Source organism: Onychostruthus taczanowskii, unplaced genomic scaffold, assembly GCF_017590055.1.
Source record: "Onychostruthus taczanowskii isolate IOZ18803 unplaced genomic scaffold, ASM1759005v1 scaffold46, whole genome shotgun sequence".
NCBI lineage: Eukaryota > Metazoa > Chordata > Aves > Passeriformes > Passeridae > Onychostruthus > Onychostruthus taczanowskii.
The window spans coordinates 3504155-3576243 of NW_024502125.1; the positions used below are offsets into that span (position 1 = coordinate 3504155).

The 72089-nt window shown below is 38.8% G+C and overlaps 1 protein-coding gene across 1 annotated transcript; it reads right to left on the reverse strand.

Annotated features, from left to right (window-relative positions):
- Positions 1 to 12812: 12812 nt before the first annotated feature.
- On the reverse strand, positions 12813 to 43975 carry LOC121341276 (leukemia inhibitory factor receptor-like). Its single transcript, XM_041414676.1, has 15 exons — positions 43933 to 43975; positions 43602 to 43652; positions 40969 to 41080; positions 37561 to 37727; positions 36371 to 36510; positions 31552 to 31693; positions 31325 to 31407; positions 30038 to 30248; positions 27669 to 27827; positions 26455 to 26577; positions 25740 to 25892; positions 22861 to 23004; positions 19721 to 19817; positions 17291 to 17354; positions 12813 to 13370 (listed from the first exon to the last, which is right to left on the reverse strand). Exons 1-15 carry the CDS (start codon positions 43973 to 43975, stop codon positions 12894 to 12896), a joined length of 2166 nt encoding a protein of 721 aa, XP_041270610.1. The 3' UTR covers positions 12813 to 12893.
- Between the last annotated feature and the right edge of the window lie 28114 nt (positions 43976 to 72089).

Consider the following 72089-nt stretch of genomic DNA (forward strand, 5'->3'; position numbering starts at 1 on the left):
CAACCAAAGCAACCAGCCACCAAACACACATTTCTTCCCCTCCTCAAGTCATATTTTCTTGCAAGTACTTTGCAAGATACTTTTCATTTTCTGATTTTGTTTTGTAAATACTGTGCAGATCTGTGAGGTAGCTACGATCTGTCCATTTTACCAGGTGTTCCTAAAAAGGCACCCCTGGAGAACTGTTAGTCTATGAAATGCTTATCTCTGCAGAGGATAACTCACTTCCCAACAGGTAACATAGCACAGTAATGAAGTTCCAGCCTGCTCCTGCAGGATTGAGTGCATCATCCACTGAAAGTGTCCATCTTCCATGGGAAGTCCGTTGCCTTCATCATTAACATGCTTGTGTGCTGAGCTGCTGTGTCAGATCATCTGATTTTGCACTTTGTAAATGGGATTAATGTGGGTAGAGGTTTCGAGAAGTGTGGTTAATGGTAGCTGTGTTGTTTTATATGTAGTTTCATCTGAATTAGCACTTACTTGAAAATGTAAATTGCTCAGAAGAGCAATTATATGTTGCTGTTTTTGGCTAAGATCACATAAAGCACGTAAGTATCCATTTAGTGCCCATAGCTAATTCCCAAGAGGGTTCTGGATTGCATTCTGAAAAAAAGAAGATAGCAGAAGAGAATTTGCTGGATCAAACAGGATGTCAAGCTCAAAATAGGGGTGGCTGGGGCTTAGATGATTTCATCAAAGTCAATGGATTTACACAGGTATGAGGCATAGAATTTTGTTTGCAAACTCCAATAGTAGTATGGTATGTAAAGAATTCTTAGTTTTCATATGTTGAAATTGGGGATTAGGGATTATAAAATTACTTGGTAGAAACTAGAAATATCTGAAGAATACTTGGGAAATGGGTGAGATACGGGTTTTCGCTATTAGGTGATCACCTGCTAATTTTTTTTATGGCAGTTTCAAACATACATCTGGACTAGCCTTATGTTAGTGGGCTGGCAGCAGCCTATGCATAGCTTGGATTCTGAAATGAGCTGTGGACACTTCAGTGCCATTTATGCTGCTAGAATGAAGTTAAATTCATTCAGTCTGTTGCATGCTTTGCATTGCATGCTATGTTCACTGGCCCAGTTACGTTTAGACAATAACCTGAAATTATGTTGAAACTCTTCACATCTGTTACATAGTAGCTTCTCTCTTTGGCCCTTAGCTTGTACAGCTACCTTGTAATAGTTACTAGTTTAGGGAAGTGATTTTTTTTTTGGTTGTTTTACGATAATAGATAATAAGTAAGAGATAATAAGTAAATCCTGCTATGTACATTATAAATTATTGAATGTGTATTGCCAGTCCTTATTTAGTTATTTTTCATTGATGATAGGACCCTTGCAAACAGTAATGCCATAATGGTATGTTAGGTCTGGAGCATCTCCGCATCACTTTTGTAGTGAAAGCAGATCAGAGCTCATGTATTGTTAGAGGAAAAAGAAATACAAAATAATCTTGAATTTTGTAGATGTTAATGTGATAATAGCATTGTAGTGGTAAAACAATCCTAAAGATGTGAATTTGGAATCATTATCTGGGACATATGCTGCTTGGTAGTTCCCATTTTATAGCAATCAAATATTACCTTTGATGTTACCATAATTTTGAAAGTGAAAAATGCCATTTGACTTAGTGGCATAAATGCTGAAATCTGTAAATGGCTAAAATCATGTCAATCAGTAGACAGTTCAGAGAGATGTAGTTTTCTCACCAGAGACTAGAGTGTGGAGAGTTGATTATATGTAGATATCATTAGGTGCTAGAGCCTAAAGAGAATCTGAAATGCAGTTTTGTTTGCTAACACATAAACAGAAGTTTTTAGCTTGTAGTTTAGCTTTATTTTTATATGTTGAAATGTGTAATTAAAAGTATATTGAAAAGTAAAAGCACTGTACAAAAGGATTTTTTTAATGTAAGAGAACCACGCTTTTTAATTCAAGACTGCCTTGTTTGTAGGTAAGTCCTATTGCAAGATATGAGCGCATTAGCACAAGGTTTTCTTTTGTATTGTCTTCAATGTAATACAGCTTAATAAACTGCTCAATATGTGGAGGCAGATACTTTTCCTCTAGTTTGAGGAGATGTGGCTGTTAACACTTCAGTTCTGTATTATTTAAGTAAATACTACAGTTGGGAAGCTATCTACCAACTTAAGTTTTTTATCTGAACATGTGAACTCTTACTATCCAAGAGGGCAATATTTTTTGTCATGACAAGTCAGCTTTAAGATTGTCAAGCTTAATACAAGAGAGCATGGATAGCAAAAATTAGATTTTAGCTATTTGTACTATTCTGGAAAGTTTTAGCTTACACCTTTTTTTATAATTTGTTACTTTTTTTTTATGTTCATCTAGTGCCAAATTTGATGTGAGATCAGAAATTTTTGGTGTATGAAGTGTATTCTATAGTAGTTGCTGACATCATTTTGCATTGAAAAGGCTAAATGTGTCTCTTTTGACCTGAAAGGTTTGTCAGCAATGGTAAAATAATAATCTAATCTGCCTTTCATGCAGTTCTTGATAGCCTTAATGAGGCTGCCAGTTAACTGGCTTTCTTAGAAATCGTTGCTCTGTTCTTTCCTTACTGCAAAGATTTAGAGCTGCTGCTGCACTGATGAGCAAATCATGGGCCGTTTAGAAATTGCTACTTTGAACTACTGTCATTTACATAACAATCAAATGAATGACTGATTTAGCCCAGAAAGATCAAGAGAGGAATTTAACATTCACAGTTTATGTAGCCTATCCGTGGCTCCTTTCTGTTATTTTCCCGACTGATACGGAAGCTGTGTCTAATTTGTTACACAGATATCACACCCATCACAGTCTGGATTCAGGTATACCTGAGGAACCGAAGAACCACAGTAGCAAAAAGTACTATTTTCCTTCTCAAAGTTTGAGATCTTTGTTAATAATGTAGGTATTCTAAGTTTAATTAACAGGTAACCAAACTTGTCCTATGTTGGTAGAGTTTATTTTTGCATTAATGAAGCAACTATGAAAATGGTACCCGTAAAGAAATATGAAATGCAAGTACATTGTTGTTCTTTTCATAAATAAACCGTGTCCCAAAGTTCTAATGGTGTCATAAACTCACTTCCACTAAATTTAGATGAGATACAACACATGACTATACAATTTTTCTCTTTTTTTTTTTTTTTTTCTTTAATCAGCTTTATCTGCTCCAGAGTTAAGTGCTTAGAAGCTGTCTTTAGTACGGATACTGACAAGAGTGTTACAGGAAAGGTGATAAGGGATTAAGTAACTGAATGTATCATCACTGTTTAGTTACAGAAGAGACTTCTGAATCCTGTCTCTGAGGAGGGGATTTTCTTTGAACAAGAAACTACTAAAGTTTCACCAGAAAGGGTGGCTCACTTGCAAACAGTAAGTTAGTAAATGTGACTGTATAGAAGACTATGTCAAAGTAGGAATCAGGAGTGCAAGAAGAGCTTCTGACACTAAGTACCTATCAATTTATTGCCATAGAAGATTTCCTACTAAAATTTACTTCTCAATGCCTAAGCTTCTCAATTGCTTTGTATATTTTGTAAGAGTCTAAATAGAAATGATTAGGGAGCAAAAGTTTGAGATGTACTGTTCAGCAGACTAACTTGCCCACTAATGATATGATCTTGTGATTTTTGAGGTTGGGCATGTCTGTTATGAGACTCATGGCTGGCTTAGCTCCCTCTGATTTAGTCACCACAGGTGATGTAGTGACCATGTCTGTGGTCTTGAGAAGTGCATTTCACCATGCTCTTCCTCTCTGTGAAAGCAGAGAGAAACAGATCTGAGAAACATACTGCGACAGCTTTGCAATGGTTCAGAATTGTACATTACAGAGGAGCAGGGCTAGCCTCTGCATAAGATTGTGACAATGACGCATGGTAATTGTAAATGCAAATGTTTCAATTGATTACAAATTTCATTTCATAATCAATTTGTATCAGTGAGGAGATCATTTCATTCACTGAGATCTTCAAAATTGTGATACATTTGTTATGTTTCGTTCCAAAGAGGATGGATAGATGACAGCTATGTATTACAGTTTGAGACAGGGGGAGCTGGAGGCCGCTTTATAGGGCCATTTTTCAGATAGTGTGGGACACACAGTAAGTCACTGTAATACTCTGTTCTTCTTCTCTGTTCTTTGCTCTACTAATTTTTTATCAGAACTTGGAGTACTCTGTTCAAAGTGTGTCAATACTGAATTAATTAACTGGAAGTGTACTTCAGAATCTTTTGATGAAGAAAGTGTTAGACCTGGGTCATTTCATTGCACTGAATGTATTAGAAATGGGCATTTGTGGTGCTTTTATGGCTAGAAGAAAAATGGTAGCCAAGTCTTGGGTAAGTTAATTCATTCTAGTAAATCAAATTCCTTTTGATCATTTTTACCTTGGGAAATTATTTATAGTTGTAAGAACTGTTGTAATTCAGTAGGTGATAATAAAATATATAAATCCTATTACTTTTTAAAATAACTCTTGTCAGATCTGCAACTATTCCAACAGCAGCGTATAACTGCAAATGGCGAGAGTAATCAAAAGAGACAACTAGAGATCTATGAAGACCATAAAGGTAAGAATTATTATTTTAGAAGCTGTGTCAGCCTTCCAGATCATAGTGCTACATAAAAGCAGTCAAGCGTCATTCCTGATCTGTCTTCTATTACAAAGAGGTGAGGAGTAACTGTCCAAGCCTGCTGGTACTACTGTTGGTTCATCTTCTGACTTGTAGGCAGACCTTTGAGATATAAAATGCCTGACATTAGTGATCAAGCGTCTCTGGATATGATGATTATTTATACCATGTAAACTTGCTGCTGCTTGGTGCTTAGCTGCTTGGAAGCTGTGACAGTGTTTGGGTGGAGGAGGAGTTTTGGGTTTGGGGACAGGGTGAGTACTCTTTAGAGTTCAGTCTCCACATTTCCTTTTGTGTTATGATGGTGTGAACTTGTATACCATGAACTATGAATTGAAGTATCATAGAGACAGATTGGAAGACCAGATAAGTAAATCATGAAGAATTAACGACTGTAGTCGTTGCAGTGTTAGAGGAATGAAAGTAATTTGCAATGAGGCCCTGCTGTTGGATGGGTGCTTGGGCAGGATTCTGCTTTAGTGCTTGTACAGAAACTTAGTTTTACTATGCAGAATTTATAATCTTTAACACAAGCTTTTCAGAAAGCTCGTGGTGTTCTTGCCTTTGGATCACTGTACTGCTGTTAAAAAGACACCATTTCCAGCACAATACTTTGAATCAAGCCAAAAATCCTCCTTTTTAAACATGGTTATGTGTATCATTTACCAAAAATTGCCAGATCACAGTCTTGGGTTAGCTGTAGCAATACATTATTTTGAAAGAGTTCTCTTTATTGCTGAGAACACAGGCAGGCTAGTTGTGTCACCCAGGAGAGAAACATCCAAAAAAGCTTAAAGCCCCTGAAGGATTGTTGAGAGGATTACAGCGTAGAAACAAAAATATTTAAGCCAGAATCAGTCCTGGAATTTCGAAAAGTACAAGTATGACAGCTGATGTAGGAAGAGCATCTTCTGGATGTTAGGCTATGCTGGACTCCAGTGTAAAACTCGGTGCTGGAGCACCCTCTCCTGAGCTATCACAGTAAGGTTTCAGGTAGTGTTTGAAATACTGCATATTTAGACACTGAGTGTGCTACAGGCTTTGTTACAGGAAGCCTACTATTTTTAGTACTACTTTTAGTATTCTACCATTGCTAACTTTGTACTCTAATGCAGTAGTAATCTGCCAAAATGCACTGGAAAGTGATGTACCTACTTACACATTAATAGGAGATACTCCATGGACAGGTGGCTGGGCCTTTAGTCCTGTCTGAAATAGGTTTGTTTTGACTTTGATTTTATGCCCAGTTCATTACGTGGTGCCTTGGACCAACACTCGAGGACTAAGGCTGATGCATGTTGGAGGTTTGTCTTTAACACTTAATTGATGAAATGTATTGTTTGAACTATTTCTTTTGGAGGTGAGAAAGCAAATTAAAATTCCTGACAGCAGGAAGGTGCATTAATTTAATCTAAGGAGAAAATGAAGTAAATCAGAACTCTGTAGTCCTTGCTGCAGTGCAGTTTATGACTGCAATGAGAGTTTTGCCAGTGAAGAAAAGGAATAGGAACTGTGAGGCTGGATTCTGTAACATGACATTAGGCAGAGTACTATGAAGCCAAGGTGCAAAAGTGGGCCACCTGGGCAGCTGGTTGCCTTTCCAAGACATATTGGGCTTCTGGAAGGACAGACAATGCAAGTGGAGGGGTGTAAGGAGAAATATAACCAGTGTGTCTTTCATCACTTTTTCTCTGCATCCATGCTTTTTGCTCCTTGAAGCTTTCAAATAACCAACCAATATTATTTAAAAAAAAGCAAATGAAACAACCCACTCAAACAACCAAACAACAAACAAATCCAAAACATAACTGTCCTTAGAAGTCGAAAAAATATATTCTTTTATGCTTGTGACTGAGTTTCCAGTGTTATTTCTCTGTGTCCTAGGATCAGCATAACTTTTCATCAGGTCTGGGAGCAGAAAATTAGTCACATACAGTATTACAAACAAAACAGATTGACTATTTGTCAGTAAAATATTTGGTGGATTGAGGACTTTAAAAAGTTCACTGCAACCCTGCAGCTGCAAATAGACAAATATGGAAACAGAGAGGAGAAACCCTAATGCTTAAAAAATGTTAGAGTAAGAAACATTCTTAGAGAAAATTGCTTCAAAGCAATTGTGTAATGGATTTATGAGTACATACACAACCCTTTTTGGAACTGCACACTCCTCAAGCATTCCAGTGGAGATGCAGCCTATATATGGTGAATTCAAGTGTACTACCACAACTTTGCTTTACTTACTTATTTTTGTGAAATCCAGAGGGTCTTCTGATGAAGGTTTATGAACATTGAAACAAAGATAATAGAATCACATGCTACTGGATTATTTTAACTGGTTTTGGAGTTAGAGATTTTCACAACATTCACAAAATCTCTTATTTATCAGTGGAAATATTGATATTATTTTTCATAGTGGGATCCTTAATAGTAATGTTAGTTTTCGTTGAGCCAGTGCATTCAATGTAAGTTTTATCTTAACTTTTTAATAAATGCTTTGATGCACTGGAAGAATATTCATATGACCCAGCACAGCTAGTTCGAACTTCATTGTGACTAAATGCTGTTTCTTTTTAAACAATGAGGTTCTCACCCTTGTTGTGTTGAAAAGCTACAATGCAGTCTTTGCCTAGTACGTTGTATGGGCATTGGCAATTACGGCTTCTTTGACACAGCTGTGACAATTAAAATTTGCAGAAACACATGTAGCTTCCTTTACATAAGTGAGTAGGTAGCACTTGAAAATAACATACAGAAGTCACAGAGGCTTCAGGACACAGAAGACTGTGTAACCCACTAAACCACCAGATACTAAGCATGCAACAACAGCTGTAATGCCAAAAGGGCATTATTGCATCCTATGGATCCTAAGTCTGATGGTACCCAGTAGTGAAACAAAGTACAAGTGAAACAAATGGCAGAATGGTTATTTAATTTGAGCTCAGAAGAAAGCCAATGGTTGCTGATTGCTGAGTACTTGGCTTGAACCACTACCAGCAAAGTTTAATGGTAGCAGTTACAGGATCACAGAATCCAGAAGGTTAAAGCAGACCTTGGAGATCAACTCCAACCTATGACCTAAAACCACCTTGTGAAATAAACCATGGCACTGTGTGCCATATCCAGCCTTTTTTTAAACACCTTGAGGGCCGGTGACTCCACCACCTCCCTCAGCAGCATATTCCATCGCCCAATCACTCTGTGAAGAAATATTTTCTAGTGCCTAGCCTAAACATCTTGAGGCTGTGTCCTGTCAGTGGTTGTCTGGGAAAAGAGACCCCCACCTGACTGCACCCCCATTTCAGGCAGTTATTGGGAGCACTGAGGTCTCCCCTGAGCTTCCTTTTTTCCAGGATAAACAATCCCAACTCCCTCAGCTGCTCCTCACAGGACTTGTGCTCCCTTCCACCCTTCCACAGCTCTGTTGCCCTTCTCTGGACATGTTTGAGTATTTCAACATCCTCTCTAAACTGAGAGCCCAGAACAGAACACAGGGTTCAAGGTGTGGCCTCACCAGTGCCCAGTACAGGGGACAAACTTACTGTGGCAGACTCAATCCCCTCATTTGATCATCAGGAAAGATACTAAACAGGACTGGGCCGAACGCAGATCCCTGGGGGACTCCACTGGTGACTGATCCCCAGCTGGATGCAGCACCATTCGCCACCACTCTCTGGGCCCATCCCCAAATTACTGTTTGGGAAAGGCCAGAGGATACATATCGTTCTGTTATCCACTTCTGCGCGATGCAATCTATGAAAAACTATGAATCTGTGAAAAATTGACTGCAGCCTGTAAATTTTCAGGTAAAATAGCATGTTTACTACTCTCCAGCTTACCTAGGCTCCAGTGTCTCCAGTAAGGGCCTGAACACATTTAATCTGTTTTCCTGACAGTGCTGGCTGTAGCTTTGCCCATCATTCTTCAGGGCTTCCTGTGTTTGCCACTTCACCAAATCCAGACTACTTCCTTTGTAGTCTGGATTTGTCATTCTGATGACAAATGTCATCATGGGTTCATTCTGGTAAAGTAACAAGCCCAAGTCGTTTGCTTGGGGAAAATTTTGTGGAAGGAAGTTAGAGCATAGGTCTTACACGAGGTGGCTGAGGGAACTGGGGATGTTTAGGCTGGAGAGAAGGAGGCTCAGGGAAGGGATATTATCACTCTCTACCACTGCCTGAAAGGATGTTGCAGTGAGATGAGGGTCAGTATATTCTCACAGGTAACAAGTGACAGCATGAGAGGATATGGCCCCAAGTTGCACCAGGGGAGGTTTAGATTGAATATCTGGAAAAATTTCTTCACAGGAAGAGTTGTCAAGCCTTGGAACACACTACCCAGGGAACTGGTTAAGTCACCATCCCAGGAAGCACTTAAGGACGTGGTTTAGTGATGGGCTTGGCAGAATTAGGTTTGCAGTTGGACTCAATCCTAAGTGTCTTTTCCAACCTCAGTGATCCCATGATTCTGTGAAGCAGTGGAGGGGTGTCTGAGGATGGGTGATGGGAATGACCATTTCTGGCACAGCAGGCTGTTTTCAGTTTTACTACAAAGCTGGTGCTTCTGCTGTAGAATTGAAGTAGGTATGAGGATAAGACTATTCCCATCCCAACTGGCATGGAGTGATTTGTCTAGCAGTCTTCTACAAACCGGGCTCAGAAGTGAGTGGTGTAAGCTGTCACAGATTTTATTACCCAGGTCATACAATTCCATCAACGTTGTACTAGAACAAATTTAACCTCATTCAAGCAGCAGACACACAATGCCATTGAGTAAGGGAAAGAAGCAAGCCAAGAGTCTGTGACACCGAGCCAAGAGTATCTTCTGTAATCAGAGATCTATTATGAAGTTCTTCATTATTTGACAATTTTTGTAGCAATAACTGTGACTCAATAATTACTTGAGTTGACAGGATGCCCCTGTGTTCTCTGCTTTCCAGACAGTTCTGCTTGAATGCAGATACTGTTGTGCCATAAAAGTGGCTGTAAGGGTTAAAGCTCTAAGCTTAAAGGCTTAGATTCTGGGGGAATTTTTAGATATTTGGTAGATATTATTATTCACTTGTTAACTAATGCAGAATAAACCTCTACAGTATTGTGGTTGCTGTAATCTCCTGTTCCAGGGTGAGTCCTTGTTTGTTTTGTTGCTGATACAGTGTTAATTTTCAGAGTTACTGCTGCACTGTAATCTGACTTTAAGCATTAAATAAAAAATACAATAAAAAATTAAAAATAATAAAAAATCCTCATGTCCATGCAAGAAAAAACATCTACTCTGGATACCAGAAAAATACAAGTGTACTAACCTAGCTTTGTGCTGTATTAGAGACTGGGTATTACTTTCCTTTCTCTGTAAATACAGAATGCTAAAGTACTGTAACCTTGCAGTATAATATCCCATGCTATAAGTCATGATGACGATGTGCTTCCAGGTCTACAGTTGTCTAAGCTTTCACCATGTCTAAATTCTCACTAATGCTGACAGTGATTATCCAGAGCTATGCTGACAGTGAAAAACAGCAAAAATTTAATTATAAAATACCTTGTCTTTTGTGATCCTGAGCCTTCATATCTGCAATTTCACTCAACATAACATATATTGAAGCTAAGAATATTGATGTTAAGAACACTACATTAGCCACTTGAACAGTACTATAACACATGGAATAAACTATCTTACATGTTTATTTGTGTAAGAAGGCTTCTACAGACACTGTTTTTTAAAATGCCAGAAGAGATCAGGGAGTACAACTAGATGATTGTTGTAGGACCCTTCTAACTGAACTAAAAATCTCCACAGGAGAGCCAGCCAGAAACACATACCCCAGACATCTATTTTTCCTTAACCTGAAGACCTGAGGCTGGTACGTCTCCTAATCCTGTGTCACCAAGTGAGTACATTATTCCAATGAAACCTCCTTTTTGGCTGCATGAAACTATGTAGCAAATGTGTTTTTCTATTTCTTTCTACACAAAAGCTTCTTTCTTTGCTCTCAAAGGATACATCATGATGTGATGAGTTTTGAATTTATTTCTAATCTCTACACCAGGATTTTTCATGTATCTCTTATTTTCCCAAATGTACTGTTTACGGCCATTGTGCAAATATTACTCTAATGAGATCAATTAAGAATTACATATATTGTGAACTTGATAACTGAAAGTAGAATACATCTATAGCTTCTGTTTAGTATCCATGGGTGGTTCTAGTACAATTCTCCTGTTCTGCTATATGAATTTTCTGTAGCAAGATGTCAGACAATGGCTAGTAGAGTGGAGTTGATAATCACTAGGTTAAAAGCCCAAGCTGTCTGTTGAGTTTCATGTATCAAGACTGTTTCATATACAGAAAAAGCCTTTGTTTTGGTTCTGCTTACTTACTTAATAGATATTTTATCCATAACAGAATAATATGTATTGGTTTGTTAGGTGCAGAGTTAAAAAAGAAGAATTTGGTGTTTACAGGGATGAGGAAAGCTATGCACCAGGAAAATAAAAGAAATGAAAGAAATACAGTAAGTAATGAGCATGGATAATTCTTATATTCTGGAAAGGGACAAATTATGACTACTTGATAAAGATTATATATCAGGACTTCATTGTCTGTAAGAGCATTTCAACACCACTGCTTGATATTGCAAATTAAAATAGCTCATCTAATAGCAGGATCATTTGCATTCTCTTAAATTCAAATCAGGCAAAGTCACCAGATTAAAGTTCAGAAAAAGAAGAAAGATATTTAAAAACTGTCCAAAGTTGTGCAATCTCTAGGGAGTGCTTCTCTTACCCCTTGTTCCGACTGCAAGATTTAACAGCTATGAGTGCACACTGCTTTGTGGGAGAAAAATGAATTTTAAGTGCTAAGGAAAAATACAGTGCATGACCCACAGTGAAATACAGGTTTGTTCCTGGCAGTCTTAAAGATATAGAGAAATATAGTTAAAGAGGGAGTGAGTTTAAATAAGGAAAATTAATAAACTAGGTTTTGTTATGGATTCTCACTGAATCAGTGAAGTGGGGATATGGAATTTCTCTGAGTTTTTGCAAGCACAGATATTCTATAATTCATACTTCCTAGTATGAGTGGAAATATTTGTGAGAATGACAATTATCCTTCACTTTTAATGAGGAAATTTTTAAAAATGTCCATCTATGGATTCTCTGGTGCTTACGATAAATCTGATAAATTTCTTTCTCCACAAAGCAATTTTAATAAAATGCTCCTTAAACTTGAGACAACAGCAATAAACTGGATCTTCTACAATAAGTGCAGACCATTAATGCTTGGGGAGTTCATGACTGAGAAACTCTTGTAAGCCTGAAAATGGTTCAGGCTCCTTGCATTGTGGAGATCCATGATAGAGTTGCATAGAAAGCATATTGAATAAGACCCTTTTTTCCATTGTATTCCAATGGCTCCTCTTCCATGCAATCTTTGGAGGTATGGATACTTGAAATATCTGTTCAGCTCCTGAAGTGTGTTTAACAGTTGTTGTCATTGCAGTGTGAAAACATATCTGCAGCTACACCTCATCACAAATTATGGATGTGTTTTTCTGAATGTGTGGGTAATTGTAGGAGGAAATAGCCTTAATTTAATACAAGTAACAACTTGTACTGTTAATGAAACTTATTATCATCTTCACTTACACAGCACTATTTATCTACAATGACTAAAGTTGTAAAGTTCTGGAATGTAAAGCACTAATGGTGTTTTACAAAGATCAATAAACAAACTTTTGATTCCTAATTTCAAAGATTTGCATTAATTTCTGTGACCAGCTTTGACCAACTGGAGATCTTTGAAGTGGTAGATACTTTTGCTGGAATTTTTTTTGGTGAAGAACTTACTGGATCTGAAAATCAGATCTGAAGCTGGTCGTAGTGAATAGAGAATTTTTCTGATATCTAGAATGACATTGTTCTTAAGTGGAAGCGTTGAATGGCCCCTGAATACCCTGGAACAAAATACCAAGCAAGAGGTACTTTGCTGAAAGATTTTTCATGTAAATTCCTAGAAGTTTTGCCTGTGTGAAGTTGGTGGGACTTTCCACTGGGTGACTGTGGTGAAATAGCTAATCTAATAATGCAATCAATCTATTTCACCAAGGAAACACTATAGTGGGGATAACTATTGTCACAAGCTCACTATCCCATATGGTCCTAGTGGCTCCACTGAAGTACAAGATTTGGAACTTCATTTTATGGTAAGGAAAATAATGAAGATGTTTCAGGTTTAATTGGCTTGTCCCGTGAAATTTGGTCCAGATGGCAGAAGTACCACCTGGTTTTGTTTGAGGTAGTCCTGGGAAGCAAACAAAGCCTTCTGCACAGTTTGTGCTGGCTTACTGCTTAGTTCCATTTTCAGATGAGGATGAGCAGTTCTTTCAGGCGTGCTCACTGCCAGATTCATCAGGGCTTTCTGACTAAACTCCATGCTGGCATAATCACTCAAGAGTGGTACTTCCGTGGAAATGGTGTCTTCTTCACTTGTAACTGCTTCTGCAGGGATTTCTTCATGCCTCGGGCTCATGTCTGTGTTATTGATAGGTTTTTCTGACTGGCAGGTGTCATGCTTGCTGTCTTCTCCACCATCTGTGGAGAGGTCTAGTGTCAGAGGAACCTTTGATTCATGCTCTATGACAAAAAGGCTGGTGGTATCATTGTCTGACAGGGCCTGAAGCAGTGACCTTGAAAGAGGTTTCCAATTAGCCTGTGAGAGAAATCAAGAAAGAAGAATATGCTAATTAATACATTTTAGCTCATATTTGGTTTTAGAAATATGCCTGAAAATACCTAATTTAAAGGACCATCTTCCCTGGTCCCATAGTATTTAATTAGTTTTTCTTGCCTTTTTGTTTACTTGGGACCAAAAGTAGTGATGATAAAGTGTAAGCCTCATGATATGCTGTTCTGCTTTCAAAAAATTTAGCAAATATATTACTATAAAAAGGCAGCAACTTGAACAGCAGCTAGACAAAATTAAGCTGTCAGCTGCTATGAACAATTTGTTATTAAACTTCACACCATATTGTGATCTGAGTATACCTGGGTTAACAAGTTTTTTGCAAGTTCTAGGTGGTTAAATGGAGAACAGTTGGTAACACCAAGCTTCCTTATTTTCCTTCTAGTTCGTTCTGTGTTTGCCATAATGTTTTTTAAATTACGGGCAGGCTGGTATAGCTATTAGACTTTTTTCTTTCCTTCTCCCTCTGCCTCCCTGTCCACACTTGCTCTAAACTTGTTTACACTGGGCTTTTTTTTGCAAGAGATAAGTAAGTGTGCATTGGTTTTTATTTTCTTTTTTCTTACAAGTTGTGATCTGACTGAGAAATGAGAATGTTGTTCTTTGAGGTCACAGGAGTACCAAATAAAATATCTCTCTTTTTCTCTTTTAATGGGATAAGTAGGCATCACTGCATGGTTAACTTCTGCCTTGTTTTGAATAAAGATCTGTATGATATGTACATTCATTGTCATATTATTTTATGAAGAGCAGCCCAAATTCCAAAGCTACCAAATCTGAAATAGGTATTATGTCTACCTGGACTTTAGCAAAGTGTGATGTCATTTCCCTCAAAATTCTCCTGGATAAACAGGCTGCTCCTGGCTTGGATAAAAAACTCCAGGCTCGGGGTGGTGGTGAGCAGAGTAACATCCAGCTGGTGTTCAGTCACCAGAGCTTCTCCCCAGGGCTCAGCACTGGGGCCAGTCCTGTTTAATATCTTCACTAATGATCTCATGGAGTGCACCCTCAGTCAGTCTGCAGGTGACACCAAGCTGGGGGGGAGTGCTGATCTGCTGGAGGGCAGGGAGGCTCTGCAGAGGGCTCTGGGCAGGCTGGATCATGGCTGAGGCCAGTGGTGTGAGGTTCAGCAAGGCCCAGTGCTGGGTCCTGCCCTTGGGTCACAGCAACCCCAGGCAGTGCCACAGGCTGGGGCAGAGTGGCTGGAAAGGACCTGGGGGTGCTGCTGCCAGCGGCTGAACATGAGCCAGGGAGTGCCCAGGTGGCCAAGAAGGCCAATGGCATCCTGGCCTGGATCAGCAATGGTGTGGCCAGCAGGAGCAGGGCAGGGATTGTCCCCTGTGCTGGGCACTGGTGAGGCCACACCTGGAATCCTGTGTTCAGTTCTGGGCTCTCAGTTTAGGAAGGACTTTGTGGTGCTGGAGTGAGTCCAGAGAAAGGAAACAGACCTGTGGAAGGGTCTGGAGCACAAGTCCAATGGGGAGCAGCTGAGGGAGCTGAGGTTGTTTACCCTGGAGAAAAGGAGGCTCAGGGGGACATTATCACTCCCTGCAACTGCCTGAAAGGAGGCTGCAGCCAGGGGGGACTTGGTCTCTTTGCCTAGGTAACAAGTGACAGGATGAGAGGAAATGGCCTCAAGATGCACCAGGAAATGTTTTGATTGGGTATTAGAAAGAATTTCTTCTCTAAAAGGGTGATCAGGCTGTCCAGGGATGTGGTGGATTCACTATCCCTGAAAGTTTTTGGAAAAAATCTACATGTGTCACCTGGAAACATGGATCAGTGGTGAACACAATGGTGCTGGTTAATGCTTAGCCTTGATAATCACAGAGGTCTTTTCTAAACAACATAGCAATGCTAGGATTCTGTCTGAAAGAGCAATAGGTGAAGAAGAAGAAGCATCTTTGAAGAATCTTGGCTATATATGAAAAACAGGACACTGGTTTGGATGACTGTCTGACATTTTAGTTCCCCATTGTTCATTTTCCTGGTCTCTGTAATGAGAGTGTCTTCAGTTCCTCCTGCTGCTCTGTACCATGAGCTCTGTATGATTGACTTATATTTTGTTAAGTAATCCCCCTGGATTACCGGACAAGTCGTCTTGCTGTCTTTTTTTTGATTATTTTTGTGTTTCTGTCAAGAGTTGCTAAGTTGATTAACTAAACTGATGTGGTTCAGTCTTGGAACAACTAAAACTCAAGTAATGTTCAGAATGCCAATTACTTCTAGACAATATATCTGCCAAACTGGTTATTGTACTGTCTCCTGGCAGTGCTTTTCCGGCTTTCTCCCAAACCATTATCTGGTATTTCTGTGTCTGACATGTTATCAACATTACAATATTCTGTACCAGGCATGGTTAATACAGACTTCATTTGCTTTAACAGTTGCTTTGCCTCTGCAGGAAAAGTTAAAGAAGTTTAAATAAATATATTTTGCTTCTACGCATTTTATGTCAAAATGGCACTGTGGTTCATAAAACCTACTTGTCCTTTCTATAGCATGCAGTCTCAGCATATTTCACTTGCAATCCTTCATTGCAAAATGGCTACCTGATGACTAACTCTGAACTCTCACTTCTTTATCTACATTTAGGTGGAAGAAAGGAAGAATGAAAGTGAAGAAGTCCTGATCTGAAATATGAAAATCCATACTTGCTCTGTTGCAGGAAGCAATGCTGATGTTCAGCAAAAATTCTGATTATCAGCAGACTATCTGAAATACTGTTTCTAATTAGTTCACTCTGTATCCCAGTTCTGGACAGTAGATACCTACCTAGCCAATGCCCAAAATTTTATGAGGTAGACGGCTGCTTGTTAAAGCTCGTGAGAGGAGCTACTAGATTGTCAAGAGCCAAATTAAATTCAAGTCTTCCAGAAAAAGAGATTTATAAAGGAAAGCAGTACTAATTCCTGCTACAAAACCACAATCATAGGTGGTCTGAGACTTAAGAGATAAACTTAGGTGTTCTAAAAGGAGGACTTTCAGATGTCACCAAAACTGTAGCATAAATCTTGTTAAAAGTGGGGAGGAAAGAAGGCGAAGGTAAGTCTACTAATAGGCAAAAGTGGATAATGTGGTCTCCAGCAGCTGATTCTAATAGATGTATTTTTTCCTAATTGCTGGTTTTCCTTCTTATTTAGTGCTGAAAGTCAGGTATACTTGCCAAAATACATGAGAAAGCTGTGGGTAAGATGTTGGCATGCTGCTGAACCTTGGTGCCTGTGGACTGGTAGGTGCCCCTCAGACAGTTACCAGCTGCCTGTCAGAGCCCCTGGATTGCTTTGGAGGCAAGCTGAGGAGCAGACTTCAGAGAACACCATGTTACATGGCCTCTGTCATAATACTTCTCTGGAATTAGGCCACAATTCACTACTTTGTGTTTTGAATAACTTATACTTAATAACCAGTTTGAATTGGTGAAAACTGACTGGTTAATGGTTAGACTTGATCGAAATTCATTTTATGGTAAGAAAAATAATGAAGATGCTTCATGTTTAATTGGGTTGTCCCATGAGATTAGGTCCAGATGGCCAAACAAACCCTGAATTTCTCTCTTTGGACTCCACCTACCTCCATTCAACTTTGATTTGTTTTTTTAAGGATCATGCCTTTAAAAATGCTTTACAGTGTACTAAATGTAAATGTAAAAAAATTAAATGTAAATGTAAAAAAAGTCTGAGACCTTTATTATATTTAAAAGTGTATACAGTCTATGCCTAAATAGAAACTATCCCCCATCCTATATTTTGAATATTACTCTGTCTTCTAAGCAGTTGCTACTAGACATTTTCTTGAGTAAAGTGTGAAAGGACAGATAACTAGCTCTATAGATTAATCAAAGATCTCCTCTGCGTATTTTTTCATGCTGTCAAAAGAGTACTTACCATATCTTGGAGGGCAGTGCTGTTTCTGGGGGTGGGTACACTGCGCCAATACAATATTTTCAGCCTGTAAAGAAGTATTTTACATTAAACATCAGGTTATATGACTGACATTTCCTATGCATTTAAATTAATTACTGTTCATACATAATATATCAACATTTTTGTAACCATTAAAAAAAGTTGTTCTACAGAGACATTTAAGCATAATGCTAATTAAAAGCTAAAGACCAAACTTAATAGTCTACACTGAAATACTGCGTTAATGATGATTAGCATCCTTGTTTAATGACAAAGGAGCTGTGAAAGTACTGGCAATGTTGTCTCTTTCTGTACTTTTAATCCATACATCTAATATTTCTGTACATCTAATTTGTTATCATTTCCACAAATCCTCCATCTTCCTTGAGGGCTACAGGACAAAGCTTGTTTTAGTAAGTGTTTGCTCCTGAGCTTTGATTTAGAAGTTTCCTTTCCCCTGAAAACAAGGAGCAAGATACTGTTGCATTCAGCCCCTGTGCAGTGGCACTGGTAGTCTGGAAGAAGCTCTAAGGAGACAACACAACTCCTGCTCTGTAGGAATGCGCCCCCTAATGACAGAGTGGCAAAAACTAAGCTTTGTCCCCCAAAAAAGGAAAGAAGCCCAGAAGCTTCTCTCAACTGTTAGGTGGAAAGCCACCTCATAGGGCCTCAGGGACTTCAGCAAACACCAGAGAACACCTAATTGGATAGAAGCCAAAAAGTCCCGCCTGATCAATCAAGTAGAAAAGAACAGAACAAAGGAGAAGAGGGGCTTTTGTGTGAAGTGTTTCTACCAGGGGCAGACCTCTGTACCTGGCTCGAGTTTTTCTGTTTGTTATTTTGCCTTTATTAAACGTTTTTTGTTTCTAACACCACCGCAGAAGCCATCCTGCTTATTTTATGCCCCCAAAGTGTAGCTGAGCTATCCTTGGGTGTATTAAGTGTTTTTCTAGGGCTTATGAGAACTGGCTCTAGGACAAACAACTTAATACTGCTCTTTCCTGATTGTTTTGAGTTTGGCTCATTCTGGGAGCCAAATTTCATCTCACCTCCATAAAAAAAGCCTCAGCAAAGCTGCAAGAGAGGCTGCGACTTTAAGTAGTCCATCACTCTGCCTTAGTGCTGGCTTCAGAGTTTTTCAGTTTTGAAATGAAAGCTAGACTTCATTAGCTTTAGGGTACTTTGCCTCTGCTTAGGCTGGGTTGGAGGTGAAAACTGTGGCTATGAAGTTACTGAATCTCTTGCTGATCCTGTGAAGATGGGTGTTTGGCTGGCTGGTGACTCCTCTCCTACAAATCAAGAAGGCAATTGAAATGAGGGCATCACTGGGACCTTTTATCTCAGTTCAAAGTGCTCAATATTACTACAAATGTACAAATTTAAGCACTATTTTGTAGCACTATGCTGGGTTGCTGGGTGCTGCAGGTTGTTTTGTGTTTTGATGTTTTTTTCCCTTTCGTCTTTCCTACTGGGCCCAGACAATGTAGTGTTGTCTTATGTTGATCACAATGAAGTTTGCTCTAGGTCAAAACTAGATAGGTCTCAGAAGCTCCTGTCAAAACTCTTGTAACAGACACAGTGCAACTTAAAATACAGTCTGAAAGTGCAAAGTCTGTTCCCCAGTGGCAAGGACAAGAGTTTAAAGCTAAAGCAGGCTATGTCATGCTGTGTGGCTCTGAAGCCACAAGTTGTGCCATCCTTTAGCAGTTGTGCTTTCAGCTTCTGGGGCTGGTGCTTTGTGAAGAGGAGAAAAAGGGAAGGTAGTGTTCTAGGGCACCAATAGTAACAAGTGGTTGTATGCAATTAGGTTTGTCAGAAAATTATTATTAGAACCCATTACTATGCGAACCTTTTAGTCATAGTGTATGCCTCTGATATTGTACTTCAGATTATTGTGTGGGGGTGAATAAATTATTATTGCAGAAAACAATTTTTCATAAAATAAGAGGATCACTGCCAGACCTCATAGTCACCCTTGCTATTCTCTCTTGTTCCTACTCATTCATATATTGCTCCTTGTCATTATGTCCTTGTATGCATACTTTATAAATTTAATATCCAAATGTGTGCAAAAAAGACTTAGATAAAAAAAATCAAATGCATGCTTTATCTATAGCATATATAGCATATGTCCCAATGTGAGAAATGGTCCTGGCTCTGTCTAAGAGTATTTGTGACAGGAGGTAGTCAAAAGCTAAAGAGTACAGATTTTTTACAAACTTGTTTTACCATTCTAATCAGCTTATAGTGGCTTCTAATTGCTTTCACTGTGAGATTACTGTGGTGGCTTTTGTGTTGTGTGTTTTTTGAGCTGTGTTGCCTTTAATGACAAAAAAGACTCAGTGTTATGAAACTCAGAGCTAAGCAAAACAAGAGTGCTGCTAACAACTCCAGCCAATATTCTGTTCTTACCTTTTAATCACCAGAGAATAAGTGAGAGGTGCAAAAACCAGAATGAGTATCATGCTGAAACAAAGACCAATCACAAAACCTTCAAGTTCTCCTTTATCTGATGGGAAACAGAAAGCTTGAATTAGATTTATGGTGTAAAGTACAGAAAGACCTTATTAACTTCATGAGAGAAATATTTCAAACAGAAGTCAAAGCCAACTTTACACATGTTCTGGAATTTAAGTAAAATCTAGTTAAAACTAAAGCTGATATTCTCAGGGGAGCATGAGCTTTTCAGGCTTGTATTTTTAAGATATCTAGGTATCACAGAATCACGGAATGGTTGGGATTGGAAGGGATCTCTGAAGATCATTTATTCTAATCCCCTGCTAAAGCAGGTTCACCTAAAGCGGGTGAAACAGGATTGCATCCAGGCAGGTTTTGAGTATCCCTAGGGAAGAAGACTCCCCAGCCTCTCTGGGCAATCTCTTCCTGTACTTTATCACCCTAACAGTAAATAAGTTCTTCATCATGTTCAGGTGGAAATTTCCGTGTTTCAGTTTATGCTCATTGCCTCTTGTTGCGTCATTGGGCACCACAGAAAAGAGTCTGGCCCCATTTTCCTGACACTTGCCCCTAGGGTATTTGTATACATTGATAAGGTCTCCTCTCTGTTGCCTCCTCTCCATGATAAAAAGGCCCAGCTCTCTCAGCCTTTCCTCACTAATAATGTATTCCATTTTCCTAAACACCTTTGCAACCCTCCACTGGACCCACCCCAGCAGCTCCATGTCTGTGTTGTCCTGAGTAGCCCAGAACTGCACACAGCACTCCAGGTGAGGCCTCACCAGGGCTGAGCAGAGGGGCAGGATCACCTCCCTCCACCTCCTGGCAGTGCTCTTCCCAATGCCCCAGGATGCCATTGGCATTCTTGGCTACCAGGACACGCTGCTGGCTCATGGACAGCTTGTTGTCCACCAGGACCCCCAGGTCCTTCTCCACACGGCTGCCCCCCAGCAGGTCAGCCCCAGGCTGTGCTGCTGCCTGGGGTTGTTCCTCCCGAGGTGCAGGACACTGCACTTGCCCTTGATGAATTTCAGATGGTTCTTTGTCCATTTCTCCAACCTGTCAAGTGTTTTTTTCTTCCTCATGCTGTTATCTGAGCTCTAGCTTGTTTAACAAGTCAGGACCCTCATGCACATCTGATTTAATAAGAAACTATTTGAGTGAAAGTGTCTTTTTATCGATGTCAGGATTTACTAGTTGTGTTTGAGGTTTTTTTTGGTTGGTTGGTTTTGTTTTTTGTTTTCTGGGGGTTTTGTTTGTTTGTTTGTTTGTGGGCTTTTTATTTGGTTGGATTTTATTTTGTTTTAGGTTGTTTTGAGAGGTCTGGTCCTGATAGCAGTAACACAGTTTGTGTTTTTAGATGGTGTCCATGCTTTAACTTTTAAGATCATTAAGACCACTTTATATGTAATCAGTCATTTGTCAAGCCTTGAAGCAAATCTATGTCTCTTATTTCCTGTTAATACTTGTTTGAGACATTTTCTACCAAGATCCCACCTACCTAAAAAGGAGAAAGTGTTTGAGAGGTTAACAAAGGTGTATAAAATGCTCAGGCTAACATAGAAACCAAAAATGGCTATGATGTTAAGAGCGAGTCAGTGTAGAGGTCTCTGTTATAGATTTTTGATGTCTCCTTCATTACAGGAGACATCAACAGTTTAAAAATAGTGCCTGTAGAGTGTGGTCAGTTCATGATTGTGTTACTGATATTGACAAACCATATTTGCAAAAAAAAGCCACTTGCTTTTTCTTTTCCTATCCAGCACCCAGCAATAGTTTGTGGGTGTTTTTTTTTTTTTTTTTTTTAACCAAACTGAATACCTAAAGTTCAAAACCAGTTTGGAAAGCTGCAAATTGTTTTGTTGCTGAAATTTTTTTTTATAGCAAAGAAACCTGAGATACTTCTAATGGATTAAATAACCTGTGAAATGTTTGGGAAGAGCTAAAATAGTACATGTAATATTTAAATTCAACATAATTACTTGATTTTTTAAAATGTTGTGTTAATTCCACTGTGCATTTTTGTTACTTTACTGAAAAATTGAATACTTTCCAAATATATACTTGGTAGGATGAGTGAAATAGAGTCCTGAAGAAAAGCTCCAGGGAGAGACTTTAATATCTTGTGTTGACAGGAGAAAGTTTTCAGTGTTGGGAGGAGGGGTACAAATCCTGTTGATTTCAAGGAAGATTTTAAATTTCTTTTTTTTAATCTCTGCTTTACATTTTTAACTATTCAGTTGTATGGTTTTATACCTCCTTCACTTAATACAAAAAAGCTGCTGTGGGGAGAAACCATTTGCATACTTCTGTTTCTGAATATCACAGGTTCCTGATACCATCTTAGCATGTTCTTTTATTTTTCTGTTTAGAAGGCTTCATTAAGGGAAGCTGTGATCAAACAAAAACGTCTGTTGCAGCATTAGTTTTAGTTTAACTGATGAGGTGTTAAAAATGTTTGAAAGACTAAGTTTAGCCAACTTCATATGATTTTAAGTTTTTTAGACTTTTTAAATGTAACTGTATTGGTCTTAGCCTATCCAAGCACTTCTGAGAAAAGCAAACTTTTGCCAATGACCTAAAGAACCTGTTACTTAGAATGTACTTAAATTATCAGAAAGCAAAAGATACTTTGGTTAGTGTTCACCCACACTAGAAACAACTGAAAGGTACTTAATCCTTTATTTTTGCAGTTAATGGCTCAGGAAGCCAACTTTACATGACCGCTCAGGATTTTGCCAAAAGCAGATGATTGGAACATTATTAGTCACAGGCAGAAATTTCATCTGCTGAAATCTAGACAGTAATTGTCAATAAATAAAGATATGTGCACATAGGTAGCACAAAAAGGTCAGAAAAGGTTTCCGAGATGAAGAACCAAGTTCCCTGTATACTAGGTAGTGAAATACAGGTAATATACAGGTAATGAAATACTTTGTTCTGTGACACAAAGTTTACATCTTGCAGAGGAAAAATTTTTTGTGTTTGCTCTCAGTAACTGAGGATTGGTTAATAAACCTTGTAGGTGAACACTGAGAGAACATAAAGAAAAGATTCATGCTGGGTAATGCAGATGCATAGGGGTTCCACAGTACCATATTTTGGAGTGCTGAAAGGTTGTGAAACAGTCAGAGGTCCCTCCCCAGCATTAGTGAATCCTGAAATCTGAACACGATAGGTGGTCTTTTCTTTCAGTCCAGTAAGATGGTAACTTGTGATAGAAGCGTTGAGAGTAACAGCTGAAACACAAGAGGTTTTTGGAGATGATTAGATGAACTCTCATGGCTGAGCATGTGTCAGTGCAGATGACTGGGCAAGAGGCAAAATTTCAGTGCCCTGATCCTCATCTGAAGGAAACCAGACTGTGCAGATGTTCTTTGGATGGGTACAAGATTTCTCCAAAATATTTATGTACATTTTAAATCCAGAGGTTAAAAGCATGAGCTTCTAACACACCAAAGCTGTATTGGGTTTGTATGGCCAAGTTTTGGTAGCAGGGGTGTTGCATGTGTGGCTTTTGTGAGAAGCTGCCAGAAGCTTTTCATGTCCAACAGACATGGAAACAGCTGGCCCCAGGATGGATGTGGTGCTGGCCAAGGCTGAGCTAATTAGAAATGGCTCTGTGATAACAGATTTAAGAAGGAAAAAAGTTACTCTGCAAATGTAATTGCAGCCAGGGAAGAGTAGAGTGACAATATGTGAGAGGAGCAGCCCTGCTGACACCCAGGCTGGTGAAGGAGGGACAGGAGGTGCCCCAGGCACCAGAGCTGAGGTTCCCCTGCAGCCCGTGGTGAGACCACGGTGAGGCCGCTTTGGCCCAGCAGTCTGTGGAGGTCCAGGGGATGCAGAGATCCACCTGAAGCCCCTGGAAGAGATCCAGACCAGAGCAGGTGGATGCCTGAGACAGGGCTGTGAACCCATGGGAAGGCTGGGCTGGAGCAGGGTCCTGACAGGGACCTCCAGACCCATGGAGAGAGGAGCCCATGCTGGAGCAGATTTCCTGGTAGGACTTGTGACCCTGTGGGAGATCTATGATGAAGCAGGCTGTGCCTGAAGGATTTCACTCTGTAGGAAGTAAACACTGGATACTGGAGCAGTTAGTGAAGAACCGTAGCCCATGGGATGGACTCATGCTGGAGAAGTTGATGGGAGAACTGTCTCCCATGGGAGGCAACCCATGCCAGAGCAGAAGGACTCTCCTCCCTGAGCAGTGGCAGAAACAATCTGTGATGAACTGACTGTAACTCCATCTGTGTCTGCCTGTGCTGCTGGTGGGGAAGAGTTAGAGCCTGGAAGGAGGGAGAGGTGGAGAAAGGTGTTTTATTTCATGGTGTTTTAAAGGTTTGTTTTACTTATCGTTATCCTACTCTGAATTTCATCAGCAATAAATTCCATTAATTTCCCCAAGTCAAGTCTGTTTTGCTCATGTGGCAATGTGTGATGTCTCCTAATACTTGTCTCAACCCGTGAATGTTTTGTTACATTTTCTCTCCCCTGTTCACTTGCAGAGGGGATAGAGCAGCTCTGGCATCCAGTGACTGATATCCAGCTAGGGTCAAACCATCACAAGTGATGAATACAGAAGGCTGCTTATACTTTATGAGAGGAAAATATATCTAACATGCTGAACAGTTGTTCCTATATTGACAGTAAGAGTTAATATTAGGACTAGCCCTTGTCATACACTTTACTCTCACTCCAGTAGTCAGTAGTTGTTTAGCTTGATTTATGCCAGTGCTTACTCATCATTCAGTACAGAAACAGGGCTGTGCTTTCTGCTTTACCTGCTTTGTGGGGCTTTCAGCTCAGCCTGTCTTTTCTGATGGTGCAGTGACTTTTCCCTTGGCCAGAATAATGTACAAGCTGTCATGCTGTAAGGATGCCTTTGGGGCAGAAATTACTCCTCAAGTTTGCCATTGTGGGTTTAAGATCTTCACAGAAGAGGATGTTATGCTGTAGCCTATGGACCTGCTTCCCCCACATTCTCCATTAAAGTTATACTTCCTGCCTGGAAAAATGGCGATTGGGTGCCATGTTACTGCTGTATTGACTGGTTAAGGTAGAGGAAAAAAAAATAAATTAAGTTCAGCCCTGGATGTTCCCATTCTGCCTCTTCTTGTAGGTATTTAAGTGGAATAGAATCTCCAGAAGACTTTTATGATTCTCTAAAGGCATAGGTCAACATGTATTATAGAACTCTTACTATCTCCCTTTGTCAGCTCTTATTTGATATTTGTCTTCCCTAGCATGTCTTCAATTTTATTTGAAGGCCAGTACGTACAGAGTTATCGTATTATTACTTATGGCAAAGGGACTTTCCACTCTAGACCAGAAAGAAAATGTTTATCAAAAGAATATGGGGCTTTTTTAAATTGAAAACTCAAGTGGTTTGAATTCACAGCTATTCATTTGTTTCTATGCATAGAAGTTTCATCATTTGTAGTTTATTAAGGTTGGAAAAGACCTTTAAGGTTATCCAAACTTAGACATAAAAACTGCCAATTTAATAAAATGTTTCCAAAATTAAATGTATAATGGTGTATTTGGAAACAGATAAGAAATCCAAACTGCTAACTGAATTGAAGTACGACATATAGAATGTCTTACATCTTATAGAAATGCTCAGACTCAAGCTTGGATGAGGTGCAATGAAACATACAAATGTTGTAACAGAAATTGTAATGGTGAAAATGTATGTCTTTCTTTAAGTGTTCCTAGAGAATTCTGCTGTAGTCCTAGAAATGTAATTTTTTAAGGAAATAGCAATATTTAATTTGAGATAAAAACTAGAACATTTTAAGTGTTCATGGGAGTAACTAGATCATTAAAAGTCTAACCAGGAGCTGACCTTTGAGAGCAGAGAACTCAATTTGCTCAGAAATCATAAATAACTCAGTAGACTTAATGGTCTGAATGAAGCTTTTCTTTCATGACCCTGAGCTGCTGCTGCTGTGTTCTGGCAGCGGTGACTTACCTGGAGACTTTTTACTTGATGAATCTGTGTAACTGATCCTGTATCCCTGGAGAAAGCCCAAACAGTCTTCTGCAGCTATTTCAGTCCACTTCACAAGTGCCGAATGCTTTGTTATATTCAGAACTGTCACATTAGTGGGACCAGTCCTAGGAACTTTTAAAAACCAGATCATTTAGTTCTGCATCAATACCTGTGCAACGGACATACAAGACTGAAAACTAGCTGTTTCCAAGAGAGTTCTTGTCAAACTCTAGATGCTATAAATGCAATGTGAAGGGTGCAAGAGAAAGGCAAAGTCCCACAGAGTAAAAACTTGTCACCTTAAACAATACCAAAGTAGGTAGAAATTGTGACTGTCTCATTATGAATATTTTACTCCAATAGCAACAGTACTCATTTCAACTTGCAATACAAGGGACTATGAAATTGGGATTGGAAAATCTGATTTAATTTGAATTTGAGCCACATGGGTCTGGGAACCATCTTTCTGTTATTTTTGGTAATGTCACACATAATAAAAATATTTCTGTGGATGTGTCAGTAAAGAGCAGCATACAGGTCGTTCAGTGCCAGGACATAGCTGCTAAGAATAAAGGCAATGCTAACTGGAGAAAGCTGTTCAGTCACCTGGAAAAGAAATTTTTTGTAGTCTTCCTTTTACTGCTACAAACAGGAAGCAAGAAGAAATATAGAGGGTGGGGAAGAGGAAGAATACCTCCTTCAACGAAGTAAAAGTGGGTCACTCCAAAAGTCTCTTCATGTCTTATGAAACTTTCACACTGACACACATCAGATGCATGTACCATTATTTTGTACAACTTATATGGCTGAAAATTGTCTGGAAAACAAATAAAGATATATCAAGGCCTACTGAAAAGTTATAAATTACAAAGAAGAAGAAGAAAGACAACAGCTTCATAGATTTTTCTGCATAGTCCTTGCTTTCTGAGACTCATAGCACAGCATAAGTGTATAGTGCTTTCCATTGAATACAAAATATGTACATCCTTCTTCAGTGTTTCTAGATGCTTTATGTAAACTATTTCAAAACCAGAACGGGACAAAACATGGGTTTTCATTTGGAAGATGACAGGTGGGTTTATAGTCTCCCTATGGGAGGCTTTAGCTGCTGAAGGAGAAATTAGGAACTAAAATGACTGTAGTTATCTTATTTCAGGGATAGGTATTTCCCACTCAGCTAGAAAATATAAGCCCAAGCAAAAAACCTAGATGTAATGTGGCACTACAGATATTGCAGAAGGATGAAGTTAAACAGTCCACTCTCTAGAAGACTTTGTAGAACTCTGAAGCTAAATATTCTCTATTGTACATAAAAAAACAGTGCTGAATGGCCTTTGCAAGAGTTACCTACATGATTTTAATCAAAATTTTCAGTGTCTGTTCCATATAGAAATCCCTGACTGAAGCACATCATGTTTAGCATGGTAAGCAGAATACTGGAGTTATGCTGGAACTTATGTTACTCTAGTTATACTAGAACTTATGTTTTGAAAAGTATAGACACAAGTATAAAAATAAAAATCAATCTTAGGGAGTCTGTAACAGAGCAGTTTATATTGAAAGATAAGCTTACCTATGTACAAGATGAAAGGGTTTTTTTTAAAGCCAGTAATATATAGGTCTGCCTGGAATGTGGGCAAGGAGAGACACTGTACCAGTAGCTTAGCTGCATTTCTTGCCCAACCATATCCAGAAGAACCCTAATGAAAACTCTTCTTTTTATCTGCCTTAATGTTGCTAAGCATTAACTGATGATTCAGTACTGGACAAATCTTAAGAGCTGTGCTTACCTGGATGTATCTTCAGTTTGCCATTAAAAACAGAACAAAAACCCTACTCTGCCCGACCAAAAATAACCAAAAAAAAATGAAAGGGTGCTTCCATAGGAGGTGTGGTGGTTGCTGTTACCTAATGTGAAATTTCTGGTAGCCGTAGATACTATTTTCATGTGCATATTCTCTTTACTAGTGCCCCAGTCAACCACAAAACATTTTGGATTGTATTCTGGAGTCCATGTGACAACTGCATTTGTTCCCTGGCTTTTGACATAGATTTGACCAGGCAAGTCTGTGAACAAATACACAATTAAAGGTCAATAAACAGGAAAGCAGTTTTCTCCCCTATTGCTCTTTCTTTCTTTCTTTCTTTCTTTCTTTCTTTCTTTCTTTCTTTCTTTCTTTCTTTCTTTCTTTCTTTCTTTCTTTCTTTCTTTCTTTCTTTCTTTCTTTCTTTCTTTCTTTCTTTCTTTCTTTCTCCCTTTTATTCTGTTTTTTAAAGATTATTCATTAAGCAAATATAGCAACATTGCAGATGACTTACTTATCATAGTAAGGTTTACAGTAGTATTTCAATAGAAGAAACTTAGCTTTACTACTTTGCAGTGATGTCTGGGAATTACAGTGTGGATTGCTGTACAAGACTTTTCCTGATTTCTGATTGTTTGAAATTAAGTGGCTGTTCCAAGCCTCAGGAGAAAGAAGTCAGGTGACGCTGAGTAACCTCCTGTGAGCCTCTAGCAGCTGCTAGACATGGAGTGACTCTGAGAGAGTCCTTGCCTGAGCAGGGATGGAGGAGAATATATCATAGCTAGATGATTTCATATGCATATAGTTTGAATTTTTTGAAAGGATCTTGAAGATTTTGACATTTTAAAAGGCAGGCTATGAAACCAGGAAAGACCTTCGGTCTGACACTAAGGAGGGAAAAGGGCAACCTGCCATTTTGAGGTAAGAAGTGAACCTTGCGAGAGACATAAACATTCTCCATTTTATCTCCTGTCTGGAAACAAATATAGGAAAGGCAAAATGATTGTGAGGCAGCTGTGGTTGTCTGAGGGAGCTGGGGCTGTCTGAGATGGCTGGGATTGTTTATCCTGGAGAAAAGGAGGCTCAGGGGAGACCTTATGACTCTCTACAACTGCCTGAAAGGAGGATCTAGCAAGTGGGGGTCAGTCTCTTCTCCAAAGCAATGAGCCATAGGACAAGAAACATAGTCTTAAGCTGAGACAGGGGAGGTTTAGGCTCAGCATCAGAAGAAACTTCTTCACAGAAAGAGAGCTTGGGCATCGGAATGGGCTGTGCAGGGTGGTGGTAGAGTCACTGTCCCTGGAAATGTTTAAGGAAAGAGTGGATGATGTGTCACTTTATTGCCATAGTCTCGTTGACAGGATAATGTTAGGCCATAAGTTTGACTCAATGATTTCAAAGGTCTTTTCCAAAATAGTTGGTTCTGTTATTCTGTAAAGAAAATTACTGTACTAGCTGACTAGCTCAGCTGTGTATGCTGAGAAGGATTTTATCTTAATGCAATTAATGCAAGTATCCTCTCAGTAATTAATGATAGCTACAGAGAAGCTGCACTAAAGTACAATCAAACAGAAACAGGCATCTGGAGAGAGCCATGAAATACAGGCTCAGAGGTTCAGTAGACTACTAATTGTCAGTCAAAAGGGGGCTTCAACTGGTAGGATATATTTTATCAGAAGAGAGCTAAGGGACTGAAATGTAAGAGCAAAATCAAATGGTTACCTCTTTGCAAGGAAAAGGAGAACAGCATGAGGGGAGTGTTAGAAAATTCTGGATAAGCAATCATTTGCAGCTATCAGAAGACCAACAAGGGTACTTGCACACTTCTTTATTGTGAATGCTATAGCTGAATTTAAAAAATCCTACTTTGTAAGAGAACTTCTTCATATATTGAAATAAATACCTCAAGACTGTAACACATGAAACTAATTTATAACAAAGACATTATACAATAAGTTTTATTCTTTAAATGAAAAAACTGTCTACTTGGGCCTCAGAAGAGCTTACATCTTCATTAGAATGTGGCATGTACATCCTATCTATTCCTTTTCCTATGTGCCAGTTAGAGTAATACTGAAATAAAGGACAGTAGCAGGTCTCCTAATAGTTATTTAGCTCAAGAACTTAGACTTCACATAGTTCTGTGAACTTTTTTAAACCAGTGGTACCTACTTGATATTGAGGACAGTCCACAAACCATTTTCCTAAGTAAAATCCACCTTATTCCTAAGTAGGTCCAACACATTGTACTTTCTCTAGTAGTGCTAAAATGAATATTAAATTGCTAGTCTGTTAACTTCTACTGAAGTATCTTCTTAAGAAACAATTCTGAATCCTAGGATGTAAAAATATTACCTTAATATATATTCAAGAGAATGCTTTCACCTATCCCAAAGTCCGTTAAAAAGTAACCTTAGAGATTGGTCATAAAACTTCCCCACCATAATGGTGAATAAGTGATAAGATAAATACCTTTTACAGAGGATTCTGGGACAATGTAGATAGCTCGTGGAGATTCTCCTGCTTCATTATAGGCAGAAATATTAAGTCTATAGTAAGCCATGGAGAGATTAACAAGAATTTTTCTGTCTTTGAGAGAGATGTGATTTGGTGGGTGGTTGCAACTGTTGGGTATTCTTTCCACATTAACAAAATATCCAAGGACATTCTCACTTTGTGCTACCTAGCAAGAGGAAAAACATTATCATTCTATAAATGCTGTTATGTCCCATGCAGAAAATCAAGAGGAATTTAATTTTATAAACAAAATGTAGCCTTTAATGATGGGGATAAAATCATACTGTTTTAATTAGGTCATTAGGAATCAATAAAGCAAGGCATTTCCTTAAAATTAAGAGCATGATTAAATTGAGAGGATTTAAGTACACAATTAAGAATTTTCTTTAATTGAGATCTTAGTTATGTGTATGCAATTTGTAATAACAGCAGTGAAGCATCTGTAACATTCTCTACATTTCAGTGGAACATATCCCTCATTTTCAGGAACTTTAAAGTTAATGAGAGGTATCTAATTGAAATTTATGCCTCTGGATATCCTCATCTTCTAGGGCTTGATTAGGTATCTTTAAAGACAAATGCTACCAATTACGCTACAAATTTGAAATGTGTTAAATATCCATTGGTAGAAATTCCTGGTGGTGGTACATTCATTATTTTACTGTACTAATCTTAATAAGAGATTGGAAAATGAGTGCACAGAAATGGAAATTACTGCAATACAGACAGAAACTAAATACGTGAAGGCTTGTGAGTACTTCAAGAATTGTTTCTAAAATCAAGATTGTCTGTTATTTCTGGCACAAAGTTAATAGTGTATATACCATGAAGTTGTGAGGCTGGGTTATCTTAATGAAATAATTGGATATTTTTGGAGTAACGTAGACAGGAAAACATTTACTGTTTTAAAAGGCAGCTACACATATCTTGTGAAGAATTTCAGATGAAGCTGGAAGCTCTTAAAATAAAAACATGTTTTTCTCTGGAAAAGAAGGGAAGTTTTAGTAATTTTTCAGGAATATAAACTTATGTAATTTTTCCCTGTTAGTTTCTACCTCCTAAATCATCAACATACAGATGCAATGAATTCTGCAGCAAGTATACAATATCCAGTGCCCTTCCCCTATCAAGTGTAGACTCAATGCAATGAGAAAGTCTGGTTTTCCCTGCAATGCAAGAAATAAATATGCACATATAAGCATATACATAACAGAAGGTACCCAGACTCAAAATGAACCTTACCTCCCACTTCAGAAGAACACTTCTTCTTCCTGGAGAGACTTGTGTAGTTACATTATATGATATTCTTGGCTTGTCCATGAGTTCTGGTAAACATGGAAAAAGATAGAGACATGCACTCAAATGAATAATTCTTGTGTTCATTTTTATGTCATTCATATGACACAGAATTTGGAAAAGCCTTTACATTCATACTTACTACCAGTAGGATGAAACTACATTTCACTTACTGTGAGGGACCAAAATCTCTTTGCCCCAAATGCAAACACAGTTGAGACCATCCTTGGTTATGCATCTGAGCTGAACAATGTATGAAGACATAGCATTTAAATTTGAAATGGTGACATTGAAAACATTGCTTCCTACAGGCACCTAAAAAAAAAAATCCTTTATGTAACCGTAATAAAACATTATATTAATTGTTTTCTCAGCCTAAGACCAGTCTTCTGACTCAGCTGAAAGCAGAGGTTCCTGTCATCAAATACGAATTATTGCACTTTTTAGTCAAGGTATTTTCATTCTTTCAAGGCAACACTGTCTTTTTCATGAACTTGTTCTGCTCACTCAAGATAGTAAGTAGTCTGGTCTAAATATTACTTTTTAAATCAATTAGACATTACATATACTGAAAAATAAAAATTTTATTAACTCCGAGACTTGTTAGCTTCTCAAGAACAAGAATTCAAGGGAAAACTAAGTATTAAAAAAAAGCTTTTACTTTTAAAAGTGTCATTATGTCTGAATAGATCCACATGGCTGTTGTCTTAAACAGCATGACAGGTTTGAACGTGCCTTGGCACTGCAGAAGAGATTTGCACCTGCAACTGATGATGGCACTGGAGCCCCAATAACTGTTCAGGAAATTGAGTTTTTCTTGAAACAAAGACACGACCCATGTCTAAGAAAAACCCTGAGCTTAAAAATACAGAGAAAATAAGAGAAAATATGATAGGAAACTGTTGTTATCACTTAAACTCTTCCCTAAAACCCCCCAAAAACAACAAAGTCCCACTGTAAGGCGAGCAGCTCTTCTCTTTGAATTTCTGCAGTACTTTATTTTTTAGTAAGTTAATTAATTAATTTCTGTGGGAGTGCGCTCAATCTCCCTCCCCTCCACTTCCCCTCTATCCTGACCTTTATTTCCTGTAATCCTGAATAAGTGATAACCACTATCAGCAGTCATATTAGATGCGTCTGGACCAGCATCTGGCTCAAAGTCGATTCAGGGCAGACAGATAACATGAAAGACAAGGGCTGATTTTAACAGTTCATCCACCTACTCATAGTGCTGGTTAAGATTGAACTCAAGTCAACTTTGGAAGCAGCTAATACTTGAAGAGAGCATGCGTATATATCTTTAAGTGTCTCATCTTACCCTTAAGCAGTGGATAGCCCACAGCCTCTTGAGCTCTCCTGCACAGCAGTGGGATATACAAAGGGATCTCTTGAGTAAGAACACTTCTTAACTTCTGAAGATTACTCCTCAAGGATGAGAGAGTATTCATCTCATCAGATACTTGACAAGTGAATTGGAAATTAATACACTGAAAATGTTAAATCTCAGTTAAGTGATACAAAGGATTGATTGTGCACATACAGTCCTTGAGATAGAAACTGTTGACCAGGTCTGGATCCAGAAGCAACTAGACATGCAGAAGATCTGAGAAGGATTTTAGAATGCAAGGGGAGCTTTTTTTAACTATCATGACCCAATTAAAATGTTTCCCTCAAAGTTCTGTCTGACTCTATTATTTGTGAAGTAATCAGGTGCTCTGTGCCATCTACTCTTGTCTAACGACTGTCACATTTACCATTGTGACTATTATTTGGTCTCAAAAAAATCCCACTACCCACAATATTAGAGAAAGTCTCCAAACAAGAGGGAAGTGGAATGGATTTAAAACCCAAATGTTAAATTACATTACACGCACATTTATCCTACTCTTGATAAACTCTAGCTTTCTATAACCTCTGTGCATGTATGGCCATACTAATTTATTAATCTGCAAGCTTAGCCTATGTTTATACTATTAGCAAGAGATTACAGCCTAAATTCACAGCATCAGCTGGGACCTGGGAGATCATGTATATTCATGACCTGTAGTTTTCACTCATTTGTGTCACCCAGTGTGGATGTCTGTACTAGTCCCCCACAGTACTTGTGTGATTCTTCCATCTCACCTGTCTCCAAAACCTGCAGGGCATGCATTCATACTTCTCTTAACCTTCTGTTCTTCCACGTGCCACACGCCAGACTGTCTGCACGTGGTTGTCTACCTATTGCACTACTGGGTGGGCTATGCATGGGTAACTGGCTGCCCTAGGATGGTCTAGGAGCAAGTGTATGCAAGTGAATGAGGGGGCCTTTCCAAGACCTGAATGTTCTCTGCACTGAGATGAAGCATTTCTTACATGGGCCTCTCAAAGTATCTCTTCTGAAGTGGCTAAATGAACCAGCAGTCAGCTACAAGAGAAATGGGAACAGCCTTCTGAGACAAAAGGAAGAACAAGGGAGATTTTTGTAGTAAAAAGGAAGCAGAGAGGCTCCTAGGTGAGCAGAATTTCCCAAGAAGTGGAGACTGTTGTTATTTAAACAATTTTCTTCTTTTTCTTGATAAATGCATATTTAAAACCTGATTAACATATATAAAAATAACAGAGCTTGAAAAGCAGACAATTTCAGGGACTTAGTGATACAAATCATGCATACATACCTGCCTGCTGGAGAAGCCTTTTCTTCATATGCTGCTGGATGGGAAGGAGAGGGATAAGCAGCCATTGCTGCTACATGCAGACATTATTGAAATTGTGACTAATTTTCCATCTCCTGTGTATTCCCTTTAGTTTTGTACTGCCCTGTTGCTGTGCCATATTGCATGTCCTAAAATGCAACTGGAACTGATCTTGTATCCCACAAAATCCTTCTCTCCAAATTGGATAGTGATGGATTTGATGGGTAAACTGTGATGTGGATTGGGAAGTAGTTAGATTGTCACATCCAGAGGGTAGTGGACTGTGGCTCAGAATCCCAGTGGACACCAGTGACAAGATGTGTCCATCAGGGCTTCACAGTGGGTGTGACCATTGTTATTTAATATCTTCAGTAATGGCTTAAAGGGGTCAAGTGCACCCTCTATGAATTTGCAGATGACCCCAGGCTGAGGGGTGTCTGCAGACTGGGATGCCATCCAGAGAGACCTGGACAGGTTCCAGAGGTGGACCATAGGAACCACAAGACCAGCTGCTGCTGCACCTGGGTCAGAGCAACCCTGGCACCAGCACAGGCTGGAGATGGACAGATCACAGCAGCCCTGCCCAGAAGGACTTGGGGGTGCTGGTGGTGAAGAGGCTGGACATGACCCAGCCATGGGCACTCCCAGCCCGGAGAGCCACACGTGTCCTGGGCTGCATCCAGAGCAGTGTGGGCAGCAGGGCAGGGAGGGGATTCTGCCCCTCTGCTCTGCTCTGCTGAGACCCCACCTGCAGGGCTGCAGCAGCTCTGGGGTTGTTACCAAACATTCCTGTAAGAAGACATCTATGCAGCAGTGGAGGAAGGTGCTGGAAATTCTTTTCAATTTAGCACAATAGAGCACGACCCCTATGTTTGTTGTTAATGTTTCACTTTGTACATACAGTTCTTAGTACAAATACCAGAGATTAATGCGGCCTTGTGCTAACTCCCTACATCTATGACTAATAAACTTGTTCCAGTTAATGCTTTCTTGTTTACTTCTATCAGTGATTTAATGTGTACTAACTAATATCTCAGTTTTGAGAACAAGGACTGTGTATCAGAGCAAAGAATCGTAAGAAGTACATTATGACCTGATGACATATTTGAGATACTCCCAAGGAGAAAAGATTCGTCAGAAGATCTGGAACCATATCCAAACAAGTGTAAATAATCAACATATATGCGTGTTTTCAGGAAACATGAAAATACAATAGTTTCAGGAATTTAACCTGGTCTCTGAAGTTACTGGGCATGGATGTTTTGAAGATAATTAGCCATGCATTCAGCACTGCTAATGAAATAATGTTAGTCTAACAAATATGATGGAGAGTTTATTTCCTAGTTTTCAGGGACAGGGTCCCCAGCAGGACATGGGTCTGTTGGGATAAATCCAAAGGAGGGTCACAAAATCAGTGGGATGGAGTACCTGTCCTGTGAGGAAAGGCTGGGAGAATTGGGGTTGTTGAGTCTGGAAAAGAGAAGGCTTTGGAGAGGTGTTGTGGTTGCCGTCCAGTACCTTAAGAGAACTTACAGGAAAGATGGGGCAAGACTATTCACAAGATCATGTAGTGACAAGACAAGGGGCAATGGGTGTAGATTGAAAGAGGGTATGTTTAGAATAGGTATCAGAAAGAAATTCTTCACTGTGAGGGTAGTGAGGCACTGGAACAGGAAGCTGTGCATGTTCCAACTCTGGAAGTGTTCAAGGCCAGTTTGGATGGGGCATTCTTGTCTACTAGAGGGTGGCCCTGCACATGGCAGGGCTGGTTGGAACTAGGCTGGTTGGAACCTTCCAACCCAAACCACTCCAGGGTTCTATGACAGTATTACAGGGAAATTATTTCTCTTCTTTTCAAAGAAGAAAATCTGGAATACTTACACAAACCTAAAGTGCATAAAGTATGATATATTACTTTGAAAAACAAAGCAACCTGATCTCTAATCTGTTTGAAAATATAATGATACCAGCTAAAAGAGCAATACTGTAAATCACTGAAAGCATGATTTGGATCTGACTTTACATAGCATTTCTGGTATTCAGCTTTTGCATCACTGGTAGTTGTAATGTCTCACTGGTAGGTTAATGAACCAGATAGCATGCTATTTTATTTTGCTTTGCTTAAAGCTACTGTTCCTTCTTTCTGAAACATTTCATTATTTGTTAGAACCAAACTAAGGTGCCCCAGTGGGATCTGCCTATAAAATGACTCCTTGCTATACCACCTTGCAATACTTGTGCTGCATATAACATGTGCAGCTGAGCTGATATTGGAGCACCTTATATTCTCATGAGATTGTCATCTGGAAGTACTTACCCGTGTCCACTGAGCCGATTCTGTGAGTGCCTCTCTGTATCTCAACTCATATGGTGCATGAGCTGTGGGCGGGTCCCACTTTATTATCAATTGGTTTGTGATCTGATAAACATTTATGTTAGATGGTGACAAGCACTTTCCTAAAATGGGGGAGATACAGTTGTTAAAAACACAAGAGAAGCAGGAAAGCTTTGGTAATTGCATCTGTTGAGTGTGGTCTATAAAAATTGAAAGACTTGGCACACAATACTGAATGCTGTGAGACTTCAAAACACCATGAAAATGAATAATTACTAAATCTTTATGACATCAACAAAATATAGTTGTTCCTCTTGCCTTTCTTTTGTGAATGCTTTTACTGATTTCAGGAACACTCTTTTACTAAGCAGTTACTATTCTGAATGAGGCTGAAAGGCAAAATTAAAATGTCAAGAGTACCTGTAATCATGAGTTGCATAAAAAATATCCAAAGTATCTTTAAATTTCAGTAAGTGCAAATATACTTTCATCTTCCTCTCACAATGTGGCCAAAAGTCTTCAGTAAAGGTTACACTATTGATAATTTGGGTTGTACTAGTAGTAACTCCCAGCAGAGAAGCATTGGTTTTTCTTGGACCATGATTAGTCTGAGCAGGTGAAGTTTTGAGAAGCTCTTAGCATTAGTTCAGTGCTCAGATAGGTAGGAAATCTTTAAATAAACATTTAAAGGGCCTAATAAATAGAACTATTTTTAAAATAACTTTCTTTTATAACTGCGTAATGGGTAAGTGGCCTCAGAAAAGAGTTGAATTTTAAAAAGGTTTCTCAAAATCCTAATGCTCTATATCAAGGATTCCTTAAGTACACAGTGCTGAGTCAATCTGCTCTTAGTAAACCAATACAAAGAAATTCAGAAAGCCATCAAGGATAGCACAGAAAGCTGGTTAAGTATGGTACACAAATATTACTATATATTTTTCTGCATGTGAATATTAAATATTCCTGCTAAATATTTAAAGTAAAGCTCTCCTCCCATAAAATATCATAGGCTTCTATTATTAACTTCATTCAGGGAAGTCAAACTGCATCTCAGCTCTCTGAATCAGTAAAAATAACAGGATTGTTTTGGGAGCTGAAATTTTGGAAATAATCTTTACGGAATAGAGCTTTAGCTGGGCACTGCAGCAACACAGCTTGTGAAGATGCTGTACCTGCTTTGCTTGGTAAAACTGAGATGTTCTTTCCTTTTGCACAGGTGTCATGGGCATAACTCACTGCTATCCAAATGGTTGCAAGTCTCTCAATGTAGAGATTCTTTCGTTCAATTGTGATGGAAGGTGATGATGTATTTCGCTGAAAAAGTTTTCTTATTTTGTTCCTTCAGAGAAAAGGAAGCAGAATGAAAAGCATTTTATTTGATTATAGTAATTTTTTCTTCCCTGCCCAATAGAACAAAATTATAGCAACTGATATCTTTCCAGATAGTTCTATACATAATTCCACATCTGGAAATCTTGAAGGTTTACTTTGAGTGGCTTGAAACAGCAAGATTAATTCATGCACCTCAGTAACCCTAGCAAATTTAAATATGTAAATCTTTGTGTGGTGAAGAACTGTTGAATTCTTAAACTTTTAAGACATAGCATGGTACAACAAGACCTGTATGACCTTTTGTACTTACAGTGGGATATATAGAGCATTTTCAAGGTATAAAATTATGTTAGAAATGGCTTCATAAAGCCTCGCCTCTTATAACAGGGGCAGCCAAATTCCTTTTGAACAGCAAAATTTCCCAGTTACATGAATCTAAATTACCATAAAGTTATGAAAAGCCTCCTATGAGTTATATGCTTGTCTTCTGACTTTTGTTCCTGTGAATCATTGGGATTGGATGGAGATATTTAAATGTCACCTGAGTCCTCAGCCCTGTAGATTTCTCCTGGTATATCTAATATAGACAGCACAGGAAGTCCAAGGGTTATAATGCCTTACATACAACTTTGCTGCCTATATTTTTTTTCTTGTCTCTTTCATTTAGTCTCTGCCACATATAGGACATATTTTTTCAAGGTTGAAACTGTGCAAGCTCAGTGTTCTTAAAGAGAGGGAACTAGCATACTAATCGCCTTCCTATGCATTTCAAGTATTAAATTACACACATCATGATTCAATATTTAATACCTGAGAAAAACTACTTGAAGGTTTTCTTGTCTTCTGCTTCAGGCTAGTTGTGAATCAGCCATTAAAATTTCAAAGAACGATTTTGAATTCTTGGTTGGAACTTTTCTGTGGGAGTGTTTATCTTTAATCTTTTTCTTCCTGACAACTTAATCACAAAGAGCAAGGACAAGGAACTATTGCAGTATCAAACCGATGTTACATGCAGGAAGGGGTGATACCCTCTTCTAGGCAAGGTAAAAGCCCTCAGGTGGGCTTTTTCCTTTCCTTTTAACCCAGTACAGGAGTAGATAGGAAGTTTGTCTTCAAGACCACCGGGTGGAAGCTTAGGAGACTGAGGTTAAAGCCCTGACTCTGACTTGGAAACATCACCACCTCTGCCAGGGAATTGTCTCTCTCTTCCCGCACTGACATCCTTTTTCATTCTTTTATCTGCCTTGTTTGTTCATGGCATCAACCCTGCAGCCTGGGAACAGAACAGTCTGGTTTTGGCTTACAACTTTAAAAGCAAGTAGCTTAGAAATATTTCAACTGATAATATCTCTTCAGAAACAGAGCTGTTTCATAGATGTTTCTGCCCTTCCAAAAAATTAGTATTCATTGAAGTTCCAAGAGGTAAGACAGCAAATGCAGGGGAATTTGGTGCTTGTTGCAAATTGGTGCCTTCTTCTACCTCCAGTGAGAAAATATTGAAGGTGAGGGGGGAGTAATCTCAGCCTTGAGGTGGTTGCTTTGCTCCTGTGCAAATGTGAAGATGATCACCCTGGGGAATTTCCCAGTGTGGTGACATTTTCTCAGCTTTAGGAGATGTTTCTAACCACAACTCATTTTTTAATGACAAGGGGTGGTTATGTGGCAAAATAATCAGCAATGAATATCAGAATTTACCTATGCTATACGGTGCTGTACTCTATGTACCCCATGATATGGTCTCATGGCAAAGATCATGTCTTCTGATCTCACATTTCTATTTCTGAACAGGCCCTTAATCTCATGGGAGATTCCAAATATCTAGATATAAAATGGGGAAATTAAATTTTGCAATGCAGCTGCAACTGAAGATACTGTATTTGAGGTAATCAGTTCAAAATTAACCCTACATGTACATTCCATCGGTTAAACCACTACTTGATAATTCAGAATTGCCAGAAATTATGCTACATCTGACATCTCCTTGGGTACATGCTATAGCAAAATGCATAATACATAAAATAAAAGCTTAGTGTCTGTTTATGTTTGAATATTTTTTTTTACTTAAATACATCTGTGTTGAATAGTCAATAAAAGTCAATAGCTGCAAATAAAAGTAATTGAGTAAGCTGATCATTGGTAATAATGATTTAAACAGTGTGTTGGAGGCATGGTAAGATGTATAATGACTTTATATTGGGTTTGCATGACAAGGTTTTGGGAGCAAGGGAGCAAATTGCTACAGAGGTGGCTTCCATGAGAAGCTGCAATAAGCTTTCCCCATGTACAACAAAGCCAGTTCTAGCTGACTTCAGGACAGAGCCGCTGCTGGCCGAGGCTGAGCCCCTCAGCCATGGTGGTAGCGCCTCTGGGATAATGCATTTAAAAGAGGGAAAAAACTGCTGCACAACAGCGGCTGGCAGAGAGGAATGAGAATGTGTGGGAGCAGCAGAGAGCAGCCCACAGTGCAGCAGGTCTGCAGGGCTTGTGAACACACGAGGGACCTGCTTTGGAACGGGCTGCTCTTGATGGGCTGGCACCCCATGGAAGGGACCCACACTAATTTTTGCAGTTAATGAAGAAATGCAGCCGCACAGGAAGCATTCATGTTGGAGGAGTTAATGATGGACTGTGGGAGTTCATGTCTCCTGTGGGAGGATTCCCATGCTGGACCATCAGGAAGAGTCAGAAGAGAAAGAAGTGACAGACACAACATGTGATGGACTGACCAAATCCCATTTCCCACCCCCCCCACAATGCTGGGGTGGAGGAGGCAGAGAATTCAGTTAAACCCAGTAAGAAGAAAAGCATGGGGGAGGGGGGGGCAGAGAAGGGAAAGGTGATCCAAGTTTTAGCTATATTTCTCATTACTCTACTGTGATTTGATTGTTAATAAATTAAATTCATTTTCCCAGGTCAGGTCTGTTTTGTCCATGACAGTAACTGCTGAGAGATCTCTTCCTGTTCTTATCTCAACCCATGATCCTTCATCATATTTTCTCTGCCCTGTTGGGCTGAGGAGGAGAGGAATGGAACAGCTTTTGTGATGTCTAGCCAAAATCAACCTACCACTCTCTTACCAAGCTCTTACAAATCAATAGGTATTGATGAGAAGTGATTAAATATATTGACTAGCCTTGTGTAATAACCTCTAAAATGATGAAATACACTGGAGCAAAACTCTGGCAGATAGGAACTACATCTAACAGCAATAAGAGGTTTTGTTTTCTGAGATAACTTTTCAGACTTACCATTTTAGGTATACAGTATAATTAACTGTATTTGCAGCACTAGGTACTGGCAGCCAGGTACAGGTTAGATCCTCACTTAATTCTTTGTAACATGCCAATTCATTGTCCCAGTCTGAAAGATGAAAACATGTGCAGTGGAAAAGACCTATACAGGCAACCATTAAGTGACTCAAAGGGACTATGAGTAATGAAACCAAACACAAACAAAGCTAGAACTAGTTGACTAGATCCCAGAATTGCTTTGAAACCATCAACTTCTATCTGAAGTTCAGAACTACACACTATTGCTGGATTAAACCAATATTACTTTTAAACTACCAGCTTTATAAAGAATGCATTAAAAAACAGGACGAGCATAAATTTATGTATAAAATTACTTGTTATTAATTTTTTAAAGAGAAATATGGGGATTTTTTTGCAACTGAACATACCCTTTTTCAGTAGATGGGAAAGTAAGCACTGATGGCATTATTAAAGGAACTTGTCTTTTGTCTTTAGTGATTAAGTTTATGCCAGTATTTCAAAAATCTCTTAAAAATGCTAATGGCAAAATATGACCATTGTTTTTCTTTTGCTTTGTGTCTTAATCACCAAAATATTAGTTAAGAAGAATCAGTCATGGCATCTCAAAGTCCTTTGAAAAGGACTCCAATTTTTTGTTGTTGTTCTTCAGAAAAGTAGACAAGGATCTCAACAGGAATGGGATGCTTAAGGTGAATTTTTCCTGATGAGTAGAGTCACATGTGCTTCACACCTGTTAGGTCTAACAAGTTGCCAATAGGCCTATCAATCTTGAATAAGAAATGTTTTGCTATGTGATAAGTAAATATGAACCTGCCTGGAACTGGTGTTGTAGCATAGTCGTGGTATCTCATAACCTAGGTTAGGAGTGTAAAAATCAGTTCTTTTTTCCTCATTTCTTCCTACAACCTGAGTTACAAAATATCCTTGTCATTCTTTTAATCATTGAGATGACAGATGCATATTGAAGTTAAAAGGTGTTTTGGAAAAACTAGTGTGTCAAATGAGTATAGCACTGGCTTTAATACCCTCACCTTATGTCACTTCTTTTCTCATACTAAATGAATAATGCTTTTCTAATAAACTATGCTGCATCAGTTCAGGCGTGTACAGGTTCCTTTCAGGGAGGTGGAGATCATGTCTTCCTTATTTCCATAGCAATGTGAAATATTAGAGAATTCTTTGCTTTTCTAGACTGGCCACCGAACCACATCTTGGCCTCCTCACTCATGAACATGTCAACAGCAGGGAAAACAGTAACAGCTCTCCATTCTTCTCCTGTTTTACTCTGAATTAAACCTTACATTTACTTGGTGTCTATTGTTGTTTTGAAGAAACACCTGAAAACAAAATTTTTTTGGAATTGCTGTAATACTTCATGTCAATACATTGGTAATATACTGCTCCTGACACTATCTGAAATAAGAGTTCTATTAACTCAGATCCACATGGTGTCTACCATGTTGCAGACCTGTATCTATTTACAGAGGAACAGTGGTTGTTTCTCATGCTCTAAGTTTTGCAAAATCCCCCCGGTCTTTCTCTACGAGATTATGGTATTAAAGCAGACAAAGGAAAAATAGTAGATTTCATGTGTGGAAATAGTGTATTAGTTTGTCTAACACCCCAAAGCATCCTTCCCCTCCCAATATACTGAAGTTCTACATTACTTTGTCCAGATGAATATAATGAATCTTGCACACTTTTATTTTCCCTTTTCCTGTTTGTGAATATTATGCACATGCACATTAATTTTTATTCTAGTGCTTTCTTTGTTCTACTGTACTGCTCCACCTTAACAGGCATATTATTAATTCTTCCCAGGCCTAGCATAGTACCAGAGCTGTATCATGACTGTGCTACAAGAGCTATGCAAAGAAAGAAAAAAATTTCTTTGCTCTAAAGAAAACACAGGGCAGTTTCTTCAGTTAAAAAAAAAAAGGAAACTCAAACCAACAAACAAACCCCAAACCACCTACCTTTAATTTTTTTCACTCTAGAACTTTCTGTTTTTCTTCCTGAGCATCTGGTTTTCTCACTAATGATTTAGTAGAGCTTAGTCTGGCAGGTTAATTGCAAGGACTAGAAAATTATCCATGGCTAATTTCAGAAGAACATAGTCTTCCTGCAGATGTCTTGCCCAGTGTCACTGTGTACTCAAGAACCTATCATCTCTGCTGTGTCTGTTAGCAAGTAGGATGTTCCTGCCCACAATAAATCCAGCACAAAGTACATCAGATGACCACCCACTGCTCTGTAACACTCTCTGTCAAAATGTGTTGTACTGTTCCTTCTCGCCATCATCAGTAATTTCCCAGTTAAATGGAAAGCAGAGATATCCATCACACACAAACATTAGAGGATCCGTGGTCTTTAGGAACGGCAGCTATTTGTGATGCTCTGGCTGGCCTTTAACTCACAGCGCGCTGGTTAGCCCGGGCGCCCTGCCCTCGGGTAGACACATCTGCCCGTGCTGCTCTGACCAGGCTGTTCCTTTGGGAAAGGCGGGCGTGCCTTTAGGGGCGACGTTCCGAGCGCCGGCGGGAGCTCTCAGCAGCGCCCAGCGCCCGCCGGGGCCCGCGCACCGCGCCGGGAGCGAGCGTTCCACCCACCTGGCAGCTGCCGGCAGAACGGAGAGTCCAAGGCTGTGCCGCGGCAGGAATCTGGGGAGCACAAAGAGCAAGGGGGAGGAGAAAAGAAAAAAGGAAAAGAAAAAAGGAAAAGAAAATAAAATAATTAAAAAAAAAAAAAAAGAAAAGAAAAGAAAGAAAGGAATTGTTGGTCAAGACAACCACAAAATAAATAGGAAAAATGTTGTTGCTTCTCCTACTCACAGAATTTAATTTGGTCATGATTTTGTTCATACAGCCTCATCCTTGGGTAGCACTAAGGAGTTTTACTGTTCATAAGCGGCAGTAAGCTGTGCAGTATCTGAAAACTCACCTCTAACAAGTAAAAAGATAGCTGCCAGCAGAGAGTTCTTCATCTTCTCTGTAAAGAAGCATAATGATTACCATCAACATTACGCTGTCTTCAGTCTATTTTCACACTTCCTTTTCAAACTTCCTATTCATTCTAACACCTATCCTGCTACTGGCTGAACACAAGTAATAAGCTTATCAATGACAGTGGGAAGAACACTTGAGTTCTGTGTTATTAAGCATACTTACAAGATCCTAAAAATCCTTCTGGAAAACAGGAATTCTCCACCCTGGTTTTTATAAGCACTCACAGTGAGATTCTTGATGGTGTCTGCAGTATCAGCAGTGCAAACTGAATTAAGATTAGGTACTTCTAACTCCTTTGAAAACCTTAAGTGTCACTGCAAATTAAAGATATATCAGTAAAAAGGAAGTCAAGGTGTTTGACTGAGTCTAATATGAATTCCTGTATACTGTAGAAATAATAGCAGCAGAAGACCCTAACTTTTCTTCACTTTCTGACTTTTTTTATCTTTCAGTGTAATTTCCCTACCTCAAAGATGCTGTATCTACCTTGCTGGTACGTACACCGGGGCCCTAATACAGACAAAAGTCACCATAGCTGTAAATCAGATGTTTGCTCCACACCATTAATTCAGAGAACATTCTGAACATAGAAGCCAGCAGAGACATAACAGCTGTTACTCTTACAGCAGTTAAGGGAAATTTTCAGAAAATTTTGCTACTGTGGAAAATTTCCCTTCTGGGCTTAGACAGCTGCTATCAGAGATTGGATCCAGACTTACCTGGAGATAGGCAAATTATTAACTTATCTTGACAACCATGGTAAATTTCAGATTGAGTATTGAATAGAAAAAAAAAATCTGTTTAAAATTAATCACTTTCCTAAAGAGAGAGGCATGCTTCTCAGCATGGTCTGCAGTAGGAGTGGGTGACTAATGCATCAACCATTTCTTGTCAGATTTTATGACACATAGTCATGAAAGGCAAGTGATCAAGGAATTCTGAGTGCCACAGGGAGTTTCCCAGTCATGAATTCATTGGCCCTTGGAGTAAGCTCTAAAATGCTGAGGGGTAGCAGATGCAATGTTTGCATGCAGGATCACAGCCCCTGTTATCTGAGAAATCCAAAAATTTGCCTTAGCAATACTTCCAACAAGGAATAGCCAAGAGAATAGTGTCAACTGATGATCATAAGGAGAAACTGATAAAGTAAAAATTTAAGTCATATGTGACAGATTTTGGCAGTGGGGTTGAAGATCTAGAGACTCAGAATCGTGTAGAAGTCAAGGGCTGGAGAAAACTGGAGAAAACTGTAACAGCTGTATGTATTTGGTTTGATGTTCTCAGCATAATCGCATTCAAAACAACCTATCCTAAATGAAAATAATGTAAGTAACTCAATACAAGAGCAGGACTGGATTTAGTGTGCACAGAGTTAGGACGGAGCATACTTGAGAGAAATAAACCCAATGAAACAAGTCCATATCATCTTTGCTGGAGGTCTAGGTCTCAGTATAAATGCCATTTGAAGTCAAAAAGTTAATTCTGACAAGCACAGAAATTACATTACTAGTCCAAATAGAAGAGGAGATATAATCTTGAAAACTGGAATTTCACATTTGGGTGAGGCCAAGTTTTTTACTATAGCTTAGCTATCAAGTTACTATATGTTTAATGTATAGCAAAAGATAAATTATAATATTTGAGGTAACATTTGCATAGAACCACTTTTTCAAATGTTTAATATATCAGCTTTTTCACCACTATGAACCTCTGTCAGAATTGTAAATGCCTGAATTTTTTCTGTTAATTCAGATGAGGATAAATTATGCCATTTTCTGTGATATATTTTATAGTGCAGAATGGATAATTCCAGCTTTACATCACTTTGACCTGGATGTTTTTTCAGACCTAGGTTTGTGCATCATTCTAGATGAGGTTCTCCATGAGTGCTTTCCCCTGTCATTTCCTCATGTAAGTTCTGCAGTAAAAGATGTGGCAGGCTCTAGGTCTCCCCAGAATGTAGACGTGAAATCAATGAACCTTTCCATTTAGACTGGATTAGACAATGTGAATTAATCCAAACCCCAGATCCTTCTCCGTTCCCTTCCCCAACGTGGTCTGTTAACTCATGCTCTCCAAAGGGAAAACAATCTCTGAAGACAGGCAGGCTCAGCCAGGAAAATGCCACTGGCCCCCTCATCCTGCTCTGCTCCTGTGGAGCTACAGCTCTTGTAGCACATCATGGGAGGACTGGTCAAGCTATAAACATCTGGGTGCAATTTTTGCAGGTCAGCCATGTGCCCACGAATGCTAATGAACCAGAAAGGGTCTGAAATCTTGTTTGATGGGAGTTTTAAGCATGTCCCAAGACACTTTGAGCTATGTGTAACCAGCAACCTTCTTAAAGTGCATTCAGGTCCTGGTGGGCAGCCGAAGCAGAATGCAGACTGCAGAGATACTGCATCAGGAAAGGCATATTGCACCTCTTCTTGGAGTCTTACCTTGTCTCAAGTACAAACTGGTGAGGATTCCTGGTTGAATCTGTATGTGGTTTTGGTAGCTTGCTGTTTCTTTTATAAACAGCTCAAATTGACTAGCAGTGATCTCTTTCAGGTGTGTTGTAACAAATTCAATATTGTAGCAATTTCAAATTCAGTTTTTGCTGCTTAGTAGTACATGCTGAGATTGTGTATCTTTCTTTTATGGATCTAAAGTAGTGTCATACAGTTTTACAAGTTACTTCTCATATACCTGCTTCCAACAGGCAGACCTCCAGGTCTCTAAATATTTGACAGATTTTTACAGATTGGCTTTGTTTTCCAGATAAATACATAAATATCTGAATTCAATGAGCAAATCTTATATGATCTTTGGGGAAAGAAAAATTCCCACTCAGACCTCAGCTATAGCCCCTGGGGGAAATCTGTTGTGTTAGGGAGAGTCTCCACCATGAATACTTTCATTTTTTTCTGAGTTCAAGTTACAATACGAAACAGCTTACCTTTCAAACCATTCTATATTAGCTTAATGAAAAACACATTTTTTTTACCCTAACACATCAGCTCTGCTTTATGGAAGAGGCCATAAAAAAGTGCCAATGAGAGATTTAAAAAGTGCCCTGGAGATTTAAAAACTTCCAGCTACAGATGAAGCATAAACATGCCTAAATAGACTAGACACCCAACAAAGAATGCAAAAAAATCATAGAGATTTAAATATTGGGGTGAAGATTCCTTTGAAGAAACAAAAAAGAATTAATACAAATGTAGACTAAATTCTGCTTGTACTAGACCAGATCTGGAGTCTCATCAGTACCACATCATTGACAGTGATGTGGCGCAGGGTTTTGCCTAATGGAACAGCTAGAATATTTATGAGAGTCAAAGTGGTATGATCAGATGAGAGTGGTAACTTCTCGTTACCACAGCATCACAGTTAGTGCTACAGGCTTGCTTGCAGGATGATGGGACAAAATTATCACTGTGGTAGCTCAGACTTGTGGTTTGAAAACAGAGTCCACTTACATGGTGGCTGAGCTGTGTGCAGAACCAGAGTCTTAAGTAATGGGGCTTGACTTGCAAAGAAGATCTTTACTTCTGCTAGATCACCTTGGAGCACATCTTATTCATCAGTTTTAGTAGTCTCTGACTGCTGTGAAAACACAGTGGGAGAATCTGCCTCCATTTACATTCATTATCTCTTTCTGTGCAGCCAAGAGGAGAAACAAGGATCATCCTTAACTTTCTCCATCATATTTAAGACTTTATTAAATGCTTATAAGTACTTTAAATGCACAAGTGGATTGCAAAGAATATAAGCCTTCTTCCCTACTATCCTGTTTGGTTTACCTAGTGGGCTTGCAAATGCTACAATGAGTTATTATGGGATATGTTGACAAAAGCTTGCCTGTGCTCTTCCCACACACAGTTTTGGGAGCAATCTTTATCTTTTTGAAGTCTCTGGGAAGGCTGGATTATTTGTTTTTATATGGGTTTTTTTGGCCCTTTTTTTTCTTTTTTTTTTTTTTTTTTTTTTTTTTTTTTAAATGCCTGTGTTTTAATCTCTGAGGCAAGGAGATATATATATCTTAGATACCTTTCTTTTTCATTTTCTCCCTGGGATTATTCCTGGACAAAGGAATGCTTGCCAGTGAAACACAACTATTGTAGAAAGCACGTTTGAAGAAAGTCCAGGAAAGCAGTATGAAGAAGTTCACCTAGCACAAGGCAAAATGTGAATTTTTTTAAGGGTGGTATTCTGTGTTCATGGTATTTCATCCTACCATTTCCACCTTAGTAACAACGAATGTATTTGCACTGCTAGTTTCAGATTTTCTCTATTATAATTTTGTCTCAGAATTTTATCCAGCATAAATGGTCTACCAAGTCATTAGCTTTTCTTAATTTAAAAGTTTTCAAGAATATTTCTTGGCTTAGAAAGAGATTTAAAAATAGTAATTATGGTTAACTGAGTTCTGAGAGTCTGCATGAATACCCACTTGTGGCTTTACTGCTCTTGGCCATTTTATTTTTCCTTCAGCTATTATTATGCACTAGATAACCAGGGGGAAATTTTTTTTTGAAGCATCATTTAATTATCTATCAAAAATTGTTTCAGTCATCTTAAAATAATTCACAAATAGCTATTTGCTGTTCATGTGTAGAATAGAGAGCCAGGGAGGGGCTAGATTTGCCAAACTGGAACAACAGTGCCATGATTCTCATTAGTCCCTGTATGTCCCAGAGTTCAGTGATTCTATCGATTGCTCAGAAGGTGGGATGCCTTAAACTTGGTTTGACTACAGGAGGACCTTGCTCATGAGGGTAAACACTGTTCTTTAGGATATCCTGGCATGGCCTGTTTTGAGGGTCCCATTAAGATCATTCTTGCTTTATATCAATCACAATTGATATACAAAAGTCTCTTGAATGAGGATTTATATCTTGTGAGCCATATCTCGTTTAAGATCTTTAACTATTAATCTGAAGCATCACATCAAACAAGAGCCTCCAAAGAGTGCTCCTGTGCAAAACATGTAACTATCCTAGTAGTTAAGGTATATTTTTAACAGCTGAGAAATTCTGATTTATGGTTTGTCTGCATAAGATCTGAGCTAAACATCTTTGCAGCAACTAATTTTTATTTGCCTGCCTATGGATTACTTGCACAGCTGTGACTATGTCTTCTTTTAACTATGGCCTGTTTCTCCATAAACTCTGTCGATGTGTAGGTTTCCTAGTTCATTCGTAGTTCAGTGTGAATGTTCCCATTCACTCTTAGCCTCCAGCTGACGTTTGCTGCTAGGAACACAGAAATACCAGAAATGTCATGGTTGCCTGAAGTTTCTTCTCTTTTAGCATTCTTCTTGTAATTTTTTGTGTGAACTGAACTTGTTCCATTTTAAGGGTAGATTTTTTTTAACCTCATATCTCATACAAGAGACTGTTCCTGAATTTAGCAACCCCTGATGAGAGTTCCTTCTTTACTCTTTTGTGAAATCTTTTCTTTCATCTCCCATGGTGATTATCAGCCTGTGTTTTGCTAGATTTAAACAAATCATTATTTTCCAGTCTATTATTACACAAAAAGGTTCCATTTCCCCTCTGATCTCATCAGTCTTTCTCTGAACAGTTTGATTATCTGAGATTTTGCTGCTAATGGAAAGAAAAACACCTGCTTAGGCTGTTGGTTTTGCTGTCTCTATTTTATGTCTTTTTGGCCAAGGATGCTGGCAAAGTGAAGCCCTCCCACTGACCACAAATAGTCATGCTTTTATTTCTGAGTTGTTGAAGTGTGTTTCAGCAGTAAGCCATGGAGTGTAACAGCCAGATTCCAAACTGGCAGGTGTTTTTAATTTTAACAGTTTTCAGCCTTCCTGTCATAGAGGCTGAATTGGATGCTGAGGAGTAGAATGGCACTGAAAAGTCTGAGTTTGCAAGCATGCCACAGAGACTCGGAGAGGAAGGAGGGCTGCCGTGGGGAATTCTGTAGCATGCAGCAGCACAATGCATCTCTGTGGTGCAGATGCAGAACCCTAAAAAAAAGGTGCAGGCGTGACCTTGCTGTTTAACCAATATGAGTTGTGACTTAAAAAATATGAAACATAAATCTCCTAAGGGATGTCTTTGACAAAAAAAAGGAAACATTTCCAGCAAAGCTAATGATGATTCCCTATGATGCTGTAATGCCAAAATGACCTCTGCAAATTATCCTCTCCTGTTTTGAAAAATGCAAAACTTTCTTAGGTCTCTCCAGTTAAGAAAGTTTAATGAAAACATTTTCTTCTGGTTTCTGAGGAAAAGAAATTAACTTAGATCTGTCAAATGTTGACAGACTTACTTAATGTGTTCTCAGCATGAGACTCAAAACAATGTGGTAGTGGACATGGTGAAAGTGGCTGCATGAAAGCAAAAGTCTGCATAATTACCATGATGTAAGTTCCCTTCTTCCATGAAGAGAGGGAAAGTTTATCAGGAAACACATTTAGAGTGAAATGACATGCCAAAGAGTACACTGAACTGAGGAAGGTATAAGCAACTCTGAAATTTGGGAAGTTTGTGTTTCATCTTTGTGGTCTTTTCCTCATTTGAACAGAGATCAATGGTTTAGAGCTCAGTTTCCTCCTCAGGCACTGGCCCTTGGCGATGAAACAATAGCTGATCAATATGTAGACTTCAGCACTCAGCTGAGGAGGATCTGAAAAATATGTAAGGACAGGCCTTCCAGGTTACAGAAAGGATTGCTGCAGGATGCTGTGGAACTGCAGTCAAGAGAATAGGCTTAATTGTAATTTTGAACTCCCAGACCTGGGCTATTGGCAAAGCAAGAGCAAGAGCCAGCAGTGAGCTGAGCTGTCTGTTCATGTTTTGGTTGATCTTTCTATTCCCTCCGAATGCTTAGAGGTAGATTGATATAAAACATAAAGTAAGCACAGAAAAGAGATACCTTTTCCCAGTAAAACAATGCAAGTTCTAAAGGATCCTATTCTCTGTCACGCACGGCTGCATGCACAGGCATGTGTATACACAGGCAAAGTAAATGCTGCCTCTTGGGCTCATATGCTTTACAGCTCAGGACAAGGGCCATTCATACTTGAGATACATTTATTTGAGAGGTTTGCTTTGGCTTTGGGATTATAAGAGGAATGTGAATGCAGTTTGGCCTCTCTACCTACTACCCTGTCTTTCACCAAAGCAGCGTCTTGAACAGGGGAGTGCTCCTGACATCTGGGAAAAGCAGTTTCAGGCAGTCTATGTGCTATGTAAGCAGCCTTGTGGTGTCATGCCCCACCTACCACAGGAGCTTGCTCTGCCGTGGGAAGGAGACACATCGACTCTGAATGGAGGAAAGACAGAGATGGCTTGTTTTGACAAGAGCTTGTTTTGCAGAAGCTATGCAGAAGAGAAAAGCTACTTTATCTGACCCAATTTACTAAGAGAATTAATACAATTCTTAGCTGTAAATTCAGTTTTCTAGAAGTGAAACAAAGTTGTTTCTTCCTTTCATACAAGAAGAAACAATATTGCAATAAACAGAGAAAAATTTTATTTCATTTACCCCTTCTGCCTCAGGCTCTTAAATGAAGGAAGAGAGATTCTGGGTTGCCAGTACTGTTGAGGGCACTTGCAATCAGCATGTTTGTAAACTGGTCAGGTTCCAACTTAAAATGTATTGGTTTTGATTGGCAATACTCCTGAGGGAAAGCTTTTTTTTCATAACTGTGCATCTCTGAGAGCTATCTGTGAGAAAGTATTTGAGAGTCTAGTTTGTTTTATATTTTGGAATAATTTGGAGGCAGAATTTTAAAGGAATACTCACAAAGGAACTTTTTCTCTTCTTATCTAGAAGAAAAGGAAGTTCCTTTCATTTCAGTGGAATACAATTTTGCAAGACACCTTTATGTTTAATCTCTTGTCTTTGGAGTCATTGTGGTAATGACCCTTGTTCCATGTTTAATGACAGCTCAGAGATCAGCAATATTCTCTTTAAACACCACAGACTCTCTAGATTATAAAAAGAATTTGAAGCATCCTTTCATGCAATCATTCCATCACACAGCTCAATCAAGAAAATTTAGATTTCCTTATTTTTGTTATACTGCATTACAAGTGACATCACAAATGCTTAGCACAAGAGGCATTCACAACTCAATAATTTTTGCTGGGTGTAATGGCCTTTAATGCTATCTTTTAATAAGCATGGATAGGTAGTGAAATGCAAAATCCAACGTTTGTCCAATGTTTTGTAACAGCTCTTGATGGCCCTCTGCCACTGTGTTCCTCAGTCCCTTCCATTCTGTGGTTATTGAAGTACCTAGAATTTTTCACTGAGTAGGAAATCATCAGCATTAACACTAAATATGACGTAAGCAATGCCCATGGTCATAGAATCAGAATCATATTGTCATAGAATCATAGAGTGGTTTGGATTGTAATGGACCTTAAAGACCCTCTGGTTCCAACCCCTCTAGCATGGGCAGAGACACCTTCCACTAGTCCAGGTTGCTCAAAGCCCCATACAGCCTGGCCTTAAATGCTTCCTGGGATGGAGCATGCACACCTTCTCTGGACAACTTATTCAAGTGTCTCGCCATCCTCACAGTGAAGAGTTTCTTCCTAGTATCCAATGTAAACTGACTCTGTTTCTGTTGAAGGCCCAGGTAAGACACAGTGAATGGAAGGGAGTAATGTCAGCTTGGCCTAAAAAGCCATGGTCCTGGCACTGCACACCAGTCAGTAGTGGAGCTGGGGCTGTTGTTGCCAAAGTTCATGCAATTGTACAGTTATCAACCTTTCTCTAGTGATGCTGCTTTGGGTGGAAAGTAGATCTTGTCCCTCTATCTTCCCCTTAACTATTTTTTTCCATTCAAAACCTGAGTTCCGTGAAGGCTGCTTAAACTTGGCTGTGCCTCATGGTGACACAAATCCAGTAATGCCTTTTTGCTTAACTGAGTTTCTGAATCATGAAGAGTAAGAAAAAAAATAACATACACATCACAGATCTGAAACTCTGATAAGCTTCTGAGTAGTGTTGAGTAGGCTTTGTAGATCTTTGTACATCAAGTTCTTACTTATGATACTGGATAAGCTTATCACAAAAAAAGAAGCAGTTAATAGAGGGGAAAAAATCCAAGAAAGGTCACATGTCTTTACATTACTTTCTTAAAACTTATTTAAAGGAGAGGGTTTTTTCAATTTAAGTAATTTTAAAAATGAAAATTATAGTGCAGCCCAGAAGCAATTAATGTTCTTCCTGTACTAGTTAGTTTGTTCACCTCAAGGAAGTTTGTCTTTGAGATCAAAAGACTCAGAAATATTTTCTCTCACATCACCTTCAATTTGCTTTAAAGAGCAAATCTCAAAGTTGAAGGAGATTCTGATACTCTTCTTGAAATAGCTTTTCAGACACTCTAGGGAGTTTGATGGAGCCATTGTTTTCTTTGTAACTGTAGACGTATAAGGTGGAAGATTTGATATTTCCTGTAGGTTCAAATGTGCAAATCAAACTAACATTTCCTGATTGTTATTAGCCCATTTCAAAAGGGAAAAATATAGTGAGATATTTCTAAGTTACTGACATGTGCCAGAACTTTTTTTGTTTGAGAATGGCTTTTCAGAGACTGCTGCACAAGGAAGCTGTAGGATTCCGATAGCTGCTGGTAAATAAAGGCACTTGACTACCTTTGCATGTAGCAGGCTATAATTCCTTATCCTATAATTATAGGAAACAGCAGTGTTTTGAATATTATAGTCATATTATAGTGCAAACTCTTTGTGCTGATCTGTAATTTATCTGCAGCAGCCTATTTTATGTAACCCTGTGTCCATATACTATGGGTTGAAGAGCTTCTTGACAGTAGTTCCTTTTTTGATGAAAAAATATTTAATTTGGTTTCTCCTGCCACAACATCTGTTAGAAAATATTTTTTTTTAAACAGAAAGAAACAAACTCCTGCACTTTCCTACTACATATTTCCTTAGATAAAACTATATTTAATCTCTAAGTAGACAAAAATAGGATATTATTTATACCTACAGAAATGTTCTCTGTTTTTCAATAACCAATTAAAAAAAAAGGTATATTTGAAATTTCTTATGAAAAACTTAAAATGAAAGAACACTCCAGCTCAGAGGAGCTTGACAGTCCTGGCACTCTGAAAAGAGACAGCCAAGAGTGGAAGTAGAGGGCAGGTGATAGCCAGCAGGGTGCCTTCCTCTTCAGCTTTTGGATGCTGTTAGTTTTTTGTGCTCCTGTTCTCCTTCTCTTCCCTTTTAAGGAAGGTTAGCAAAGCTGGTACACTTCCACAAAATGGAAAAAAAGAAAGAGTGCTGTCGAAAATTCTTTTTCAGAGAAAGAGTGCTGTCAAAAATTCTTCATCCATCTTTATATCTAAGTCTACTTGAGTTTTATATTGTATAACAGTAATGTAATAATTTACATAATTGAGTTGCTCATAAAGGCTATTATGACTGAATTTCTCAGACATATAGATACTGAATTGCTTCAACAATAAAAACATAAAACCACTATGGAGATTAATAAAGCTATCAAACCTGAGTTGGAGTTCTGCAGCCAATGGAATTTTTCAACTTGGCTGCAACAAAACATTAAATTATGCTGACATTTTCAAATCTGGCTTACTGATGCCTGCCAAACAGCTACACAGTCACAGCCTTGAGTGTCTTATTGCACTGGAAAATGAGTCCCACAGCTGTCAAATTAAGGATTTCATGACACAGCAGAAGCCCAAGATTGAAAAAGTAGGCTTTGCTACTAAAGCCTGCAGGGATTCATCCTGTGTACAGCTCCAGGTACTTCACAGCCGAAAGAAAGGATGTGTTTTGAGCAGCCCCCGCCACCCATGACGCTCATGGAGCTGCTGGAGGCCAAGGGCAGGGCCCAGGTGGGGCAAACCCAACAAGTATTCCCCAGCCAGGCACTGGAAAAGGCCTGTGGCTGCATCTTCAAACCCACTTTATTGTCAGGCCGTGGAGTGTGTGCCAATATTCCTTGCTCTGAGGGCACTGAGCCATGGATTCTTCACCCAGCCAGGGTGGGGGTGTCCTGCGTCCCATCCAGCTCCCCACATCTCGGTGAGGGGCCTGGATTTTGTGTTTATTACCTCACAGTGACACCTGCTGGAAAAGGAGCTTCATTCAGGCCAGAAAGATTTATTTTTACTACGAATTAAACATTCACTGGATGCCAGGAACAGGACATTATGTGAGGCAAAGATCATAGAAAAGACTAGCACAAGTGAAAAACACCAGCAGAATATTTAAAAACTTCCTGAGAGCACTGGAATCTTGTAAAGAAGCCTGCTGCAATTTCCTGAAGAGAGGTACTGGCTGACCACAGTTTTACACCCAAAGTCCAGAGCGATTTGATTCCCAGTGCAGACTTCAGAGCAATGTGCTGTTTCCTTGCACAGCGATTTCCGAGGATGCTGAAGCCCTCTTCCAGACATCTCGTGGGGTTTAATCAATGTATGGAACACCTTTTTCTCCCATTCCCGTATTTTAGGAAACTGTTCTTTCATTTATAAAAGGTGTAGTTCTCACTTGGAAGTCCTTCTGTACTCTCTCATCTTCCTGAGAGATTCAGAAAGCAAGAGAAAGGTAGGGAGGAAATCTGCCACCGTGCATTCAGAGAACCTATTCTTCTAACATAGCTGTGTCGCATTAAGCAAACTAGGACTGAACGGGCTTCTCCCACTCAAGAAAACACCACTAGGTGTCACTGAATGCCAGGGATTGTCAGTACTTGTCCCAAGACGCGCATCAAAGGGAAAAACACAGCATATTTCATTTATACACTGCTTTATTACTATGCCTTTTTGCAGCGACCAAAGTGTGAGGTAATTTTAGCTTTTAGCAAGATTTGCATTTGTTTTGGGAAATACCTCTGTCTTCCAAATGGAACACATAAACCTTCAACTTTCCAATTTGAATTTGATATACTTTATTTTATGTACAGCATGGGTGAAATAATCTTGGTCTGTATAAGATGTTAAATTCTACATGTGTACACTTCAGAGGAGATACTTCAGCCTCAGGATTAAAATAATGATGGTGTTTTATCTGGTTTTCCTGCCATCTGTACTCAGAGGTTGTACTCAGTGGAATTCTCATCAACATCTCGTGTAGTCAAAGGAAAAGCCAACCCAACAGTATTTGCTTTTAGAATACTTTTGTATGTGCACATACAACACATACAGTGTTAAAACTAAGGCTGCCAATAAAGCTGCAAACACAGCTTTGTCCTACCATCCTGTGAATTTTAGAGTAAATGTGAGTGGGACCACATTTTTTAAGCATGGTTTCTCTCAGATTGAGTTGTGATTTCCGTAAGCAGTGTGGGAGGACACAGAGAGAAAGCAGATTTTGAGTACAGTGGCCTAACTGATTTTGAGAGGTGTATCAGAGGTCTTCCAGCAACATCTTAACACCAACTCTGCTCAGTTCCCTACCTCAGTGATTGTCTGGTCTTTCTTCAGAAAGGTAGGATGGGGAGTCAGGATGTAATTGTGAGTAACCAAAAAGAGGATTATTCAGCACACAGTATGTAACTACCTCTGCCTTTAGCATCTGTGAAGTGTCTCAGTAGCAGGGATCTCTGCCGGAGCTGCTGATGCTGGGTTCTGACACATGGCCCAGGGCAGGGCTCTGTAAGGCAGAGAGCTTCCTTAAACTGGCAGTGCTGCTGATCTCCTGGGAAAACTCTGAAGTTTTTTGTGTTTCTTCAATCAAATATTTGGTGCCAAAGGCAGGATGGAAGTGTGTGCTGGAAAAGGAAATAACAAAATGAAAAGTGAATAGCCATTCCTTTGACTGAAGGAAATAAAGCTCTGCAGAAGAAAATGTAGCATTTGTGTCTATTGGTAATGACTGATTCTAAGGGCATTCAAGGAAATTGTACTGAGATTACCTGTTCATCTTTTGTTCTTTGTCACATGATAGTAATATTTTCTGAGATTTCTTTTGCCAAGAGTAATTTAAAAAAAAAAATAAATATATATATATATATATATATTCTATAGTTCAACCTCTCCTCCTCTTAGGAAGAAAATGTCCCTCTAGAATCCCATATTTTATAATTACAGTTTTCTCTGACAGGGAGTAATAAGAGTAAGCATCTCATTGCTCTGATCGTTTAGTTTCGTATCCCCACTCAGACATATTAATTTTGAACTTCAATGTAGTCTTCTCATATACAGAGTGGTAAAAGTCACAGTTTTTCCCACATAGAAAACAAAGATAACTTTATCTCATGTACCTAATATTAAGGTTTAATAAGGTTTAAAATTGACCTGTTTGCAGAGTGTATCGAAGACGAAAAGCAGTATATTATAAGCAGTAGTACATTCTACTTTGATTATAAGAGGTGCATTAGTGCTTTTCCTCATCCCTCAAATAAACAGCAGTGCTATTCTTTCCTAGACTTCCATAAAAATTGTATCTATAAAAGAGAAAGAAAAATAATTATAAGATAAAGCTTCATAAATAAACAAATACAGAAACAAATTATTTTAAGATGACAATAGAAATCTCTCTCACTGGCTTCTTTTGATCTCCTTGAGGCTCATTAAATTGTGGGTGGCAGATCCTGCTTCCAAATTTGAGAAAGACACTAAAGTGCTGCTTATGTTCAAGCAGAAGTTTCAAAGGTAATGAGGCTTGGGACCTATAGACCAGAAAGTATAGTTGATTTGCATGCATTTTCCACCTCTCCTGCTGCTTATTTGCATTGTTCGTCATTTTCCAGCCAGCTCAGAAATCCTCAGCTGATTTGTTAATATTTGCACAGTGCTCATAAGCATTACGGATAGTCTTCAGGTAGACAGGGGGGGGAAAAAGCACTGGCCCAGTGAACTTCCAATCAAATTACTTGAGTTGTGACACTCTCATTTTCATCTGCTCCTTACCCTGGATAAGCATCAAAGGTTTTCCATAGCAACTGTGAATGATAAATTCACAGGAATGTGTTCTAAATCAAAAGTCTGTAATAGAAAGGAAGTGCTGAAGTTCTGCTTCCTTGGGTTCTATATGCAAGGGATATAAACATCCTCTATATTTCTGTGGATATACTTGTTTATTTTTCTTTCTCTTGTTTCTGTTGGTCTTTTTTTTCCGTTGATATTCCTTTGCTGATGAGGGTTGAGGTGCTGTGTAAGGATTGATGTGAATTGTCTCAGCAGATATGCTAAAAGCAAAATAGTTATTTGGATGCTGATTGACTGCCTTTACCTAACTTTTATTACATGCTGTTAGCTTTTATTACATTAGTTAGCTTTGTGGGCCAGTCCTGCACATAAGCACTGATAGACTGAGATCCCCTGCACCTGGAATGGACTTTTATGGCAAGGAACACTTGCAGATTTCAGTCCTACATTATGGACTAAAAGTACTATCTTAATGCATCTTCAAAAAGGGGAAGAAAATTATTTTAATACCTTACATAAGGTAAAAGAGACAAGGAAATTCTAACCGCATAAACAGCTTACATTACAACCAAGTTCATTACCAAGTGCTCTGTAACAGGTTCTTCTCTTTGTTCTGATGCCTAACAATTCTTCTTTTCCAGGAAGGCTGACTTAAACCAGGATACCCCAAATAACATGCTGGGGTGTCATAAATGACTGCTACAGACTGATCGCTGCTACATGTCCATGATGTCTTCCAGCAGGGAATGTGAGGAGGACTTGCTGTTGTGGTGAGCAGCCGTGCCCATGCCAGCCCATCCTGCTGCAGTGGCAGAGGCATCACTGCTCACACATACGTAGCAAGCATCTGTGCATAGTGCAACCTAATATATGTTCTCACCAGGATACTCCTTTGGCAAAGGAAAGTAATCAAGAAATGTGCAAAGCAGATTAATTTAGTCCTTCTTTTTATTCTGAGTGACTTTTCACATGCTGTTGAAAGTCTGTGAAGGAATTTCTAGTGGCAGAGGGAGTTGCAATGAGACAGGAGAGGGTGATAGAGCTGTTCACCCCTACACAGCAATACCAGTATGGAAGACTTTTGTGTAAAGTGCATCATCTCTTTGTATACAAGATCCTGCTGAGACTGAATCCTAACCGGAACAAAAGAATAGCACAAGGAAGCTGATACTGCTCAAATCTCTGCTAAATTACTTTCTTCCTCTTCCATTTCTATGGTTTAAGGAGTCAACAGTAAGCACATCGTGTTCCCAGTATGCAGCATTTATATAAAGAGAACAAAATTTCCTTAAAAACCACAAAGGAGCTCCTGATCGTATGTTGTTATCAACAAAGTTTTTGACAATAAGCAAGAAGCAAAACAGAAAATAGATTTTTGACCAGCATTTCGACAGGTTTATTGAAAGTTCATTGTGAAACTACAGTACCTCCTATTAAGCCAAATCACAAAGAATCCATGAAATCAAAGACACAACAATGGAACATATTGTTAAAATATGTTTTTTTATGCTATTAAAATAGAAAAAACCAAAATCATGTTTGGAGAAGAACATTTTGCATTATAAAGGCAGCAACCTGCAGCTACAAATAGGGAAACAAAAAGGCATTATCTTCTGTTTTCCAAACAATATTTGTGCACAGGGCCCTGAGGTCTGAACAGATTCACAGATTCTCTTCCTAAAAACTGTGCTTTGACACAAAGTACAGATTAAAAATAATGTGCAGATAATGGCTAGAAGATTTTAACAATGAGGTGTTATGACCACTTCCTAACCTCCTCAGTAGTAGCTGCTGCTGCTAGAGAGGAGGATGTGGTTTACTGCATGACATTGTGGGAAATCAGCTGTTTTCTCTTTTCTCTCTTGGAGCCTTTGTCCCCTCCAGTGTTGAGCTGGGGCAATCAAAAACTTGTTTGAATAGTGGAAAAGAAGAATATCAAAAGGTGGATTGGAATTAGTATTCAAATGATTAGTGTGAAATCTCAAAGCAAGATTACCAGGGTAGCGATACACAGTCATTACCAGTATAATGTAATGATGCACAGTCATCTCAGAAAGATGTTGCTTTAAGAAATAAAATTTCACCAAAAAAAAAAAAGAATAAAGAGATGAGCCCCACCAAAATGGTGACTTTCAGATGAAAGGCAAATCTTTAATATGAAACACATCTTTACCTACTGTTGTGAAATTGGCAAATATGTTTCTGAAGATTTTTATCCTTATCCAAATATATATTCTAATTTTTATCTATATCAAAAAATATCTAAAATAAACATATTCACAATTTTATACTTTCCCCAGAACCTAAGACAAAGATCTAAAAGAGAATTTTTTAAATTAATGTTAGTTAAAATAATTTTGCATTTATACTTGTGAATGAAATAATGCAGGAAACATATAATGTAAATCAAGATGATTGGTTTATTATCTTTGCTATTTGGTCACAAAAGGATTTGAATATTTACTTGCATGTATTTGAGTAAAATGCTATCTATTCTTCTGTGGTTTGCAATGAAGGTAGGTGGTCTGGGGAGCGAGTGAGAGAACACATGCAAGCGTAATGTAATGTGTCTGCAGCTTCTCAGATGCTGCAAAAGTCACCAGAACAGAAGGATCTTTATGAAGCTAATCTGTAAAGTTCCTTTCCTATAATGTTGGTACCAAGCTGTGCTACAGTGAAAAGTGCAAGCCAATAGGATTGTTGTGTTACTGTGTAGGTCTCTTGAAATGTCACCTTTCTTTCAGACAAGGTAAGTGAGCTTTTAGTTGTCTTCAATATTTTTGCTTTGTAGATTATTAACTTTGAAAATACCTTTGTCCATCAATTCTAAATTTTGGTGGAAAATTGGAGACTGCTTTTGCACATTTAGTGGTGAGTGAACCACAATGTATTCCTCAGATTCTGGGAGAGAGCTGAACATTGACTAAATTTACAGTAGGCATGGCCACATACCTGCTACATGGAAATAAGTGTATGTTGTCTTCGTTTTTTTGCTTTTCATTAAAAAAAAAGGAAAAATTTGTGATGCTTTGTGGGCTGTGCCAGTCCATGGATTACAGCTTGATTAATCCTATCTTAAAAGTTGCAAGGGGTCAGAACAGTGTGATACTGAAAAAATAATTGCCTGTTTGTTTGACTTAAATGATGCATACATCTGTTGGATGACACTAAAAAAATGTTTTTACATTTTGAAGCTAAATCTAAAATCATCACAGAAAGAGCTTGTGCTGAGTTGTTAGCTGTGGAATTTATTTCAGAAGGAATAACTCCCCTCTGTCTACCACTACCTGCCCCTCTTAGTTTGAATGGAGCAGCCTCTGCTCCTGCTTTCAGAACCACATACTGAGTTGTATTTTGTAAACCCGGAGAAACGCGGGTGTCCAAGAGAATTCTTTGTCTTTCTAAGATTCACTTGACTGTCACTGTTATTTCTCCAGTGGAAAACTCATATTTTTTTCTGTTTAAACCTATTTCTTTTACTGAAAGAACAAAAAAAACCAAGTATTTTTGTTCCTTTTGAAGTTGCCCTCAGAGCAAAATATGACCTTCTGCTTCACAGTCAGAACATCTGAGAAACTTCTCCCATTGATGTTAGCACATCCCAGTGACCAGATGAGTTGTCTCAGACTGACATGTGTTTTTGCTTCTGTGTGTGATTTATCCCTTCTTTATCCAGAGGAATAGTCCACATCAGCATCAATGCCTTTTGGGAGTCACACGGTACCTTCCTGCTATAGAACAAAGATGTCTTTGCTGTGGCACTCCATTCCTGACAGGTGACACACCTGCACAAAGAACCTGAGACAACAAACTGCTCTATGCCTGAACTGTGCAAATTCCAAGGCTAGATAAGATATGTGTAAGATCCTAATTTATTCTAAAAAATACAAATTCTTGTGTTCCTTCTGCTTTAAGTCCCTCTACCTCTTTATGCCTCAGATGCTGTTTGTCCTCTTTCTCCTGCATACGTGTTACCCACATCCTACCTTCTTGAGCAGCACAACATATTGCAGGACTGACAGGGTGATTCTGTGTACCAGTGAAAGAGTGGAATGTCTGCCCTTTATTTGTTCTGCTAAAAGGAAACACTTTCTGTGTAAATCCCCCAGCCCTCACAGACTATCTCGTGTTGCATTTGGTAGAAGAAACAGAAGCAAGAGCTAAATAACAGCAAAAAAGGGGAAATGAAATGATGCTATTTGCAAGAACATAATGATTTTGTTATTTTAATTACAAACATAATGAGTTCATTATTTTAATTGCGAGCATCTTGGTAAGGTACTGACAGAATTTGAGAATCAGTTCTTCATAATGTTTACCAGCAGACAGTTAAAAACAGCTACCTGTTATGGTATGGAATATGTATGCTTTGGGCCTTTTTCCTAAACAAAATTTGCAGCTGTGCATCCTGACCTGCTTCGGGCAGGTGGCAGGCCTTCTGCAGAGCAGCACAGAGAACGACACAGCTCAGAGTGTGATCTCGAGAAAGTGCTAAGCCTGCACATTTCTGCGCTCAATGACTCTTCCACTCATACAATATAGATGGAATATTTTACATGTGTAGTCATATTGCTGCCTGTGGATTATTGCTGTGGATGTGACCAGAGTCTTCTGTAATTTTGCATATTTGCATTGCAAGCAGGCACCTGAATCCTGACAAATACAGCTGAATACAAGGTGATGCAAACAAGTAAAGGAACCTTCATGTATTACTTAGTGTATTAATACTATTGACAGTTTTATTCAGTGTTCTCAGTTATTAATTCACATTCAGAAAAGCACTGTCAAGGAAGCACCCTGACACAATTATTTGCAGTTCTGCTTGTTCCTGCAGCCTTATCCAGCTAACACACAAATGGACCGAAAACAACTTTGTTACACAGCCAGGTTATCGATAATTGCTTGAATAAAACAAAAGAGATACTGCAATCATTAGACTGTCAGAAAGATTCAGCTAATTTACATCACAGTTACTGAATATTAGTCTCACCTTCTTCATGTAGTATTAAATCAACAGCTTGCTCAGAAATAATAACTGAGACAGGGAATAAGTAAGTCCCTTGTGTGCATTCAGCGATGGTTACCTGAGTGATGCTTGAGCTAATGCACATCTCATGGTACAGAACACTTCGACTTCTTTTGTGAAAGATGAACAAGTGTCTTCATCTTAATTCTCTGAGGTCACAGTTTTTTGCCTGACTTTCACCCAGTCAGAGAAGTATGGTTAATAGTCAGATCTATTACTTTGAATCAGATTAATCAGATGAATCTGATTAATAAGTTGCTTTACATTCTGTGGAGATCATGAATATTTTTGTAGTGCAAACATCCATGGAGAGTCACTCTTCTCTCTGCAACTTTTGATGTGACTTGAACAAAATTTGCAGTGCCATCTAAATAGATAAAACATATTAGGCTATTTGTTTTTTAAAAAATCCCTGTGTCTCCTATACAATATATTAATCTGTTGAACTTCTACACCTGTTCTGGAAATTGAAAAATATATGTTTGATCTGCTGTAGCTGGTTCATGTACCTTTCACAGGACACTTGGCAAGAGAGTAAATCAATTTGTAATAAGAAATGACTGCAATATTAGTCCAGAGACACACTCTAGAAAAACATCATAAAGCATGTAACAGGTAAGCTCCAGTCACTAATTTTCAATTGCTACCTAGGGGGAAAAAAAAAATCTATTTTCTGTAAAATTTCAGTAAACCTTCAGTCTAGTTTTAAACATGAATTTTAATTAAATATGTTGCATGACCAAACGACTGCACCAGTAATGTTGATAATTTTAAATTCTATCTCTGTACTGCCTATATTAGGAAGAATGAAGCATACCACTCTCTTAGAAAAGTGAAGAACACTCTTAGAAGAGTGAAGCATACCACACTCGCCATCTTAGTAAAGATTTATCTTGCTGAGCCACCCTTCCAGGGACACAAAGTCTGGTGGCTCAGATCTCATTGCAGTATCTCACAACTGAGACTTCCTCAGAGAAAAAAGTGACACCAGCTGGACTTGCTATCATTGTTGTGCCATACTCTGCCTTTGGAGGTTTCACACTGCTAACAACCCTGAGCCATATTCTCTGGACTTCATGTGATCAAGGTAGAAGGGCTGGACACAGCTCAGGAGACATAAAAACATGTGTTCACGTACTTCGGAAGTTAGTAGAGTACCGATGTGTGCTAAAGCACTTGGTAGAAGAGGTATGGAATTAGTTCTGAACTTAAAAGTTCATTACTGAATTATTGAAAGGAGCTTCTGCAGGCAGATTATTTACATAAGTGGCAGCTGAGGTACCCTTGACAGCATAATTTGGATTGGGATGACTCTGCTAATGTTCCCTATGGCACAACAGCTGAGCTCCATGGAACAACAGCTCAATTGATTTTGGTCCCTGAAGCAGCTTTCATCCCATCTTTGACTGCAAAAAAAATAGATTCACAACCACAGAATCATAGAATGGGTTGGGTTGGAAGGGTCACAGTGAGCAGAGACATCTTCAACTAGGTCAGATTGTTCACAGCCCTGTCCAACCTGATTATGAATGTTTCCAGGAATGGGGACATCCACCATCTTACTGGACAACCTGGCCCAGTGTTTCATCATCCTCATCATAAAAAGTTTTTTTCTTATATCTAGTCTGAATCTACACTCTTCTGATTTAAAACCATTACCCCTTGACAGCAACAGGCTGTACTAAAAAAACCCCTGTTCCCATCTTTCTTATAAGCACCCTGCTAAGTACAGAAGGCCAGAGAAGGTGCTCCCAGAATCTTTTCTTCTTCAGGCTGAGCAAGCCCAGCTCTCTCAGCCTGTCCTCAAAGGAAAGGTGCTTCAGTTCTCTGATCATTTTTGTGGCCCTTCACCAGACCTGCTCCAACAGGTCCACATGTTTCCTGTTCTGGAGTCCCAGAGCTGGATTCAGAACTCCAGGAGTGGTCTCACCAGAGTAGATAAAAGGACAGAATCATCTCCTTTTACCTGCCGGTCATATTTCTTTTAATGCATTATGTCATTATTGACAGTATTAAACTCTATGGGTCCCAAGACAAATAATACAGTAAATAAAATTGTATTTTATAATCCTTGGCTACTTCTACTTAATGAAACAAGAAGATTCTTTCAGTGTCATGCAACCTAGATTACATCTCAAAAAAAAAAAAAAGTCAGTAGGCTCCATATTCTGTTTAGCAAATTCTCAAGTGTAAGTAGTATTTGTCTTATCTCTAATTTATGTGCATATGGCATAATCCCTTTTTCTTTCTTTCTTTCCCTTGAATGAATTTCCCTAACTGATCCTGTGGAGCAGAGATTACTCCATAGTAGAACTTTTCTCTTCCACCACTGTGCTAAATAAATTGAAGGGAATGGCTGTGATTCTCTCTGATTATCAGTGAAGGAAAGGAGTTATACAGGCAAATCTAATTTTGAAACCCATGTCGTCTAGCAGCAGATTAAATTCTTATGTAAATAATGTGTTGTATTCATTATATATATTCTTTCAGAAAGCTATGGGGAATTTCCCATTTAAAATCACAATGAAATTTACCAGATATTGAGAGATGCACTATGCTAGCATTTCTGGAAGATGCTATTTTCCAGGGCCCTGCAGTGCGAACTGGTGCAGATTCTATATGTATTATTATAAATTAGTCTTCAGCTGAAAAAAACCCCCTTGTGTTCAAGTACTTATCCTGCAGCTTGTTATATTAGCTAATTTTAAAAGTAGGTTGAAGTAGGAAATCACATAACAAGGAGATAAAATATCTTGTATATGACTCACAATGTGGAAAAAACCCCAATCCATTGCAACAAGTAGGTGTTCATATATTTTCAAGGAAAGATTTTTAAAAAAAGATGGCTGGATTTAGTTCTTTTTAATAAAGGAATCCACATGCCTCTCTTAGATGTGTTTTAAAAACACTGTATCACTGCAAATGTTATTTCTGTGCACAGCATTCCCTGTTTTTACTGTGATCTTTACTTTTCACCTGGGTGGAAATAAAGTAGTAGCTGCTGTTTCCATGACCCTCCTGATGGTAGAGTCTAGTCCTCTTCTTGGGTTCCTCTGTGCTTCTGCCATATTAGTAATTTCCAATGTGACACCAAAGCAGCAGTGGTAGGTGTTTTGTAGGTCTATCCTGCTTGTTCAAATCCACTGACTCTGGTTTTATATTTCCTTCCCAAGCAGTGGAGTTTTGTGCTCTTGCCAAGATTTGCTACAGCTGCATTTCCATGACTAGGCAAGGATAACAAGATACTTGCATTCTCCACATCTGATACACATGCTTTAAAAGAAATCACTCACCTGGCAGTTAGCTATCTAACACTCTACTAAGAAAAAAAAAAATAGATTCTGTTTCAGGATATACCTGTTCAAAAACCTGCTTTCTGTCTGATTCAGTGTACAGTGTAAATAACTGCATAAAGTACTCATGAACTGTGGTTTTTTGTTCATCAGAACTTCTGTGAATAGCGTTTTGTTCAGAGCAGCGTTCATTGTCCAAATCTTCATAATCCCAGGAGTAAAGAATGTAAACTCCACTAAACAAAGCAAATTTTGGCTAAGTAATGTGATCTACCTCCAGGGTAGAAGGGAGACATTATCTCCAAGTAAAATAGATCTTTCCTTTAAGAACAATGCCATGTTGCATCTTGCTTTCTTGCTTTAGGCTGTGTTCCATAGTCTCACAACTACATTTTCTTATCCTGGTAATTTGCCAGTATCCTTCATCCATATGCAGTCAGTGGCACAAGGTGTTCAAGTGATCTACCAGGCTTTTGAAGCCTTGCACTTTGCAATAAAAAAAAGATGAAAGTATAGTCTTGAGAGGATTAGGGAAACAACATCAGATGCAGGGGGAACTGCTGCACAGAGGCATCAGGTGAACAAAGGAGTTTAAGCATATGTGTAACTGGGACAACAAGAGCTGCTATTGCTGAAACAAATTGCATGGGGAGGGTTTAGTACATTTTCTACTAAATCTGTCTTCTGCATGTCTGCACCAAGAACTGAAGGTGACTAAGAGATTCCAAGACTGATAAGTGAGTGAACAGTGAATATCTTTTATCCTGTTTACTGAATAAAATACTGAGACAGACTTGAAAATATTGTCATCCCCAGAAAGTCCATGATATCTGGAAATAGATTATGGTAGTACCACAGTCTTAGGAAAAAACCTTAGGAAGAGCTAAGGACTCTGTTTTCCACAGCTGCATTTTGCAACTTGCCCAAAGAGGCATACAAGAAGAAGAAGGTGAATTTCAGATAGCAAAGGAAGAAGAATAAGTTTTCACAGATACATTTGGTAGAAGATCTTTGTATACTCAAGGCATAGGGCCATGGACAGAAGAGCAAGATGCTACATCCCCATTTTAGCATTGAAAATTATGAAGTCTTTAGGATTGCATTTCCCACAGAACTAGAAACCTTTTGAGGGCTGATATTGTCAAGCACTAGGACAATGGGGAAAAGTTATTAAATTGGTGCCCAGCTGTCAAGTATTGAGCAGGGAGAAGCAGCTCATGAATTTGGAAGTCTTGTTTTGTCCCAATAAGTTAAAACTGGGCGTTAAACAATATTGTATAGAATTCTGTAGTCTTCAGCAGAGGCATAAAAGTGTAAAATTGCACAGCTGTTGAAGGGAATACAATCTCAGTGTTTGTAATCTAGCAAGGACAGGATGTAGGATTTAACCACTACATACATACATACCTGCACAAGACCAGGACAGTTGCATATGGCTGATGCAAGTTCTGTCATTGCTTCTGTGACTGTATTACAACACAGACATCACCAAAACAGCTTTAAATTAATGGCTTTGGGAAATGCTAGCAATATTGCTAATCATACAGGTACTCTGATTTCATGGGTGGGTTTTAAATCCTTCATTGAGCACTTGGCTATAAGAACCTGAACTACCTGCTATAAAACTGATTCAGATATTACTAGCAATGTGGTAGTAAATGTAGAGTTATTCAGAATAGTGTTGCTTAGAGAATCTCTCTAAACAGATGCACCTGAGAAATTGTTCCTCTTCTCAGGTTGTGATGTACACTGAGGAGGCATTGATTGATGCGTTTATCTGTTCTAAGAGCCACTCTTCATTTGTCTTGAATTGATGTGTAGTTCATATCACTCTGCTATGCCAGTTTATAGTTAATAATGACATTTGTCTAGCTTTGCCCTTGTTTGAAAGAAATATTTAGCAGTCTGACCACATATACCAGTGCAGAACCAGCAGGAACATGATAATTGGCAATGGCAGGTCAGCTAGGGGAAGACAGAGCAAATTCTTCTATAAACCTTCACTAAGCTACAGCAATGGTCACTGATATGAGAGCTCCCCATCTCTAGCTGCAGCTACTCCTTGAGAACATGTAGTGACCTAGAGCAGTCAAGTATTCCTCATGAGTTTTTGGCTGTGAGATCAGCTACATGGGTTATTCTGATATTAAAAGTGTTCTGCACCTCCATGTGTTCCCTTCCCACCTTTCAACTCTGCTCTTTGTTCCTTTTCAAACTTGCTGCTTCATCCCTAGCACAGGTGTCCCCTAGCAAAGGCTGTATTTTGAAATTGCATTTTCTTTTTACTGTTGGGTAGTGGCTGATTTTGGAAGATTCTAACATGCTTGTGTTTTACACAACCATTTCATACAACTCAGTGATGAGATCCAACATGGACTAGGGCTAGATATAGCAACGGCTGTCAAGGCAACAGACTTAAGATTATGAAACACTAAAGATGTATGTAAGTGTGATCAGAATCTGCTTTAAAAGTCAGAATATTAAAAAGTACCACTATAACATGAATTTCAGGACAGAGCAACATGGTCTAGTGGATGACTTTCTACCTGACTACGGTGGTGACCTTGGAACTAGATGATCTTCAATTTTCCTTCCAACCCAAGCCATTGCATGATTTTATGAAGAATATGGAGCAAAAGTGAGTGGAGAAATTAACAGCACAGAGGAGCTTATATCTGCTGTAGGCTACTTCAGATATGCAACAATATGGACAAGTGCCAGTCAGGTTCACTAGTCAACTCTTGGTTCTACCCAGCTTGATCAAATGAGGAACCACTGTTCCCACAAGCTGGCTGGGTGAAGGAGACCCTGCTGGCACTGCTGCCCATGCTGGGAGGCCAGCGGAGAGCAGAAGGTGTCAGGGTAGTGCCTGCACACCTGGACAGGTTGTAAATGGCCACTGACCTGCAAAAGTGACCTGTTCAAAAAGTCATGGTGTGAACCAGGGAAATAGACTGCACTGCTATTCAAGGTTTTCCCAAGAGGCGTAGGAATTGAAGGAAATAGCAGGCAGTCCTGAGTATGTTGTTTTGCTATGTAACAGGAGGCTAGAATTAAAAGCCACTTTTACTCCAATTTCTTTCATATAACATTTATAAATCAGTATAAAGATAGCTGAAAAATCAGTCACAATCTGTAGCAATTGTTACAGAGGTGAGTATGCAATCATGCCTTAAAAGAGCTATGATTTCCTGACCTGTCTCCATAGCCTGATTTGAGTCATTTATTCCTTGAAATCTCAACTTCAGGGAAGGCTGAGTGCACTCTCAAAGCTGTAGATTAGCATATCTTTTCCATTAGTCCTTTTATTAATTTTCTCTACCCGAAGACAAAAATCACAGTACATATCTCTGTGCAGAGATATAAAAATCTCATTGCATTTTATTTTTTAACTCATCTGACTCCAGCATTTTTTAGTTGTCGGAATCTGCTGAAGTGAGAAAGAATAGGAAGGAGGCGGTTGACAAGAACAGGCAATAGGCAATGCCAATGAGATTTTACAGTACACAGAAATACCATGAAGAAATTCCTGTACCAGCTGTGTTGTATGAAGGGAGGTCAGTGACACAGAGGTTGAGAGAAACTCTTAGCTCTGCCATACTTAGATTAGTCCAACCCAGCCTATGCCCTTCCTTGTTTCATAAATGACACTGTCCTCCACAGCAGAGCTGGGGTGGATGTTTTCATAGGGTTTAGACCAGGATCCAAATCTCTGCAATGTAAATTTGCTGGTTCTTCCAGTGATTCCCCTCTGGTGAAATCCCATTAAACATTTGAACTGGAAAATGGGGGTTGTGGGGAAAAAAGGTTGAGTGACATTTATTTTCCCATGAGAATCAAGAACAAAATAAAGGCCTGGTCCTCTGTTAGGGAATGTGGGGAGCCGTTACTGAAAAGGGCACCATGATTAGATGCATGACATCCAGTCAGGAGAATTCCAAAATGCAGCATCAATCTAATTAAAAGAACATGAAGGTTTTTTTAAATTTACTTTTCAAGTAAATTAACCGCTACTGTAGCCTGCACAATCCCATGCTCACTGAATTTGGTGATCCCACTGGGCCTTAAACATAATTGTTTTCCTAAGTATTAAAGTGTCTTCCTAAAATTGTTGGTTCTAAGGATTCTGTTGCAAGACTCTGTTTTTTGAAGAACAGTGATTCTCCAGTCCCACAGCTGGTGTGAGATTATTTTGGATATTAATTTCCAAGTATAAGCCATCAAACAAGCTTTCCAAGATATTTTATCAGCTGACCTCCACATATCTCTCATGTTAGGATGCCAACATCGTTTTATGTAGGGCCACAGTTTGCCTCAGGTAATCCAGTTCCATTTAATAGGACTGCTTTTATTCCAGCAGCCCCTGCACTAAACGGAAACTTGTCTCCATGTCTGATATGAGATGTAATTATTTTTGTCTGAGTGAAAGTATACCTGCAAAGTGCTAGGTAGAGCAAGGTTCTAACTCATGCAGGTTTAATGAAAAAATACCCTGTAGGGTGCCATGCTGCTGCTTTCCTTCAGTTCGTGAGGTCTCTGCTCTTATGATTTGAGAAAAAGCAAGGAAACTTACACTGTGTAGGAACATTGATTAGTCTGATTTTTTATTTTATATTATGCATAAGAGCTGCTGATATGTACAAGAACATTTTACTAGGTGTGATCAGGAAGTAAATTATGCCTGCCCTCCAGCATGGTCCAGCAAATTCTTCCAATAGCAAAACCAGTAGTTAATCACAGTATTATCTAACTCAATCTCATTGTTCATATGATGCTTTTCCAGTAGAGTGTTGCCATTGAAAGTGAGAGTTTACATGTTGCTCATTTGAGGCAGGTGTTTCTAACTGTCAAGAATACTCTAATTATTATTTCTCTAATTAAATTAGGTTTTAAAAAAAGGTTAACCATGACATTTTAATAGCTTCAGCTCATATTGGTATTCTGAGGACACACTTCAGCTCAGCCACTTGTGACTGAAAATGATGTTTTCCAATTAAGAAATCTCTTTTTAAGGGCTTCTCCTAAATGACATCTATTTTACAAGAGGATGTGGACTAGAATATAATTTGTTTCCCTGGCTGCAAAATCTGACAGTTAAGCAGGTAGCCTTTTCAAATTGTTTGGTCACAAAACTTTAACCTTCATGAGGTTAACAGTAATTGTTTACAGTGCTCAACAAGCAAAAAAAAAAAAATTATTATGAACAGTTAGTTGTTGTCAATCCATGCACATTTCTTTCTAATGCACCAGAGAAAATCCTTAAGAAAACTAGAGAAAATTTATAGACATAGCAGGGTCATTAAGCAGTGTATCTGAGCCTTCAAATACTCCACAAAGTAAGTGCAGGCTGCTGACATACAGTTACAGTTCCTTTCATTTTGACTTTACAAATTGTACATGGGGTCCCCTACAGGGATTTGCACTTTATTCTCTTCTGTATTGCCCAAGCAAAGAAAAAAAGACAGGAACTATTCCAGGTGGCCTACAGATAAACACATGTCAAAACTGGATGGATAGAGCCAGGTGAAGGGGTTAAAGATGGAAGAAGGAATCTGTATGGCAGTGACTTGGTATTTCTGCAGTATGTTTAGTGAATTCCTATCAAGTACAAGGAAATAAAAAGGAAGGAATAAAACATTTAAAGACTTGGAAGACAATACAGCCCTTTGGTGACAGAAGTTAGCTTCTTAACACAGAGTGGAAATACGGTTGTGATTGTCCAAGAGGGCCCTTGAACATGAAGACAATTTATCCTTGTTGAAACACAGAGGAAGCATTGGAGAAACGCAGAGCAGAGAATGATGTCCACAAGTATCAGATCAAAGACAAAAAATATTGTCTGGCTTTATTTCATTCTTTGCTTGATAATTGGTAGCAATTATCAGGCCAAA

What these genes read in the sequence shown, in the direction of transcription:
- LOC121341276 (XM_041414676.1), bottom strand. Translation starts at nt 43,975, where the DNA reads ATGAAGAACTCTCTGCTGGCAGCTATCTTTTTACTTGTTAGAG. An exon ending in AGTTTTACCAAGCAAAGCAG is followed by an intron (nt 36,511 to 37,560) that starts GTACAGCATCTT and finishes CCCCCATTTTAG; the next exon opens with GAAAGTGCTTGTCACCATCT. An exon ending in TACCAGAAATTTCACATTAG is followed by an intron (nt 26,578 to 27,668) that starts GTAACAGCAACC and finishes TTTGTTTTCCAG; the next exon opens with ACAATTTTCAGCCATATAAG.